Raw genomic sequence first — 72,089 nt, forward strand, 5'->3', positions numbered from 1 at the left:
CACTGACTCTCCGACAGTGCAGCGCTCCCTTAGCACTGACCCTCCGACAGTGCCCACTCCCTCAGCACTGACCCTCTGACAGTGTAGCACTCCCTCAGTACTGACCCTCCGACAGCGCAGCACTTCCTCAGCACTGACTCTCCAATAGTCCCCACTCCCTCAGCACTGACCCTCCGATAGTGCGGCACTCACTCAGCACTGACCCTCCAACAGTGCAGCACACCCTCAGCACTGACCCTCCAACAGTGCGGCGCTCCCTCAGCACTGACCCTCTGACAGTGTAGCACTCCCTCAGCACTGACCCTCCGACAGTGCGGCACTCCCTCAGTACTGACCCTCCGACAGTGCGGCGTTCCCTCAGCACTGACCATCCGACATTGCCCACTCCCTCAGCACTGACCCTCCAACAGTGCGGCACTCCCTCAGCACTGACCCTCCGACAGTGCGGCACTCGCTCAGCATTGACCCTCCGACAGTGCGCCACTCCCTCAGCACTGACCCTCTGACAGTGTGGCACTCCCTCAGCACTGACCCTCCAACAGTGCGGCACTCCCTTAGCACTGACTCTCCAATAGTCCCCACTCCCTCAGCACTGACCCTCCGACAGTGCGGCACTCCCTCTGCACTGACTCTCCGACAGTGCAGCGCTCCCTTAGCACTGACCCTCCGACAGTGCCCACTCCCTCAGCACTGACCCTCTGACAGTGTAGCACTCCCTCAGCACTGACCCTCCAACAGTGCAGCACTCCTTCAGCACTGACTCTCCAATAGTCCCCACTCCGTCAGCACTGACTCACCGATAGTGCAGCACTCCCTCAGCACTGACCCTCCCACAGTGCAGCACTCCCTCAGCACCGACCCTCTGACAGTGCAGCACTCCATCACACTGACCCTCCAACAGTGCAGCACTCCCTCAGTACTGACCCTCTGACAGTGCAGCACTCCCTTAGCACTGACCCTCCGACAGTGCAGCACTCCCTTAGCACTGACCCTCCGACAGTGCAGCACTCCATCACACTGACCCTCCGACAGTACAGCACTCCCTCAGCACTGACCCTCTGGCAGTTCCTAACTCCGTTAGTACTAAGGATTACATAAAACGTCAGACAAGTGATATAGGCCAGTTGTGTGCGTCGGTTAAAATCTTGGCAGATGGAGTATGATGTTGGGATGTTTGAGGTTATGCACTTTGGTAGGAAGAATAGAGGAGCTGAATATTATTTAATTTGGCGTAAGATAGTAGACAGTTACAACGCAGAGTGATTCGGGAATCTTCATCCATAAAATACCAAAATAGAGCATGCAAGTTCAGCAGGTAATAGGGAGAGAAATGGTACGTTGGCCTTTACTGCAAAAGGAATGAAGTAGAAAGTAGGGAGTCAAGAGTGTGGGGCTGGAAAAGCACAGCAGGTCAGGCAGCATCTGAGGAGCATTAAAATCAATGTTTCGGGCATAAGCCCTTTATCAGGAATGAGGCTTGTGGGCCAGGGGGCTAAGAGATACATGGGAGGGGTTGTGGTTGGAGGAAAGGTAGCTGAGATGTGATAGGTGGATGAAGGTGGGGGAGATGATGATAGGTGGGGGAGCAGCATGGAGAGGATAAGTGGGAAGGAAGATGGACAAGTCAGGAGGGCGGTGCCAAGTCGGAGGATTGAGACTGGGATAAGGTGGGGGGAGGGGAAATGAGGAAACTGGTGAAATCCATATTTATCCCCATGTGGTTGCAGGGTCCCAAGGTGGAATATGAGACAGTCTTCCTCCAGGCGTCAGGTAGTTGGGGTTTGGCGATGGAGGAGGCCCAGGGCCTGCATGTCTTTGATGAATGGGAGAGGGAGTTGAAGTATTCCGCCATGGACAGTGGGGATGGTTGGTGAGGGTGTCCCAGAGATGTTCTCTGAAACAATCCACAAGTTGGTGTCCTGTCTCCCCGATGTCGAGGAGACCACACTGGGATTAATGGATACAGTAGGTGACATTGGTGGCGTTACAGGCAAATTTCTGTCAGATGCGATAGGATCCCTTGGGGCCTTGGATGGAGGTGAGGAGGAATGGTGTGGGTACAGCGTTTGCACTTCCTGCAGCGGCACCAAAAGGTGCCAGGAGGAGGGTGTGGGCTAGTGGATTGGGGGGGGGGGGGGTTGGAGAGGGAGAGCATGGATCTGAGGAGGGAATGTCTCTCTGGAATGCTGATGGGGGTGGAGAGGGTGTCTGGTGGTGGGGTCCTTTTGTAGGTGGCAGATGGGGTGGAGGATGATGCAATGTATATGGATATTGGTGGGGTAGATGGTGAGGACTAGGGGGGTTCTGTCCCTGTTGCATTGGGAGGGGTGGGGGTTCAAGGGAGGTGGTGCTGGAAGTGGAGGAGAGGCACTGGAGATCATCATCGACCATGTGGGAGGGGAAATTGGGGTCTTTGAAGAAGAAGGCCATCTGGGATGTTCTGTGGTGGAATTGGTCATCCTGGAAGCAGATGCGATGGAGGCGGATGAATTGGGAATATGGGATGGCGTTTTTACAGGAAGCAGGGTGGGAGGAGGTGGAGTCTAGGTAGCTGTGGGAGTTGCTGGGTTTCTAATAGATGTCTGCGGTTGGTCGATCGCTGGAGATGGAGATGGAGATGTCAATGTCCAGGAATGGGAGGGAGGTGTCCGAGATGGTGCAGGTGAATTTGAGATTGGGGTGGAAGGTATTTGTGAACTTGATGAACTGTTCAACCTCCTCGTGGGAGCAGGAGGTGGGGCTGATACAGTCATCGATGTAGCAGAGGAAATGTCAGGAATGGTGCTGGTGTAGCTGCGGAAGATGGACTGTTCCAGGTACCTAACAAGGAGACAGGCATAACTGGAGCCCATGCGGGTGCCCATGGCTACTGCTTTGGTTTGGAGGAAGTGGGAGTCATAGAGTCATAGAGATGTACAGCATGGAAACAGACCCTTCGGTCCAATTCATCCATGCTGACCAGATATCCCAACCCAATCTAGTCCCACCTGCCAGCACCCGGCCCATATCCCTCCAAACCCTTCCTATTCATATACCCATCCAGATAAAGAAACGGAGGGCTTGGAGACCCTGGTCATGGCAGATGAGGTGTAGCGGGATTGGATATCCATGGTGAAGATGTGGTGGAGAGAGCCAAGGAAACAAAAGTCTTGGAGGAGGTGAAGGGTGGGTGGTGTCTTGAACGTATGTGGGGGGTTCCTGGACTAGGGGGGAATAGGACAGTATCGAGGTAGGTGGAGATGAACTCGGTGGGGTAGGAGCAGGCTGAGACAATGGGTCGGCCAGGGTGGTCAGGCTTGTGGATCTTGGGAAGGAGGTAGAACCGGGCGGTGTGGGGTTCCCGGACTATGAGGTTGGAAGCTATAGGTGGGAGATCTCCTGAGGTGATGAGGTTCTGTATTGTCTGGGAGATGATGGTTTGGTGATGGGGGTGGGGTCACGGTCGAGGGGGCGGTAGGAAGAGGTGACTTCGAGTTGGCGTCCGGCTTCAGCGGTGTAGAGGTCAGTGTGCCAGACTACCACTGCACCCCCCCCCCCCTCCCCCCACTGGTCTGGTCTGCGGGTTTGGTGGTGAGGTTGGGGTCAGAGGGGAGGGGGTGGCGAACTGAGCGTCCTCACTTTCTCCTGTAAAGGCGGTAGGTTCCGCTAAAACTGTACAAGGCACTCGTCTGACCACAGCTGAAATACTGTGAGCAGTTTTGATCCCTTTATCGAAGATATAGAATAGATTCCCTACAGTGTGGAAACAGGCCCTTCGGCCCAACAAGTCCACGCTGACCCTCCAGACAGTAACCCACCCAGACCCATTTCCCCTACATTTACTCCAGACAAATGCATCTAATCTACACATCCCAGAACGTTACAGGCAATTTAGCACAGCCAATTCACTGTAACCTGCACATCTGTGGTCGGCACAGTGGTTAGCACTGCTGCCTCACAGCGCCAGAGACCCGGGTTCAATTCCCGCCTCAGGCAACTGTCTGTGTGGAGTTTGCACGTTCTCCCTGTGTTTGTGTGGGTTTCCTCCGGGTGCTCCGGTTTCCTCCCATAGTCCAAAGATGTGCAGGTTAAGTGAATTGGCCATGCTAAATTGCCCGTAGTGTTAGGTAAAGGGGTAAATGTAGGGGAATGGGTCTGGGCCTGGCTCTTCAGAGGGTCGACGTGGACTTGTTAGGCCGAAGGGCCTGTTTCCCCACTGTAAGTAATCTTAAAAAAAAATTCTTTGGACTGTGGGAGGAAACTAGAGCACCCAGAGGGAACTGATGGGGAGAATGTGCAAACTCCACACAGATAGTCACCCGAGATGGGAATCAAACCCAGGTCCTTGGCCCTGTGGGGGCAACAGTCCTAACCACTGAGCCACCGTGCCACCCTATATCTAAGGAATGACATCCTAAACATTGGAGGCAGTCTGGAAATCGTTCACTGGGCCCATCCCAGGAAAGGAGGAACTGTCTGATGAGGGGAGATGGAGTAGTTTGGGCCTGTTCTTGTTGGGATTTAGAAGGACAAGAGGTGACTTTGTTAAACATACAGATTCCTTCAGAGACCTGACAGGGCAGATGTGGAAGGGTTATTTCCCCTCATGGATGACTCTAGCACCAGACGGCGTAATCTTGGAACAAAGGGTTGAACATTTAAGACCAAGACGAGGAACAATTTCTTCTCTATGACATGAGTAAATCTGGGGAGTTCCTTACCACAGAGCTCCATCGAGGCTAGTTTGTTAGACATATTCAAAGCTGGGCGATTTTTAATTAGTAAGGGGGACTCAAGGGTAATGGGGAGAAGGCAGGAAAATGGAGTTGAGAATGATCAGATCTGCCATGATCTAACTAAACAGAGGGGCACATTCGATGGGCCGAACGGCCTACTCACCGGTCCTACATCTTACAGCCTTATGATGGTTCCAAGTCTCCGGTGTGAGGTTTGAGCCCACAACCTGAGATGACACCTGAAACAGCTGACTAAGTGGTTTAGTTGCGGAGATAAATGATGGGCCTTTCCTCCTGTTATGCTGTTCATCTGGCACTTATGTGTGAGTGTTCATTATGTACTTCATTAACATTTCATAGCCTATCATCAGAATTTAGATCAAATAAAATAACCCTGCATTTCAGCAGCAGCATCTGAAATCATTCGGTAGCTATAGTAACCATTTCCCTTTGCTAACTGATGAGTGTGTGGGTGTTGATCGATGTGACAGGCAGACTGGGGCCTGTGCTCTGCAGATCATTGGTTAACGTTAAAATCACAAAGACAGGTTTCTGACTGAGGCTGGTGATGCCAGGCATACCCAACTGAGTACCCTGCTCCACATCTTTGCCCAGCTAGACCCCCCTCGCAAACCCTCCCCCACCCCGGGTCCTCCTACAGGCCCAGCCCTCTCTCAGAGGCCCAGGACCGTCCCATAGGCACAGCCCTCTTGGACAGGCCCTGAACCATCCCATGGTCCTGTATTGTCCTCTAGCACAGTCCCCACCTCCTCCCACAGGCCTGACTCTCCTACAGTCCCAGAACTTTTGCAAAGGCCCTGGCCCTCCTATAGGCCCGTCCTTTCATACAGACCCCACTCCTCCCACAGGCCTGACCCTCCAGCGTAGGCCCCGTGCCTCCTACAGTCATGGCCCTCTTGCACAAGCCCCCCTCCCTCCTACAGGCCTCATGCCTGGTCCAGGTATTTGTCAAATGGTGAACTGGGTGTGATGTGGATTCCCCCAATCCTCTTGGCAAATCCTGTTTAGTTGTTTTAATGTTGTTAATTGATCTCCAGCAGAATCTGGAGCACAGGCTCCTCTCTGAGAGGCAGCATCACCACCCACACACTCCTGGTGCCATGGTTACTATAGTTACTATGGATTTCAGATCTGTTACTGAAATTATATTTATTCTAAGTTTTAATGACATTCACACTCAGCAATAGTCACTTCATACAATGAAATATGTATAAATTGCAGAGAAATGCAGGATAAGCAACAAACATAACTTCTTTTATATAACGCCTTTAATAAAATGAAATAAATAGAGGTAATTTGAGGGAAACAATAGCCTCATTGGAGTTTTGTTGTGATTGGGTAATCCAGAGAGCTGGGCTCAGACTACACCATGCTGTTGGAATTTGAATTCAAGAAAATTTAAGATGAAAATTCTAAGAATGACATTGTTGATTGTTGTGAAAACCCATCTATTCACTCATGTCCTTTAGGGAAGGAAATCAATCCCTACCTGCTCAGGCCTACATGTGATTCCAGACACACAGCAATGTGGGTGACTCTTAATTGCCCTCTGAAATGGCAGCAGGAAAAATTGAGATGTCCTAGATGTGTCCGTCCAAGACAGGATTGCTAAGAGTGACCACCACACAATCCTTGTGGAGATGAAATCCCAGATCTTGTTGAGAATACCCTCCATTGTGTTGTGTGTAACACCACCACCTTGGCTAACTGCAGAGATTTACCAAGGCTCCTTCCAAACCCATAACCACTTCTATCTAGAGGAACAAGGGCAGCAGGTACATAGGAACACTAGAACCTACAGTCCCAAAGAGATCCTTTGGCCCATCGAATCTGTACCACACTGAATCTACACTAGTCCCACTCTCCTGCACTAGATCCATAGCTGTGAATGTTCTAATGCTCATCCAATCACTTTGTAAAGTTGTGAGGTTTCTATCCTCAGCTGTTCTCCCAGGCAGTGGATTTCAGACCCCTCCCGCCTTCTGGGAGAAAAATGTTATACCTCAAATCCTCCCTAAAACTCTTGCCTTTCACCTTAAAATTATACCCCCTTATTCTTGATCGTTCAGTTAAAGGGAACAGCTGTTTTCCATCCACTTTACCTATGCCCCTCACAATCCTATACCCCTAAGACCACAAGACAATAAGACATGGGAGCCTATCAAGTCTGCTCCGCCATTCTATCATGGCTGATACGTTTCCCAACCCCATTGTCCTGCTTTGTCCCCATAACCCTTGATCCCCTTGACAATCAAGAACTTACCAATCTATCTCCATCCTAAATACATTCAATGGCCTGGCCTCCACAGCCTTCTGTGGCAGTGAATTCCATCGATTCCCCACTCTCTGGCTGAAGAGGTTTCTCCTTATCTCCATTCTACAAGGTCTTTCCTTTACTCTAAGGCTGTGCCCTCCTACCAATGGAAACATCTTCCCAACATCCACTCTGTCCAGGCCATTCAGTATTTTGTAAGTTGCAATTATATTCCCCCTCATCCTTCTAAACTCCATCAAGTATAAACCCAAACTTATAAACGTCACATGTTCCTTATTAGCTTTTCATTCCTGCGACCATTCTCGTGAACCTCCTCTGAACACACTCCAGGGCCAGTACATCCTTTCTGAGATATGAGGCCCAAAACTGCACATGATACTCCAAATACTCCAGAGCGTTATAGATCCTCAGAAGTACATCGCTGCTTTTACATTCAAGCCCTCTCAAAATAAATACCATCATTGCATTTGCCTTCCTAACTACTGACTCAATCTGCAAGTTTACCTTGAGAGAATCCTGGACCTTGAGAGAATCCAAGTCTCTTTCGTTTCAATCAGGACCACCATCAGCCTTCGTTGCTGCAAACAACCCGAGCTTATCCAGCCTCACAGCCATCACTGAATCCCAGGCACCCTCTCCAGTGCAATCCCCTCCTTCCTACAGTGCAGTAACCTGATCTGCACACAGTACCTTAGCTGCGACTTAACCCAAGTTCTGTGCTGCTGCAACATACCTCTCTGCTCTTATAATCTACACTTGGGCTGATAAAGGTAAGTGTCCCATATTCCTCCCGAACCACCCTGGGACTAGTTCAGTTCAGGAAATCTAGTTGGCATGGACATGTTGGGCCAAAGGGCCTATTTCTCCGCTGAATGGCGCTCTGATTCTACCTGATGAACATGCTGTGCCAGTTTCAGGGATCTTTGGGCAACTTGCCCAGGATCCCTCTGCTCCTCGGAGCTTCCTGCCATTCATTGAGTACTCCCTTAGCTTGTTCCTTCTTCCAACCTAGATCACCTCCCGGTTATCAGGGTTCAATTCCATCTGCCAACCCGACCAATCTGTTTTCGTTCTCCATTAACCTCAGAACTGCTTCCTCACTCTCAACCACCTGACCAATCTTTGTGTCACTCCCCGCCCCCCCCTCCCCCCACCACCCATCACAAGCTCATCGAGACGTACAGCACAGAAACAGACCCTTCAGTCCAATTTGTTCATGCCGACCAGATATCCTAACCTCATCTAGTACCATTTGCCAACACTTGGCCCATATCTCTCTGAACCCTTCCTAACATTGACTATAACTCTGTAAGTTTTATGTGATTAAGGATAAGTGTAGTCTTCAGGTGATGGTAATAAACTGGGGGATGCCACCATTTTAGGTAGGAGCTGGGGAATGTAGATTGGGTGCTGATTTTATACCCATACAGGTGCCTTTTAAATGCTGTAATTGTACCAGCCTCCACCATTTCCTCTGGTAGCAAATACCATACATGCACCACCCTCTGCATTAAAACATTGCCCCTTAGGTTCCTATGAAATCTTTCCCTTCTGACCTTAAATCCCTACCCTCTAGATTTGGACTCCACTATCCTGAGGAAAAGATCTTGGCTGTTCACCTCATGCCCCTCATGATTTTACAAACCTCTGTAAGGTCACCCCTCAGCCACCGAAGCTCCAGGGAAAATAATCTGGCCTCCTCCTATAGCTCAAACCATCCAACTCTGGCACCATCCTTGTAAATCTTTTCTGAAACCTTCCAAGTCTCACAACATGTTTCTGATAGGAAGGAGACCAGAATTGATTATGGTATTCCTAAAACCTAACGATGAACCTGCACTCCAAGGTCTCCTTGTTCAGCCACACTCCCTAGGACCTTACCATTAAGTGTATAAGTCCTGTTAAGATTTGCTTTCCCAAAATGCAGCACCTCACATTTATCTAAATTAAACTCCATCTGCCACTTCTCAGCCCATTGGCCCATCTGGTCAAGGTCCCATTGTAATCTGAAATAACCTCCACTGTCCACTACACAACCAATTTTGGTGTCGCCTACAAACTTACTAACCACACCTCCTAACCAAATCGTTTATATAAATGACAAAACAAAATGGACCCAGCCCCAATCCTTTTCATCTCATTTATGAATGTCACAAACAATGAGAGACCAGGCACTAATCCCTGTGGTCAGCCACTACACAGCAGCCTCCAGTTACAGAGTCATCATCACCTGCAAGTTCCCTTCCATCCTGACTTGGAAATGCATCGCTATTCCTTAAATGTCACTGGAATAAAATCCTGGAATTCCTTCCCTAACAGCTTCCCTACACAGACTGCAGCAGTTCAAGAAGATTGCTCTGGGAACTTAATATTCCAGGATTTCGATGTTTCAGATGAGATAGAGAGGGATGTGAAAGAATGGTGGGGGAGTTGCATTACTGAGAAGGGCAAATGTCCCCACTGTATGGAGAGAGAGAAAACCCCTTGGAGGGCTCATTCAGTGAGGCCGTATGGTTAAAGGTCAGGAATAGGAAGGGTGCAATTACTTTGATGGGAATGTACTCCAGGCCTCTCAACAGCCAGAGGGTGATAGGGGAACAGATAAATGGACAAGATGATGGAAAAATACCAAAGCAGAGTTGTTGTGGTGGGTGATTTAACTCACCCTGGGGGACTTGCTTTGTGCCAGGGATTTAATGGGAGGGGGATTTGTCATGATGGACTTTTAAAGGAATATGTAAATAGCCCAACAAGGGAAGAGGCCTTAACAGACCTTATTTAAGGAAATGAGCTTGGCCAGGTGATTGAAGTTTCAGTGACCATAATTCTATGAGTTTTATGTGATTAAAGATAAGTGTGGTCCTCAAGTGATGGTACTTAGGGAGGAGCTGGGGAATGTAGATTGGATGTGATTGCCTGAGGGTAAATCCACATCTTTCATGAGGGAATCTTTTCAAAGGCCAGTTGATAAGAGTTCAGGGCCAGAAGGTGACAATGAAGGTAAAGGATGGCAGGATTGGGAAAACTAAGATGACAGGAGTGACTGGAGCCGTATGTAAGGTTCAGGAAACTGAAGATAGACACAGCCCTCGAAGACAGTGGGGAAAGAGCTCAAATAAGGAATTAGGAAGACTAAAAGGAGCCTTGAAGTATCTCCAGCGAACGGGATTAGGGCAAATCCCCAAGTGTTTTATGCATATACAGGGAGCAAGAGGGTGAGGTTAGGTCCACTAAAGGGCAGAGGAAGTGGGTGAGGTCCTTAATGAATACTTTGCCTCAGTATTCATAAAGGGGAAGGATATGGTGAAAGGTGAGTCTCAGGAGGGATATGTGGATGTTCCACGGCATGTCAATGTGAAAAAGGAGGTGGAATTGGATATTTTGAAGTGCAATAAGGTAGGCAGCTGGCCAGACCCTGGGATCTATTGCAGCATACCAAGGGGGGAATAGGTGGGGGAAAACTATTGGAAAAGATTCTCAGAGACAAGGTCTATATCCATTTCGAAGCAAATGGACTGCTAAGCAATAAACAACATGTTTTGTGAGTGGGGAGGTTGTGCCTCACTAACTTGATGGTGTTTTTTGGGGGGGTAACGAAGGTGATTGAGGAAAAGGCGGTCAATGTTGTCTACATGGACTCCAGTAAAGCCTTTGACAGGGTTCCTCATGGCTGACTGGTACGAAAGGTGAAGTCACATGGTATCAGGGGTGAGCTGGCAAGGTGGATGCAGAACTGGCTTCGTCACAGGAGACAGAGATAGTGGTGGAAGGATGCTTTTTGGAATGGAGGGATGGTGAGTAATATTGTCCCACAGTGTTGGGGCTACTGCTGGACGTGATCTACAGAAATGATGTAGAGGAAAACAGAACTGGTCTAATTAGCAAAGTTGGGTGGAGTTGCGGAGAGTGAGGAGCATTGCCAGAGGTCAGCCAGAGGCATGGGCAGAAAAATGGCAGATGGACAAATCTGGACAAATATGAGGGGATGCATTTTGGAAGGTAAAGTACGGGTGGAAATTAAACACTGAATGGCAGAACCCTTAGGAGTAATGATCTGCAGAGGGATCTCTGGGTGTGCAGATCCATAGATCACTGAAGGTGGCAGCGCAGGGAGGTAAGGCAGTAAAAAAAGTCTATGGCATGCTTACCTTCATTGGAAGGGCATTGAGTATAAGGACAGACAGGTTATGCTGCAGCTTAAGAGAACTTGAGAGTAGGCTACACTTGGAATATTGCACACAGTTCTGGTCACCACACTACCAGAAAGATGTGGATGCTTTGGAGAGGGTACAGAAAAGGTTTACCAGGATGTTGCCTGATACGGGAGTTTCAGCTCAGAAGAAAGGTTGGAGAGACTGGGTTTGTTTACACTGGATTGCAGGAGGCTGAGGGGTGATCTGATTGAAGTTTATAAGATTGTGAGTGGTATAGATAGAATGGAAAGTATGAGGCTTTCCCCCAGGGTGGAGGGGTCACTTACTAGGGGATACAGGTTCAAGGTGCAGGAGGGGGATGTATATAGGAGATGTGCGAGGCAGGTTTTCACACACAGGGTGGTGAGTGCCTGGAACATGCTACCAGAGGAAACGGTAGAAGCAGACACAATAACATTCAAGAAAAACCTGGACAAATCCACAAATAGGGAGGGAATAAAGGGATCCGGATCCAATAAGTGAAGACACTTTTAGTATGGAAGGGCCAAATGTGTCGGCACAGACTTAGAGGGCGAAGGGCCTGTTCCTGTGCTGTATTGTTCTTTGAAATTACTGAGGCCTTGTGTGGAATCTTTGTATCCTCTTTCATCACAGGGACAGTCCCAGAAGATTGGAAAATAGCCAACATTGTTCCTTTGTTTAAGAAAGGCAACAGTGATACTCTAGGAGAGAGTGAGGACTGCAGATGCTGGAGATCAGAGCTGAAGATGTGTTGCTGGAAAAGCACAGCAGGTCAGGCAGCATCCAGAGAGCAGGAGAATTGACGTTTTGGGCATGAGCCCTTCTTCAGGAATGAGTAGGGTGTGTCCAGCAGGCTAAGATAAAAGGTAGGGAGGAGGGACTTGGGGGAGGGGCGTTGGAGATGCGATAGGTGGAAGGAGGTCAAGGTGAGGGTGATAGGCCGGAGTGGGGTGGGGACGGAGAGGTCAGTAAGAAGATTGCAGGTTAGGAAGGCGGTGCTGAGTTCGAGGGAATCGACTGAGACAAGGTGGGGGGAGGGGAAATGAGGAAACTGGAGAAATCTGAGTTCATCCCTTGTGGTTGGAGGGTTCCCAGGCGGAAGATGAGGCACTCTTCCTCCAACCGTCGTGTTGTTATGTTCTGGCGATGGAGGAGTCCAAGGACTTGCATGTCCTTGGTGGAGTGGGAGGGAGAGTTAAAGTGTTGAGCCACGGGGTGGTTGGGTTGGTTGGTCCGGGTGTCCCAGAGGTGTTCTCTGAAGCGTTCCGCAAGTAGGCGGCCTGTCTCCCCGGTATAGAGGAGGCCACATCGGGTGCAGCGGATGCAATAGATGATGTGTGTGGAGGTGCAGGTGAATTTGTGGCGGATATGGAAGGATCCCTTGGGGCCTTGGAGAGAACTAAGGGAGGAGGTGTGGGCGCAAGTTTTGCATTTCTTGCGGTTGCAGGGGAAGGTGCCGGGAGTGGAGGTTGGGTTGGTGGGGGGTGTGGACCTGACGAGGGAGTCACGGAGGGAGTGGTCTTTGCAGAACGCTGATAGGGGAGGGGAGGGAAATATATCCCTGGTGGTGGGGTCCATTTGGAGATGGCGGAAATAACGGCGGATGATACGCTGTATACGGAGGTTGATGGGGTGGTAGGTGAGAACCAGTGGGGTTCTGTCCTGGTGGTGGTTGGAGGGGCGGGGCTCAAGGGCGGAGGAGCGGGAAGTGGAGGAGATGCGGTGGAGGGCATCGTCGATCACGTCTGGGGGGAGTCTGCGGTCCTTGAAGAAGGAGGTCATCTGGGCTGTACGGTATTGGAACTGGTCCTCCTGGGAGCAGATGCGGCGGAGACGAAGGAATTGGGAGTATGGGGTGGCATGTTTACAGGGGGCAGGGTGGGAGTAGGTGTAGTCTAGGTAGCTGTGGGAGTCAGTCGGTTTATAGTAGATGTCTGTGTTGATTCGGTCGCCCGAGATAGAAATGGAAAGGTCTAGGAAGGGGAGGGAGGAGTCTGAGACGGTCCAGATGAATTTGAGGTCGGGGTGGAAGGTGTTGGTAAAGTGGATGAACTGTTCAACCTCCTCATGGGAGCACGAGGCAGCACCGATACAGTCATCGATGTAGCGGAGGAAAAGGTGGGGGGTGGTGCCAGTGTAGCTGCGGAAGATGGACTGTTCCATATATCCTACGAAGAGACAGGCATAGCTGGGGCCCATGCGGGTGCCCATGGCAACTCCTTTAGTTTGGAGGAAGTGGGAGGATTGGAAAGGGAAGTTGTTCAGGGTGAGGATCAGTTCAGTCAGTCGAAGGAGGGTGTCAGTGGAAGGGTACTGGTTGGTGCGGCGGGAAAGGAAGAAGCGGAGGGCTTTGAGTCCTTCATGATGGGGGATGGAGGTGTACAGGGACTGGATGTCCATCGTGAAGATAAGGCGTTGGGGGCCGGGGAAGCGAAAATCATGGAGGAGGTGGAGGGCGTGGGTGGTGTCCCGAATGTAGGTGGGGAGTTCTTGGACTAAGGGGACAGAACTGTGTCGAGATACGCGGAGATGAGTTCGGTGGGGCAGGAGCAGGCTGAGACAATAGGTCGGCCGGGGCAGTCAGGTTTGTGGATTTTGGGCAGGAGGTGGAAACGGGCGGTGCAGGGTTGTGGGACTATGAGGTTGGAGGCGGTGGATGGGAGATCCCCTGAGGTGATGAGGTTATGGATGGTCTGGGAGATGATGGTTTGGTGGTGGGGTCATGGTCAAGGGGGCGATAAGAGGAGGCGTCCCCGAGCTGGCGTTTGGCCTCAGCGGTATAAAGGTCGGTGCGCCAAACTACTACCGTGCCTCCCTTGTCTGCCGGTTTGATAGTGAGGTTGGGATTGGAGCGGAGGGAGTAGAGGGCTGCGTGTTGTGAGGGTGAGAGATTGGAGTGGGTGAGAGGGGTGGACAGGTTGAGTCGGTTAATGTTGCGGGCGGCAGTTGGCTATAAATAGATCGAGGGCGGGTAAGAGGCCAGCACAGGGTGTCCAGGTGGATGGGGTGTGTTGGAGGCGGGAGAAGGGGTCATCAGAGGGTGGGCGAGAGTCATGTACTACAGGCCCCTCCCAATAGTCAGCAGGAAATTGAGGAACAAATATGCAGAGAGATATCAGATACATGTTAGAATAATAGGGTTGTAATAATAGAGGATGTTAACTTGCCAAACATAGATGGGGACTTCCATGGTGTTAAAGGCTTGGTTAGTGAGGAATCTGTCAATGTGTTCAAGAAAAGTTTCTTTTTTAATATGTAAATGTAGCTATTTGATCTTTCCTTGGGAAATAAGGCAGGGCAAGTGACTGCAGTGTCAGAGAGGGAGCACTGTGGAGCCAGTGATCATAATTTTAGTACGTTTAAAATGGTTATGGAATAAGATAGGCCCTGTATAAAAGTTTAATATTCTTAATTGAAGCAAAGCAAATTTTGATGGTATGAGACAAAAACTTCCCAGATTTGATTGGAGTAACCAGGTAAAGGGTGATTGGCAAGTGGGAGGCTGTCAAAAGTGGGATAACAAGAGCACTGATGCATTATGTTTCTGTTAGAGTGAGGGGTAAGGCTGCTAAGTGTAGGAAACAATGGATGAAGAAAGATATTGGGGCTCTGACCAAGAATAAGGCGTCATACATTCGGTAAAGACAAACTGGGATCAAGTGAATCTCTTGAAGTGTATAAGGGGGGTAGGGGCATTCTCGAGAGGGAAATCAGGAGGACAAAGAGGGAATATGGGATCATCTTGTCAGATAAGGTGAGGGATAATCCAAACAGATTTTACAAATATGTTAGTAACAAAAGAACAACTAGGGAGAAAATAGAGCAATAAAGTCACTTACATGTGGAACCACAGGAGAGATGCTTAACAAATATTTCACATCAGCTTATACAATGGAGAAAGACATGGCGATCAGGGAACGCAGGGAAAAAAAAATTGATGCCTTGAAACAGTCCATATCATAGATGAGGAAACGCTGGAGGTCTTAAACAATGTAAGGATGGATAAATCTCCTGATCAAGTGTACCCAAGGGCATTATGGGAAGTTAGGGAAGAAATTGTGGGGCCTATAGCAGAGATACCTGTGTCATCTACAGCCCCTGGTGAAGCGCCAGAGGACTGGAGGGTGGCTAATGTTGTGCCTTGATTGAAGAAAGGTTGTAAGGAGAGGCCTGGGAACTATTGACTGGTGAGTCTAACATCAGTGTTGGGTAAGCTGTTGGAGAGGATTCTGAGAGATAGGTTTTATGTGCCTTTGGAGAGGCAAGGACTGATTAAGGATAGCCAGCTTTGTGCATGGGGAACGATGTCTCACAAAACTGATTGAATTTGTTGAGAATGTAACCAAAAAGGCCAGAGCGGTAGACATTGTCTACATTGACTTTAGAAAAGCCTTTGACAAGTTTCCACATGGAAGAACAATTAGTAACGTCAGATCATGTAGGATGCAGAGTGAGATTGTCAATTGGATCCAAACTTGGCTTGATGGCAAAGAACAAAGGGTGGAAGTCGAGGGTTGTTTTTCAGATTGGAGGCAAGTGACCAGCAGTGTTCCACAGGGATTGCTGCTGGGTCCACTTTCATTTCTCATTTATACAAATGATTTGGATGAGCATTTAGAAAACATGGTTAGTAAGCTAAAATTGGTGACAGTAAAATTGGTGGCATCGTGGACAGTGAAGAACATTTCCTAAGATTACAAAGGGATCTTGATCCATTGGGCTGAGGTGTGGCAGGTGGAGCTTTGATAAAACCAACAAGGGTAGGACTTATACAGTCAATGGGAGGGCCCTGGGTGGTTTTGTCAAACAGCGAGGCCTAGGGTCCAGATGGATAGTCCTTTGAACGTTGCTTCACAGGTGGCCAGAGTGGTTAAGAAGGTGTTTAACTGGCTGCCTTCATTGCTCAGGCCATTGAGTATAGGAGTTGGGGGGACGGCATGTTGTAGTTGTACAGGGCATTGGTGAGGTCGCTTTTGGAATACTGTGCACAGTTCTGGTCGCCCTGTTATAGGAAGGATATTGTTAAATTGGACAGGGTTCAAAAAAGATTCACCTGGATGTTTGCCAGGAGGGCTGGAGTTAGAAGGTACTTGATCCCAGTGTGAAGAATGTAATGGGGCTGTATCAGAGATGTCACTGATCTGAAATGTTACTCTTTCATCATTCTCTGCACTAAAACACTATCCTTTTCAGTAGCTGACCTGCTGTGACACTGCCCCTTTAAACATCATCTCTGCGATGTAACACTGTCCATTTAAACAGCCCCCAACACTGTGCCGCTGACCCTTTAAGCCTTCAATGCTCTGTGATGCTGTCCCTTTAAACATCCTACGTGCTACGGTACTTTCCATTTAAACACGGTAAAAACAAGGACTGCAGATGCTGGAAACCAGAGTCTAGATCAAAGTGGTGCTGGAAAAGCACAGCAGGCCAGGCAGCATCCCAGGAGCAGGGAAATCCTCCTCGGATACTGCCTGATCTGCTGTGCTTTTCCAGCACCACTCTAATCCGGTCCATTTAAACAGCCATCCCCCCCGACACAGTCCCTTTAAACAGTTCCTACATTGAGATAATTACCCTTTAAACAGCCTTTACTCAGTGACACTGTCCCTTTAAGCAGCACTCCCATTAGCCTGCTCCCTCACTGCGACATGTTTCGATGTTCTGGAGATTTGAAGAGACCCAGTGCTTTCATGTAAATCACCTGAAAAGTCATTGTCAGGTACAAAATCCGTGAGGGAGCTGACTCAATGGGCTGAATGGCCTAATCCTGTTCCCAAATCTTAAGGGCTAACCAAGGGGGAATGGCCACCCTTGTGCTTTGAGTTCTGAGGTATTGAAGGGGAAGTTGTTTTGCCTGAGCTCTGTTGTTAGCTTTGATGTTTCCAAAGGATATTCTGGCCCCTAGATGAATTTTACTCAAGCTGCAGGCTTTGATTCTGAGGAGCGGTTACACGTGTAACCCAGGCAGCTTTGAGGGGTAGACTGAGTGTCGCATTAAACCTTTGGGTAGATACAGCGAGAACTCTATCCCTGCCGTGAGGCAAGGTGAGTGCGTGCACAACACAAATCCCTCAAATCACAACACCTTTCAGGAGAGAAATGAGGAAATGAGTTGTGTCCATTAATTGAAATTTACAGTTGATTATTCCCAGCCAAGGGCGTGAGTAATTTACAGATTCTTGTTGTGTATATGGGATTATTGTGGAGATCAGACTTGGGCTATATATTAAAACAGGCCTGAGGGGCTGAGTGACCTTCTGATTGTCCAATTAATATTCTTTTTAATTTCAAAATATATACTTTATTCAGAAAAATATATACATACACAGTCATGAAAGCAGTTCAGTTGTGTACATCTGAAGAAACGAACATTGCCAATTGAATATGCAGCAAACAAATCCAAGGCATTTTTTTACTTGTACAAGACCAGGTTGGTGTAAATTTGAGGCACTGGGGAGGGTCAGGGAACTGAACACACCCCCATTGTCCCTTGGCAGAAAGATTTCAGACTGTGGCCTCTCCCCACTGCGCCTTGGCAGCGGCTACCCCGGCTTTTAGTACCTCACTCAGCACGTAGCCCTGCGGCTTGGAATGGGCCAGTCTGGAACAACACAGTTTGAGATCAACTCTTGGCTCTGGGAGACCAACAGGTTTCAGGCCGATTCTCCTATGATTATACCTTGAGACCAATTTCTTTCTCGGTGTGACAGTGGATAGCTTCCTCACACGATGCTGTGTTGAGTGGACTGTAATTGGACCATGCTGCCTCAGTCTGCACCTTCCCCCCAGCAGCAGTGAGCCAACAGCATACCGTTACCTTGTTCAGGGAGATGTGAACGAGCACCCTCCAATCGGACTGCCTCACAGGAATTTATCAATAACCAATCACGCTCTGTCTGTCTTCTCCAGTTTGATCCGAACGGTATAATCGCAGCCCAGGTATAACTCCTACCATCCAGGTACCCTCTCCACAAGGCTTCTCCCAGTGAGCAGTCCATGGGTACTGAGAGTTAACGGTCTGTTCATTCCATCACCCAGGCCCCAGCCAGCTGCGGAGAGAGTCTAGCAACATCCGCCACACTTCCTCTCGATGGGAGACCCTCTCTTCATTACACGTGACAATAACATCCCCATGAATCTGAAAACAAAACAACGCAATCCCTTCAGTACAGGCCAATGAAGGCCAAGTCTTCTCAAATCTCCCCAACCCCCTCATTATACCCCGACACCCACATTACACCCCAACCCCCACATTGTACCCCAACTCCCACATAGAACCCGAACCCCCACATTGTATCCCAAACCCCACATTACACCCCAACCCCCACATTACACCCCAACCTCCACATTACAGCTCAACCCCACATTGTACCCCAGCCCCCACATTGTACCCCAACTCCCACATAGAACCCGAACCCCCACATTATACCCCAATCCCCACATTAGACCCCAATTCCCACATTACAACCCAACCCCCATATTACACTCAAATCCCCACGTTACAACCCAACCCCCACATTACACCCCAAACCCCACATTACACTCCAAACCCCACATTACACTCCAAACCCCACATTACACTCCAACCCCCACATTACACCCCAATCCCCACATTACACCCCAACATCCACATTACACCCCAACACCCACATTACACTCCAACCCCCACATTACACTCTAACCCCCACGTTACACCTCAACCCCTACATCACACCCCAAACTCCACATTACACTTCAGCCCCCATATTATACTCCAACACCCACATTACACCCCAAGCCCCACATTACAGCCCAACCCCCACATTACACTTCAACCCCCACATTACACCCCAAACTCCACAATACACTTCAGCCCCCACATTACACCCCAAGCCCCACATTACAGCCCAACCCCCACATTACAGCCCAACCCCCACATTACACTCCAACCCCCACATTACACCCCAAACTCCACAATACACTTCAGCCCCCACATTATAACACAACCCCCACATTACACCCCACCCCCCACATTACAGCCCAACCCCCACATTACAGCCCAACCCCCACATTACAGTCCAACCCCACACACACCTCAATCCCCACAATACAGCCCAACCCTCACATTACAACTCAAACCCCACATTGTCGCTTAGCCCCCACATTACATCCCAAACTCCCACATTACATGCTAACCCCAACATTACAACCCAACCTCCACATTACAACCCAACCACCACATTACACCCCAACCTCCACATTACAACCCAACCCTCACATTACAGCCCAACCTCCACATTACAACCCAACCCCCACATTACAGCCCAACCCCCACATTTCACTCCAACCCTCACACTATAGCCCAACCTCCACATTACAAGCCAACCCCCACATTACAGCCCAACCTCCACATCATGACCCAACCCTCACATTACACCACAAGCCCAATATTGCACCCCATCCTTTACATTACAGCCCAACACCCACATTACAATTGAAACCCCACATTACACCCCAACTCTCACATTACAGCCCAACCCCCACATTATGGCCCAACCCCCACATTACACTCCAACCCCCAAACTACAGCCCAACGTTCACATTACACTCTAAGCCCTACATTGCAGCTCAACCCCCACATTACAGCCCAACCCCCACATGGGGGCCCACCCTTCACATTAGACATCAACCCTCACATTACAGCCCAACCTCCACATTACAGTCTAAGCCCCACATTGCAGCCCAACCCCCACATTACAGCCCAACCCCCACATGGGGGCCCACCCCTCACATTAGACCCCAACCCTCACATTACAGCCCAACCCCCACATTACACCTCAACCTTCTCTTTACAACCCAAGCCCCACATTATGGCCCATCCCCCATATTACTGCCCAACCCCTATATTACAGCCCAATCCCCACATTACAGCCTCACCCCCACATTACACGCTAACCCCAAAATTGCAGCCCAACCTCCCCATTACAGACCAACCCCCACATTACACCCCAACCTCCACATTACAACCCAACCCACTCATTACAGTGGAACCCCCACATTATACCACAACTCCCACATTACACCCCAAGCCCCACAGAACAGCACAACCCCGACATTATTCCCCACCCCCCACATTACAGCACAAAGCCCACATTACACCCCAACCCCTACACTACAGCCCAACTCCCACATTACAGCGCAACCCCCAATTTACAACCCAACCCCACATTGCACTCTAACCCCCACATTACACCTCAACCCCACATTACACTCAAACCCCCACATTACAACCCAACGCCCATATTACACCCCAACCCCCACATTACACCCCAACTCCCACATTACACCCCAACCCTCACATTACACCCAACCCCACATTACAGCCCAATCCCCACATTACACCCAACTCCCACATTACAGCCCAACCCCCACATTACAGCCCAACTCCCACATTACACCTCAACCCCCACCTTACACCCAACCCCCACATTACAGCCCAACCCCCACATTAATTGGTGGCACGGTGGCACCGCGGTTAGCACTGTTGCCTCATAGCACCAGAGATCCAGGTTCAATTCCTGCCTCAGGCGACTGTCTGTGTGGAGTTTGCACATTCTCTCCGTGTCTGCGTGGGTTTCCTCCAGGTGCTCCGGTTTCCTCCCACAGTCCAAAACTGTGCAAGTGAGGTGAATCGGCCAAGCTAAATTGCCCGTAGTGTTAGGTGCAGGGGTAAATGTAGGGGAATGGGTCTGGGTGGGTTGCGCTTCAGCGGGTTGCTGTGGACTTGTTGGGCCGAAGGGCCTGTTTCCACACTGTAAGTTATCTATCTATCTTTACCTGTTACAACTCAACCCTATACCACATTACCCACATTGCGGCCCAACCCCCACATTACAGTCCCACCCCTACATTACACTCCAATCTCCTCAAGAGAGTGAACTCCCTTCATTACAGACTAATTGTCACATTATGGCTCAATCCTCTCAGTACAGCCCAAAAGCTTCGAAAGGGTTTGAACAATGATTCCAGATTGTTCAGCTGCATTCACTGGGACAATATTGAAATACTATTGTCATGAAATTACTGACATTAGTCACAGTTCCATTTCTCTCTCATTTCTTTCAGCTCACAACCCTATTTATTTTGGAGCAACTTTCCGACAATTACTAAGAATATCTGAGCTTGCGATCACAACGTATCTCAAACTGTGAAAGACACTCAGGATTCAACTCCGAAAATAATACTGTCAATCTCCAACTAGGCCCACCTCCCAAACCATACAGCCTGACAGTCAGATTCACATCACAATGGATCCATTGGAAGGACAGTACCACAGGACAGACTCTCACTCAGAGTAACAACACAGGACAGACTCTCACTGAGAGTAACAACACAGGACAGACTCTCACTCAGAGTAACAACACAGGACAGACTCTCACTGAGAGTAACAACACAGGACAGACTCTCTCCCAGAGTAACAGGACAGGACAGACATTTATTGAAAGTAACAACACAGGACAGACCCTTACTCACAGTATCAACACAGGACAGACTCTCACTCAGAGTAACAGGACAGGACAGACCCTCAATCACAGTAACAACACAGGACAGAATCTCATTCAGAGTAACAGGACAGGACAGACCCTCACACAGAGTAACAACACAGGACAGACTCTCGCTCAGAGTAATAACATAGGTTAAACTTCCACTCAGAGTAACAACACAGGACAGACTCTCGCTCAGAGTAACAACACAGGATAAACTTCCACTCAGAGTAATTGGACAGGACAGACTCTCACTCAGAGTAACAACACAGGACAGAATCTCATTCAGAGTAACAGGACAGGACAGACTTTCACACAGACTAAAAGGACAGGACAGACTCTCACTCAGAGTAACAACGTAGGACAGACTGTCACTCAGAGTAACAGGACAGGACAGACACTCACTCAGAGTATCCGGACAGGACAGACCCTCACACAGAGTAACAACATAGGACAGACTCTCACACAGAGTAACAACACAGGATAAACTTCCACTCAGAGTAACAGGACAGGACAGACTCTCACTCAGAGTAACAACATAGGACAGACTGTCACTCAGAATAACAGGACAGGTCAGACTCTCACTCAGAGTAACAACACAGGACAGACTCTCACTCAGAGTAACAGGACAGGACAGACTCTCGCACAGAGTAACAGGACATGACAGACTCTCACTCAGAGTAACAACATAGGATAGACACTCACTCAGAGTATCCGGACAGGACAGACCCTCACACAGAGTAACAACATAGGACAGACTCTCACACAGAGTAACAACACAGGATGAACTTCCACTCAGAGTAACAGGACAGGACAGACTCTCACACAGAGTAACAACATAGGACAGACTGTCACTCAGAGTAAAAGGACAGGACAGACTCTCACTCAGAGTAACAACATAGGATAGACTCTTACATAGTGTAATAGGACAGGGCAGACTCTCACTCAGAGTAACAGGACAGGATAGACTCACACACCGAGTACAACACAGGACAGAATCTCATTCAGAGTAACAGGACAGGACAGACTCTCACTCAGAGTAACAACATTAGACAGACTCTCACTCAGAGTAAAAACACAGGACAAACTCTCAGTCAGAGTAACAGGACAGGACAGACTCTCACACAGAGTAACAACACAGGATAGAATCTCACTCAGAGCAACAGGACAGGACAGACTCTCACTCAGAGTAACAGGACAGGACAGACTCTCACTCAGAGTAATTGTACAGGACAGATCCTCACTCTGAGTAATAAAATAGGACAGACACTGACTCAGAGTAACAGGACAGGACAGACACTCACTCAGAGTAACAACACTGGACAGTCTCTCACTCAGTATAACAGCAGAGGACAGACCTTCACACAGAGTAACAGGACAGGACAGACTCTCACTGAGTAACAACACAGGACAGAATCTCATTCAGAGTAACAACACAGGACAGACTCTCACTCAGAGTAACAGGACAGGACAGATTTTAACTCAGAGTAATTTGACAGGCCAGACTCTCATTCAGAGTAACAACATAGGACAGACATTCACTCAGAGTAACAACACAGGAGAGACTCTCACTCTCAGCAACAACACAGGACAGAATCTCACTCAGAGTAACAGGACAGGACAGACTGTCACTCAGAGTAACAGGACAGGACAGACTCTCACTCATAGTAATTGGACAGGACAGACTCTCACACAGAGTAACACCACAGGACAGACACTCACTCAGAGTAACAACACAGGACAGACTCTCACTCATTGTATTTGGATAGGACAGACTCTCACACAGAGTAACAACGCAGGACAGACTCTCAGAGTAACAACACAGGACAATCTCTCACTCAGAGTAACAGGACAGGACAGACTATCACTCAGGGTAATAACACAGGACAGACTCTCACTCAGAGTAACAACATAGGACAGACTCTCACACAGAGTAACAACACAGGACAGACTCTCACTCAGAGTAACAACATAGGACAGACACTCACTCAGAGCAACAACACAGGACAGAATCTCATTCAGAGTAACAGGACAGGACAGACCCTCACTCAGAGTAATTGTACAGGACAGATCCTCACTCTGAGTAATAAAATAGGACAGACACTGACTCAGAGTAAGAGGACAGGACACTCACTCAGAGTAACAACACAGGACAGACTCTCACTCAGAGTAACAGGACAGGACAGGTTCTCACACAGAATAACAACAAAGCATGGACTCTCTCTCAGCGTAACAGGACAGGACAGATTTTAACTCAGAGTAATTGGACAGGACAGACACTCACTCAGAGTAACAACATACAGACACTCACTCAGAGCAACAACACAGGACAGAATCTCACTCAGAGTAACAGGACAGGACAAACTCTCACTCAGAGTAACAACACAGGATGGACACTCACTCAGAGTAATAGGACAGGACACACTCTCACTCAGTGAGGGTGTTACTCAGCGTACGTATTGAGCTGTGATGTCCTTATCTTTGCCCACACAATGTGTATGGGAGTGTATGTGTATGGTGACTATTGCTGGCAAGGCTTCTGGTTCCTCCACTTGAGCTGAGTGACAGTCTGGGCCATTTTAGAGGGTCATTATGGATCAGCCAGATTACTCTGCATATGGAGATGGTCAGACCAAGCTGGGATAACCGATTTCCTCCCTAAAGGATATTGCTGATCCTGATGGATTTTCTGAAGACCTACTGATAGCAATTCCGTTAATTAGTGTGGAATTGTTAGCTGTCCTCACGGATATTTACCACAAAGTGATTTCACAAGGTGTTGTGGTGGGTTTGGGCCCTGTATCTCCCCAGCTCCGCCTGGCCATGTGTAACATCAGGCAGTAATGCCAACATGGTCCCTGACCTTCACTCAGCTCCAGATAACCCTCCACGCTTGCTCTGTCACTGTATGGCATTTACAGTATAAACACTGGGTCAGAGGCTACACAGAAAGTTACATTTCCAATGAAGGGAGGAAAATGCAGCAAGATTGTCTCAGCTCATCAGATTGGATCAGTGAGACTGAACGATACACACACACAGAGGCAGCAAAGATTAACTCTTTGTCTACCCTGTCCAATCCGCTCTCTGTCCAATCCACCCTCTGTCCAATCCGCTCTCTGTCCAATCCACCCTCTGTCCAATCCGCCCCCTGTCCAATCCGCCCCCTGTCCAATCCGGTCTGTGTCCAATCAGCTCTTTGTCCAATTAGCTCTCTGTCCAATCAACTCTCTGTCCAATCCGCCCCCTGTCCAATCCGCCCCCTGTCCAATTAGCTCTCTGTCCAATCAACTCTCTGTCCAATCCGCCCCCCTGTCCAATCCGCCCCCTGTCCAATCCGCCCCCCTGTCCAATCCGCCCCCTGTCCAATCCGCCCCCTGTCCAATCTACTCTGTGTCCAATCTGATCTGTGTCCAATCTGCTCTCTGTCCAATCAGCTCTCTGTGCAATCAGCTCCCTGTCCAATCAGCTCTGTGTCCAATCTTTCCTCTGTCCAATCTGCTCTCTGTCCAATTGGCTCTCTGTCCAATCTACTCCATGTCCAATCTACTCTGTGTCCAATCAGCTCTCTGTGAAATCAGCTCTCTGTCCAATCTGCTCTCTGTCTAATCGGCTCTCTGTCTAATGAGCTTTCTGTCCAATTAGCTGTCTGTCCAATCTATCTACTCTGTGTCCAATCTGCTCTCTGTCCAATCCGTTCTCTGTCTAATGAGCTCTCTGTCCAATCTACTCTCTGTCCAATCTGCACTCTGTCCAATCTGCTCTCTGTCCAATCCGTTCTCTGTCTAATGAGCTCTCTGTCCAATGAGCTCTCTGTCCAATCTACTCTGTGTCCAATCTGCTCTCTGTCCAATCCGTTCTCTGTCCAATCCGCTCTCTGTCCAATGAGCTTTCTGTGCAATAAGTTCTCTGTCCAATTCAGTCTGTGTCCAAACAGGTTTTTGTCCATTTCACTCTCTGTAAAATCTACTTTCTGTCCAATCAGCTTTCTGTCCATTCTGCTTTCTGTCAAATCTACTCTCTGTCCAATCAGCTCTCTGTCCGATCCAACCTGTGTCCAATCAGCTCTTTGTACAATCGGCTCTCTGTCCATTCACTCTCTGTCCAATTAGCTCTCTGTCCAATCCGCTCTCTGTCCCATCCACTCTGTCTCCAATCAGCTCTCTGACCAATCCACCCTCTGTCCAATCCATTCTCTATCCAATCAGTTCTCTGTCTAATCAGCCTATTGTCCAATCAGCTCTCTGTGCAATGTGCCCTCTGTCCAATCCATTCTCTGCCCAATTCGCATCTGTCCAATCAACTCTCTGTCCATTCTGCTTTCTATCCAATCCACTCTCTGTCCAATCCACTCTCTGCCCAATCTGCTTTCTGTCCAATCAGCTCTCTGTCCAATCCACTGTCTGTCCAAACAACTCTCTGTCCAATCCCCTCTCTGTCCAAACAACTCTCTGTCCAACCCCCTCTCTGTCCAATCCGCTCTCTGTCCAATTAAGACTAGGTCAAGAGTTTGGTTTGATAATTGAGAACACCCGCAGAAATATAGGAGACATTCTCTCCTCAGGCAGGACCGGTGAGGGATCTGTTCCTGGGCCTCAGCTGTTCTTACATCAATTAAGAGCTTAGACACTGCAATGACGAGATTTATACTCCAGAAAGTGGAGGCACAAAGATCAGAGGCAGAGTGATGAGGGGCTACAGGAGGGTCTACAAATTCCAAAGAGACATTGACAGAGAGAGAGTCAAGGAGAAACCTATTTCCTTGAGAACAGACAGGGCTCAGCAGCTGGGAATGGGATTGGGATTGGGGTTGGGGTGGTGGGGGTTGGTAGATGATTAACAGGAGAACTAGAGGGAAGATGAAAATAAATGTTTTTCACTGAGGGGGTTATGAGGTTTGGGATTCACTGTCTGGCTAAGTGGTAGGCAGAGAAACCCCCTTTCGATTTAAAAAGGCTTGGAGATGGCATCAGCTCCTGGACTTGGTTTGGGATCAGGTCAACACCGAGGTAATGGAGGGAATGGCCTCCCTACATTGTCAATGGTTGATGGGTAGCTCTCTCTGTCAGTGTGACAGGTAAATTCTAACAGGGGGGTAGAATTTGAGTGATTTGACCATTTTGGACATTCAAGAATATTTTCAAGATGAAATTTATGGAACAGTTAAAATTGAAACAGATTTCAGGATCCAGGACCCAGATCAATAAAATGTCAAGCGTGAAGTGATTATGTTGATACCCTGCGAACTGGAATGTGAAGGGGAAGATGGTTTTTAGCTGCAGTCTTGCACAGCCCTGATAATCCCGTACCAGCAGCGCTGACCTGGACACAATATTTTAAGAAGATATTATCATTGGGAACCATCATAGAGTCATAGAGATGTACAGCACGGAAACAGACCCTTCGGTTTAGTCCCACCTGCCAGGGCCCGGCCCATATCTCTCCAAACCCAACACCATCTTATCGCCCCCCTGGAATGTGAGTGCCACCATGTCCCTCACCCCTGGAGTGATCTGCTGTTGTCCATCTGGAGTCGAGACCAGAGTCCAGCTTTACAAGAATATTCCCAAATCTCCAAGGTACAGATTGTGAGGAAAACCTGCTGTCTCTAGGTTTGTACACACTGTGGCACACAAGGAACATGGGTAATATCATTGAGACGTTGAAAGGGATAGATGGGGTTGGAGAATGAGGAAGTGCATTGGCTGCTACACGGGGTGGGGGGTTAACAGCAGGAGCTCCAGAGCAAGAGCATCAGGCGAGTCAGGAGCTAAAGGGTGCTCCTCATGTCCAGAAGGAGAGCATAGACTGCAATCACAGACGTCTAATCGATCCTGTAACCTGGCCAAGCTATTAAGGGGAAACAAAACCGAGACAGCTAAATGGAGGTAAGGTACACTTCAAGCATGATCTCATTGGAAGGCTCAAGGGATCGAAAGACAGTGTAATTCATCAAAACACACATTTCACCTGCACAGAAAGAGAGTTACAGTAAACCCACTGGGATAACACACACTGAGCCCCCGTCAAAACTGAGTCCTGGGACCACGGTACATTCATTTTTAAAAATCTATTGTTCTTATACAATTTCACCTCTGTCCTGGGAGTGTTTAGGGATGGTGTAGAGGGATCTTTACTCTGTATCTAGACCTGTGTTGTACCTGTCCTGGGAGCATTTGGGGACAGTGTAGAGGGATCTTTACTCTGTATCTAGACCTATGTTGTACCTGTCCTGGGAGCATTTGGGGATGGTGTAGAGGGATCTTTACTCTGTATCTAGACCTGTGTTGTACCTGCCCTGGGAGTGTTTGGGGATGTTGTGGAGTGAAGTTTGTTTTCAGTTTATAAGAGTGGAGGGAGTTTTACGTCCAATTTAAAACCACAGAGGGTGTATCAGCTCTTATCTAAGCCTCTGCTGTCTCTGTCTTGATGGGGACAGAATTGTTGCAATTTTGCTCTCTGTTTAAAAGAGCAGAGGAAGCTTTACTCCGTATCTAACTCCGTGCGGTATGCCCCCAGCCTGGCACTGCATACCCCCCCCCCTCCCCACCCATAGCAGCTTTTCCGCATGGCATAGCAGCAGCAACACGTGGTAGTCTTCTGGTGGTACATGGTCATCTCTCAGCCTGGCATGGCCTCATTGTGGACTCTCAGTCTTGAGGAAATGCCACAGCGATCTCCCAGCCTCATGAACCTCGAGATAAATCCCAACGTGATCTGGAGCCAAGGCCTGGTGCAGACCAGAGGTCTCATGCCAGTGTGGACTGGGTTGGAGGACCGCTGTTGTGAAATGCTGGACTTTTTATTTTTCAATTTTCTGAGGTTCACAGGGAGGAGGTGTTAACAATTCTGGAAAGTGTGAAAATAGATAAGACCCCTGGGCCGGATGGGATTTATCCTCAGATTCTCTGGGAAGCCAGGGAGGAGATTGCCAAGCTTTTGGCTTTGATCTTTGTCATCACTGTCTACGGGAATAGTGCCAGAAGACTGGAGGATAGCAAATGTTGTTCCCTTGTTCGAGAAGGAGAGTAGAGACAACCCTGGAAATTATAGACCAGTGAGCCTTACTTCGGTTGTGGGTAAAGTGTTGGAAAGGGTTATAAGAGATAGGATTTATAATCATCTAGAAAGGAATAAGTTGATTATGGATAGTCAACACGGTTTTGTGAAGGGTAGGTCGTGCCTCACAAACCTTATTGAGTTCTTTGAGATGGTGACCAAACAGGTAGATGAGGGTAAAGCTGTCGATGTGATGTATATGGATTTCAGTAAGGTGTTTGATAAGGTTCCCCACGGTAGGCTATTGCACAAAATACAGAGGCATGGGATTGAGGGTGATTTAGCGGTTTGGATCAGAAATTGGCTAGCTGAAAGAAGACGGAGGGTGGTGGTTGATGGGAAATATTCATCCTGGAGGTCAGTTACTAGTGGTATACTGCAGGGATCTGTTTTGGGGCCACTGCTGTTTGTCATTTTCATAAATGACCTGGACGAAAAGGATGGGTTAGTAAATTTGCGGATGACACTGAGGTCGGTGGAGCTGTAGATAGTGACGAAGGATGTTGTAGGTTACAGAGGGACCTAGATAAGCTGTCGAGCTGGGCTGAAAGGTGACATTGGAGTTTAATGAGGAAAAGTTTGAGGTGATTCACTTTGGAAGGAGTAACAGGAACGCAGAGTAATGGTCTAATAGTAAGATTCTTGGTAGTGTGGATGAGCAGAGAGATCTCTGTGTCCATGTACATAGATCCCTGAAAGTTGCCACCCGGGTTGATAGGATCGTTAAGATGATATACAGTGTATCAGGATTTACTGGTAGAGGGATTGAGTTTCAGAACCATTAGATCATGCTGCAGCTTTACAAAACCTTGGAGTATTGCAAACAGTTCTAGTCACTGCGTTATGGGAAGGATGTGGAAGCTTTGGTAAGGGTTCAGAAGAGATTTACTAGGATGTTGCCTGGTATGGAGGGAAGGTCTTATGAGGAAAGGTTGAGGGACTTAGGGCAGTTTTCATTAGAGAGAAGAAGGTTGAGAGGTGACTTAATTGAGACATAGAAGATAATCAGAGGATTAGATAGAGTGGACAGTGAGAGACTTTTTCCTCAGATGGTGTTGGATAGCACAAGAGGACATAGCTTTAAACTGAAGGGTGATAGATATAGGACAGATGTCAAAGGTAGTTTCTTTGCTCAGAGAGTTGTAGGGGTATAGAACGCACTGTTTGCAACAGTAGTAGACTCACCAACTTTAAGAGCATTTGAATGGTCATTGGATAAACATATGGATGAGAATGGGGGAGTGTAGGTTAGATGCGCTTCAGATTGGTTTCACAGGTCAGCACAACTTGAGGGCCGAAGGGCCTGTACTGCACTGGAGTGTTCTATGCTCTAAGAAGCTGGACCGAGGTACCTTTGTACCTCAGGTAGGGCTGTAAGTGGTAATGTGTAAACTTTACATTGTACTCATTGAGCAGATGTGAAATAAAACTAACTCACTTCAATTCCTGAGAGTGTTTGATGGAAAGAACAATGTAGAGGGAGCTTTATTTTGTATCGATCTCATACTGTCCCCGTCCTGTGAGTGTTAGATGGGGGATAATGTAGAGAGAGCTTCACTCTGTATCTAACCTTTTGCTGTCCCTGTCCTGGGGGTGTTTGATGGGGGACAGTGTAGAGGGAGCTTTACTCTGTCTGTAACCCTGTGCTGTCCCTGTCCTGGGAGTGTTTGATGGGGGACAGTGTAGAGGGAGCTTTACTCTGTATCTAACCCCATGCTGCGCCTGTCCTGGGAGTGTTTGATGGAGGATAGTGTAGAGAGAGCTTCACTCTGTATCTAACCTTGTGCTGTCCCTGTCCTGGGGGTGTTTGATGGGGGACAGTGTAGAGGGAGCTTTACTCTGTATCTAACCCTGTGCTGTCCCTGTCCCTTGGGGTGTTTGATGGGGTCATAGTTGTAGCATGCTTTGTGGAAGTCATTCCTTTTGGTCAGTTAAGCGGGATGAATAATCTGTTAAGTGTGATGCGTAAAAGTATTTTTAAATAAATCAGAACACTCTGTGTTTCACTGAGACACTAAAAAATGTTTCCAAGTAATCTTCTTTCCAACACACTGTCTGAGCAGGAAAGGTTAGCGCAGGATTCAGGAACTTTGTGCCAATGTGTTCCTTCGGGGAGCCCTGACAATGAGCTCATTACACTGAGAACAACCTCAAGTCTATCAGTTAGGTGCCAGCAATCCTTTTCCAAACGAAAGTGCATTGATTTCTTTTTCCCCTGTGTAATTCAGTCTGTGCTGAGTTAATGAAGCTGTAAAACTAAAACAGAAACCATTTGATTCCTGATCGCAAGCTGAGAGTTAGAATGTTGAACGAAAGACCCTTGCTATCCCAATGTCTGAGGGATGGCTTAGCATTAATGGTGCTATAACGCTCACTGGAGTTGATTGTTTCCAGAGACTCCCCATACCCACACGAGGAATCAGATCCTTCTCTCTCCAGCTGAAGAATCCCCTTCTCACAGGGAGCGGGGCAAGTGATGTCCACCAACCCTCAGACTGACTGTGGGTCAGTGTTTCCCAGAATGAGACACAGAAAGGGACTGTACATGAGACCAATGGATAGAAGATATGGTGAGGCAGGCCAGGAGACATGGTGGTGTCCCCCCTGAGTGAGTAGGGTCAGCAGGTGTCAAGAAGGGTTAGTATCCTGGGAGGATGGGGTGACTGAGAGCCATGCTGCATCCTTGCGTTATTAACATAAATGATCTGGATGTGGATGTACAAGACATGATTAGTGTGTTATCGGATGATACAAAATTAGGAAGCATCGTTGATAGTGTGGAAGGTTATCAAAAATTATAGCGGGATCTTGATCAAATGGGGAAGTCAGCTGAGGATGGGCAAATTCAATTCAATAGAGATAAGTGTGAGGTGTTGCACTTTGGAAAGTCAAACTAAGGTGGGACCTATGCAGTAAATGCTAAGGTCCTGAGGAGTATTCTAGAACAGGAACATAGGAGTACGAGTACATGATTCTTTCAAGGCAGCGTCACAAGGTAGACAGTGGTGAAGAAGGCATTTAGCATCTTGGCCTTGAGTGGTCAAGGCATTGAGTATAGGAGTTGGGACGTTACATTACAGTTGTATAAGTCATTGGTAAGGTCGCACGGAGTATTGTGTACAGTTTTGGTCACCCTGTTATAGGAAAGACAGTTAAACCGGAAAGCATGCAAAAAAAGATTTATGAGCATGTTGCCAGGTCTAGTAGGACCTGAGTTAGGGGACGAGATTGGCCAGGGTAGGACTTTATACCTTGGAATATTGGGGAATGAACCGTACTGAGGTGTATAAAATCATGAGGGATATAGTTTGAATGAATACATATCGTCTTTTTCCCTGGGATGGGGAATGGAAAACTTGAGGACATAGATTTAAGGTGAGAGGGGAAAGGTTTAAGGTGAGAGGGGAAAGGTTTAAGGTGAGAGGGGAAAGGTTTAAGGTGAGAGGGGAAAGGTTTAAGAAGGAGCTGAGGGACAACTTCTTCACACTGAGAATGGTGCGTATGTGAAATGGGCTGCCAGAGGAAGTGGTTGAGGCAGGTACAATAGCAACATGTAAAAAAAAATTTGGATAGGTACATGGATGAGAAGGATTTACAGGGATATGGACCAAATGCGGGCAATTTAGAACAAGGTGAGTCAAGACTATGATCAGCATCAAGCAGTTTGGGCTGAAGGGCCTGTCTCCATGCTGTATTACTCCAAGTCTCTATGTATAATAGTCAGAGTTACAGTTTATGACCAGTGGGGAGAGGTATGTGCCCTGGCAGAGTGAGAATGAGTGGTGTGGTGCTATAAGTTTGAGGCAGCAGAGAAACGTTGGCAGCACTTGTGGAGTGCAGAAGATCATTGATCTTCTCCACTTCATTGAGTCACTAAGATCTATTACACAGAACAAAGCCATTGTATCCACACTATCAATAATAGCCACCTCACCATTCCAACACTTGCCCCATAGCATTGTATGCCTTGGCATTCTAATTGTACGTCTAAATACTTCTCAAATATGACCAGGGTTTCTGCCTCGTTCACCCTTACAGACAATGAGCTCTGGATTCGTATCAGCCTCAGGGTGAAAAGGTTTTCCTCATATCTCATCTAGACCTTCTGCCCCTTTTCTTAATTCTTTAACCTTGGTCATTGACCACTCCGTCAAGGGAAAAACATTGCTTCCTGCTTACCCTATCAATGCCTTTCACAGTGAGTGACAGACTGTGGTACACTTGATAGAAAGTGATACACAGTCTATTGACTGTGATAAACACTGACAGACAGTAATAGAGAGTGATGCGCATTGATCAGGAATGATGCACAGTGTTAGACAGTGATGCACAGTGTTAGACAGTGATGCACAGTGATGCACAGTGATGCACAGTGATGCACAGTGATGCACAGTGATGCACAGTGATGCACAGTGATGCACAGTGATGCACAGTGATGCACAGTAATACACAGTAATACACAGTAATACACAGTAATACACAGTGATAGTGAGTGATGCACCGTGATGCACCATGATGCACCGTGATGCACCGTGTTGTACAGTGATACACCGTGTTGTACAGTGATACACAGTGATGCACACTGATACACAGTGATGCACCCCGATATGCAGTAATGCACAGTGATGCACAGTGATGCTCAGTGATGCAAACTGATACACAGTGACTTACAGAGATGCACAGAGATGCACAGTGATGAACAATGATACACAGAGATACACAGTATTGCACAGTGATGCCCAGTGATACACAGTGATGCCCAGTGATACACAGTGATGCACAGTGATGCACAGTGATGCACACGGATACACAGTGATATACAGTGATGCACAGTGATGCACAGTGATGCACAGTGATGGACAGTGATGGACAGTGATGGACAGTGATGGACAGTGATGGACAGTGATGGACAGTAATACACTGTGATGGACAGTAATACACTGTGATGGACAGTGATACACTGTGATGGACAGTGATACACTGTGATACACAGTGATACACAGTGATACACAGTGATACATAATGATACACAGCAATACACAGTGATGCACACGGATACACAGTGATGCACAGTGATACCCAGTGATACACAGTGATGGACAGTGATACACAGTGATGGACAGTGATACACAGTGATGGACAGTGATACATAATGATACACAGTGATGCACAGTGATACACAGTGATACACAATGATACACAGGGATACACAGTGATGGACAGTGATACACAGTGAATGACAGTGATACACAGTGATGCACAGTGATACACAGTGATACACAGTGATACACAGTGATACACAGTGATACACAGTGATACACAGTGATACATAATGATACACAGCAATACACAGTGATGCACACGGATACACAGTGATGCACAGTGATACCCAGTGATACACAGTGATGGACAGTGATACACAGTGATGGACAGTGATACACAGTGATGGACAGTGATACATAATGATACACAGTGATGCACAGTGATACACAGTGATACACAATGATACACAGGGATACACAGTGATGGACAGTGATACACAGTGAATGACAGTGATACACAATGATGCACAGTGATACAGTGATAGAGAGTGATGCACAGTGAAAGAGAGTGACACAGTGATAGAGGGTGACACAGTGATAGCAAGTGACGCACAGTGATAGCGAGTGACGCACAGTGCTAGAGAGTGACACACAGTGATAGAGAGGATGAACAGTGATAGAGAGTGAAGCATAGTGATGGAGAGTGATAGAGAGTAAGAGACTGTGATAGGAAATGTTAGTCCATGATATAGAGTGATACACAGTGATAGAGAGTGATGCACAGTGATAGAGAGTGATGCACAGTGATAGAGAGTGACACACAGTGATAGAGGGTGACGCAGTGAAAGAGAGTGACTCACCATGATAGACAGTGATACACAGTGATAGAGAGTGATGCACAGTGATGGAGAGTGATACACAGTGATAGAGAATGAGAGACAGTGATAGAGAGTAAGAGACTGTGATAGGAAGTGTTAGTCCATGATATAGAGTGATACACAGTGATAGAGAGCGATACACAGTGATAGAGAGAGATAGACAGTGATAGAGAGTGATAGAGAATGATAGACCGTGATACACAGTGCTACACAGTGATAGGGAGTGATGCACATCGCTAGTGAGTGATGAACAGCGCTGCAGAGTGATACAGAGTAATGCACAGCGATAGAGAGTGATGCACAGTGATAGAGATGCACAGCGATATTGAGTAATACACAGTGACAGAGAGTAATGCACAGTGAGAGAGTAATGCACAGTGACAGAGAGTGATGCACAGTGACAGAGAGTGATGCACAGTGATAGAGAGCGACACACAGTGGTAGACAGTGATAGAGAGTGATAGACAATGATATAGAGCAATAGTGATAGACAGTGATAAAGAGTGATACACCGTGATACACAGTGATACACCGTGATGCACAATGATGCACAGTGATGCACAGTGATAGAGAGTGATGCACAGTGATGCAGACTGATAGAAAATGACACACAATGATAAACAGTGATAGAGAGTGATGCACAGTGACACACAGTGATGCACAGTGATGCACAGTGATACACAGTGATGCACAGTGATGGACAGTGATGGACAGTGACACACAGTGATGCACAGTGACACACAGTGATGCACAGTGACGCACAGTGATGCACAGTGATGCACAGTGATGGACAGTGATACAAAGCAATGCACAGCGACGCACAGCGATACACAATGATTCACAGTGATGCAAAGTGATGCACAGTCATACACAGTGAAGCACAGTGATACACAGTGAGGCACAGTGATAGAGAGTGATGCACAGTGCTAGAGACTGATACACAGTGGTATAGAGTGATGCACAGTGATGCACAGTGATAGAGAGTGATGTACAGTGATAAACAGTGGCGCACAGTGATAAACAGTGGCGCACAGTGAAAGAAGAGTGACGCACCATGATAGACAGTGATACACAGTGACGCACAGTGAAAGAGAGTGACGCACAGTGATAGAGAGTGATACACAGTGATAGACAGTGATACTCAGTGATGCACAGAGATGCACAGTGATAGAGAGTGATACACACTAATGCACAGTGATGCACAGTGATGCACAGTGATGCACAGTGATAGTGAGTGATGCACAGTGATGCACAGTGATACACCGTGATACACAGTGATACACCGTGTTGTACAATGATACACAGTGATGCACACTGATACACAGTGATACACCCCGATATGCAGTAATGCACAGTGATGCACAGTGATGCACAGTGATGCTCAGTGATGCAAACTGATACACAGTGACTTACAGAGATGCACAGAGATGCACAGTGATGAACAATGATACACAGAGATACACAGTATTGCACAGTGATGCCCAGTGATACACAGTGATGCACAGTGATGCACACGGATACACAGTGATATACAGTGATGCACAGTGATACACTGTGATGGACAGTGATACACTGTGATGGACAGTGATGGACAATGATACACTGTGATGGACAGTGATACACAGTGATGCACAGTGATGCACAGTGATATACAGTGATGCAAAGTGATGCACAGTGATACATAATGATACACAGTGATGCACAGTGATACACAGCGATACACAGTGATGCGAAGTGATGCGCAGTCATACACAGTGATACACAGTGATACACAATGATACACAGGGATACACAGTGATGGACAGTGATGGACAGTGATGGACAGTGATACACGGTGAATGACAGTGATACACAATGATGCACAGTGATACAGTGATAGAGAGTGATGCACAGTGAAAGAGGGTGACACAGTGATAGAGGGTGACACAGTGATAGCGAGTGACGCACAGTGCTAGAGAGTGACGCACAGTGCTAGAGAGTGACACACAGTGATAGGATGAACAGTGATAGAGAGTGAAGCATAGTGATGGAGAGTGATAGAGAGTAAGAGACTGTGATAGGAAATGTTAGTCCATGATATAGAGTGATACACAGTGATAGAGAGTGATGCACAGTGATAGAGAGTGACACACAGTGATAGAGGGTGACGCAGTGAAAGAGATTGACGCACCATGATAGACAGTGATACACAGTGATAGAGAGTGATGCACAGTGATGGAGAGTGATACACAGTGATAGAGAATGAGAGACAGTGATAGAGAGTAAGAGACTGTGATAGGAAGTGTTAGTCCATGATATAGAGTGATACACAGTGATAGAGAGCGATACACAGTGATAGAGAGAGATAGACAGTGATAGAGAATGATAGACCGTGATACACAGTGCTACACAGTGATAGGGAGTGATGCACATCGCTAGTGAGTGATGAACAGCACTGCAGAGTGATACAGAGTAATGCACAGCGATAGAGAGTGATGCACAGTGATAGAGATGAACAGCGATATTGAGTAATACACAGTGACAGAGAGTAATGCACAGTGACAGAGAGTAATGCACAGTGACAGAGAGTGATGCACAGTGATAGAGAGCGACACACAGTGGTAGACAGTGATAGAGAGTGATAGACAATGATATAGAGCAATAGTGATAGACAGTGATAAAGAGTGATACACCGTGATACACAGTGATACACCGTGATGCACAATGATGCACAGTGATGCACAGTGATAGAGAGTGATGCACAGTGATAGAGAGTGATGCACAGTGATGCACAGAGATGCATAGCGATACACAGCGATGCACAGTGATGCGCAGTGATGCACAGTGATGCACAGTGATGCACAGTGATGCACAGTGATGCACAGTGATGCAGACTGATAGAAAATGACACACAATGATAAACAGTGATAGAGAGTGATGCACAGTGACACACAGTGATGCACAGTGACACACAGTGATGCACAGTGATGCACAGTGATGGACAGTGATACAAAGCAATGCACAGCGACGCACAGCGATACACAATGATTCACAGTGATGCAAAGTGATGCACAGTCATACACAGTGATGCACAGTGATACACAGTGAGGCACAGTGATAGAGAGTGATGCACAGTGCTAGAGACTGATACACAGTGGTATAGAGTGATGCACAGTGATGCACAGTGATAGAGAGTGATGCACAGTGATAAACAGTGGCGCACAGTGAAAGAAGAGTGACACACCATGATAGACAGTGATACACAGTGACGCACAGTGAAAGAGAGTGACGCACAGTGATAGAGAGTGATACACAGTGATAGACAGTGATACTCAGTGATGCACAGAGATACACAGTGATAGAGAGTGATACACAGTGATAGAGAGTGAGAGAGAGTGAGCGAGAGAGTGAGAGACAGTGATAGAGAGTAAGAGACTGTGATAGGAAGTGTTAGTCCATGATATAGAGTCATACACAGTGATACACAGTGACACACAGTGAAAGAGAGTGATGCACAGTGATATAGAGCACTGCACAGTGATACAGAGTAATGCACAGCGATAGAGAGTGATTCACAGTGATAGAGTGTGATGCACAGCAATAGAGAGTGATGCATAGTGATAGAGAGAGATGCACAGTGATATTGAGTAATACATAGTGATAGAGAATAATGCACAGTGACAGAGAGTAATGCAGAGTGACAGAGACTAATACGCAGTGATAGAGTGGTACACAGTGATATAGACTAAACCACTGTGATATAGAGTAATATACAGTGATAGAGAGTGATGCAGACTGATCAAAAATGACTCACTGTGATAAATAGTGATGCACAGTGATAGTGAGTGACGCACAGTGATAGAGAGTGATGGGCAGTGGTAAGAGTGATGGACAGTGATACACAATGATAGAGAGTGATGCATAGTGATGCCCTGTCATACACAGTGATGGACAGTGAAACACATCAATAGAGTGTGACGCACAGTGATAGAAAGTGACGCACAGTGATGCACAGTGACAGAGAGTGATGCACAGTGATAAACAGTGACGCACAGTGATAAACAGTGACGCACAGTGATAAACAGTGACGCACAGTGATAAACAGTGACGCACAGTGAAAGAGAGTGACGCACCATGATAGACAGTGATACACAGTGATAGAGAGTGATACATAGTGATAGAGAGTGATCCACAGTGATAGAATGTGATGCACAGTGATAGAGAGTGATGCACAGTGATAGAGAGTGACACACAGTGATAGAGAGTGACGCACAGTGATAGAGAGTGACGCACAGTGATAGAGAGTGACGCACAGTGATAGAGAGTGACGCACAGTGATAGAGAGTGACGCACAGTGATAGAAAGTGATACACAGTTATGGAGAGTGATACACACTGACAGAGAGTAAGAGACTGTGATAGGAAGTGTTAGTCCATGATATAGAGTGATACACAGTGATAGAGAGTGATGCACAGTGATAGCGAGTGACACACTGTGATAGAGGGTGACGCTGTGATAGAGAGCGATGCACAGTGATACACAGCGATGCACAGTGATAGAGAGTGATGTACAGTGATGCGCAGTGATGCACCGTGATACACAGTGATACACCGTGATGTACAATGATACACAGTGATACACAGTGATGCATAGTGATACACATTGATACACAGTGATACACAGTGACGCACAGTGAAAGAGAGTGATACACAGTGACGCACAGTGAAAGAGAGTGATACACAGTGATGCACAGTCATACACAGTGATGGACAGTGAAACACATTGATAGAGTGTGATGCACAGTGATAGAAAGTGATGGACAGTGATACAGAGTGACACATAGTGATAGAGAGTGACACACAATGATAGAGAGTGATACACAGTGATGGAGAGTGAGAGAGAGTGATAGAGAGTGATAGAGAGTAAGAGACTGTGATAGGAAGTGTTAGTCCATGATATAGAGTGATGCACAGTGATAGAGAGTGGCACACAGTGATAGAGGGTGACGCAGTGATAAACAGTGACGCACAGTGAAAGAGAGTGACGCACCATGATAGACAGTGATACACAGTGATGGAGAGTGATTCACAGTGATAGAGAATGAGAGAAAGTGAGCGAGAGTGAGAGACATTGATAGAGAGTAAGAGACTGTGATAGGAAGTGTTAGTCCATGATATGGAGTGATACACAGTGATAGGGAGTGATGCACAGCGATAGAGAGTGATGCACAGCGATAGAGAGTGATGCACAGTGATAGAGAGAGATGCACAGCAATATTGAGTAATACACAGTGACAGAGAGTAATGCACAGTGACAGAGAGTAATGCACAGTGACAGAGAGTGATGCACATTGACAGAGAGTGACACACAGTGGTAGACAGTGATAGAGAGTGATAGACAATGATATAGAGTAATAGTGATAGACAGTGATAAAGAGTGATACTCAGTGATACACCGTGATGCACAATGATGCACAATGATACACAGTGATAGAGAGTGATGCACAGTGATAGAGAGTGATGCACAGTGATACACAGTGATGCACAGTGATACACAGTGATGCACAGTGATACACAGTGATACACAGTGATGCACACAGATACACAGTGATACACCCCGATATGCAGTAATGCTCAGTGATGCACAGTGATGCTCAGTGATGCAATCTGATACACAGTGACTTACAGAGATGCACAGTGATGCACAATGATACACAGAGATACACAGTGATACACAGTGATGCGCAGTGATACATAGTGATGGACAGTGATACACAGTTATACACAGTGATGCACAGCGATACACAGTGATGCACAGAGTTGCACAGTGTTACGCAGTGATACACAGTGATGGACAGTGATACACAGTGATACACAGTGATACACAGTGATACACAGTGATACACAGTGATGGACAGTGATACACAGTGATGGACAGTGATGGACAGTGAGGCACAATGAAACACAGTGATATACAGTGATGCCCAGTGATGGACAGTGATACAAAGCGAAGCACAGCGATGCACAGCGATACACAGCGATACACAGTGATGCACAGCGATGCAAAGTCATACACAGTGATGGACATTGATGGACAGTGATACACAGTGATGGACAGTGATACACAGTGATACACAGTGATACACAGTGATGCACAGTGATGCAGACTGATAGAAAATGACACACAAAGATAAACAGTGATGCACAGTGATAGAGAGTGACGGACAGTAGTAAAGAGTGATGGACAGTGATAGAGAGTGATACACAGTGATGCCCATTCATAAACAGTGATGGACAGTGAAACACATTGATAGAGTGTGACGCACAGTGATAGAGTGTGATGCACAGTGATAGAGAGTGATAGATAGTGATATAGAGTGGTACACAGTGATATAGAGAAATCCACAGTGATATAGAGCAATATAGAGTGATAGAGAGTGATACAGACTGATAGAAAATGACACACAGTGACAAACAGTGACGCACAGTGAAGGAGAGTGACGCACAGTGAAGGAGAGTGACGCACAGTGATAGAGAGTGATACACAGTGATGGAGAGTGATACGCAGTGATAGAGAGTGATGCACAGTGATAGAAAGTGATGCACAGTGATAGAGAGTGATTCACAGTGATACACAGTGATGCACAGTGATAGAGAGTGATGCACCGTGATGCACAGTGATAGAGAGTGATGCACAGTGTTAGAGACTGATACACAGTGGTATAGAGTGATACACAGTGATGCACAGTGATGCACAGTGATGGAAAATGATGCACAGTGATAAACAGTGATGCACAGTGAAAGAGAGTGACGCACCATGATAGACAGTGATACACAGTGATAGAGAGTGATACACAGTGATGGAGAGTGATACACAGTGATAGAGATTGAGAGAAAGTGAGCGAGAGTGAGAGACAGTGATAGAGAGTAAGAGATTGTGTTAGGAAGTGTTAGTCCATGATATAGAGTGATACACAGTGATAGAGAGCGATACACAGGGATAGAGAGAGATAGACAGTGATAGAGAATGATAGACCGTGATACATTGTGATACAAAGTGATAGGGAGTGATGCACATCGCTAGAGAGTGGTGCACAGTGATATAGAGCGCTGCACAGTGATACAGAGTAATGCACAGCGATAGAGAGTGATTCACAGCGATAGAGAGTGATGCACAGCGATAGAGAGAGATGCACAGTGACATTGAGTAATACACAGTGATATTGAGTAATACACAGTGATAGAGAATAATGCACAGTGACAGAGAGTGATGCACAGTGACAGAGAGTGATGCACAGTGACAGAGTGATGCACAGTGACAGAGACTGATACACAGTGATATTGAGTGGTTCACAGTGATATAGATAAACCACTGTGGTATAGATTAATATACAGTGATAGAGAGTGATACAGACTGATAGAAAATGACACACAGTGATAAACAGTGATGCACAGTGATAGAGAGTGAAGCACAGTGATAGAGAGTGACGGACAGTGGTAAAGTGTGATGGACAGTGATATACAGTGATAGAGAGTGATACACAGTGACGCACAGTGATGCCCAGTCATACACAGTGATGGACAGCGAAACACACTGATAGAGTGTGACACATAGTGATAGAGAGTGACACACAGTGATAGAGAGTGATACACAGTGATGGAGAGTGAGAGAGACTGATAGAGAGTGATAGAGATTAAGAGTCTGTGATAGGAAGTGTTAGTCCATGATATAGAGTGATACACAGTGATAGAGAGTAATGCACAGTGATAGAGACTGATACACAGTGATATAGAGTGGTACACAGTGATATAGAGTAATATACAGTGATAGAGAGTGATGCGCAATGATACAGAGAAAGAGAGTGACGCACCGTGATAGAGAGTGATACAAAGTGATAGAAAGTGATACACAGTAATAGAGAATAATACACAGTGATAGAAAGTGATGCACAGTGTTAGAGTGTGAGGCACAGTGTTAGAGAGTGGTGGACAGTGATAGAGAGTGACGCACAGTGGTAGAGAGTGACACACAGTGTTTGAGAAAGTTAGACAGTGATAGAGAGTGATATAGAGTGATAGACGGCGATACACAGTGATGCACAGCGATAGAGAGTGATGCACAGTGATAGAGAGTGATGCACAGTGATAGAGAGAGATGCACAGTGATATAGAGTTATACACAGTGATAGAGAATACTGCACAGTGACAGAGAGTGATGCACAGTGACAGAGAGTGATGCACAGTGACAGAGAGTGATGCACAGTGAGAGAGACTGATACACAGTGATATAGAGTGGTACACAGTGATATAGAGTAATCCAAGGTGATATAGAGTAATATACAGTGATAGAGAGTGATCCACAGTGATGCAACGTGATAGAGAGTGATGCACAGTGATACAGTGATAGAGAGTGATGCACAGTGAGAGAGTGACGCACAGTGATAGAGAGTGATACACAGTGATAGAGAGTGATACACAGTGATAGAGAGTGATCCACAGTGAAAGAAAGCGATGCACAGTGTTAGAGGGTGATGCACAGTGATAGAGAGTGATGCACAGCGATAGAGAGAGATGCACAGCGATAGAGAGAGATGCACAGTGATATAGAATAATACACAGTGGCAGAGGTTGATGCACAGTGATACACAGTGATAGAGAGTGATGCACAGCGATAGCGAATGAAGCACAGCGATAGAGAGTGATGCACAGTGATAGAGAGGGATGCACAGTGATATAGAGTAATACACAGCGATAGAGAGTAATGCACAGTGGCAGAGAGTGATGCACAGTGGCAGAGAGTGAAGCACAATGGTAGAGAGTGACACACAGTGTTTGAGAGAGATAGACAATGATAGAGAGTTGTATAGAGTGATACACAATTATGCACATTGATAGAGAGTGAGTCACAGTGATAGAGAGTGATGCACAGTGACAGAGAGTGATGCACAGTGACAGAGAGTGATGCACACTGATAGAGACCGATACACAGTGATATAGAGTGGTACACAGTGTTATAGAGTAATCCACAGTGATACAGAGTAATACATAGTGATAGAGAATAATGCACAGTGACAGAGAGTGATGCACAGTGATGGAGACTGATACACAGTGATATAGAGTGGTACACAGTGATATGGAGTAATCCACATTGATATAGAGTAATATACAGTAATAGAGAGTGATCCACAGTGATGCACAGTGATAGAGAGTGATGCACAGTGATACAGTGATAGAGAGTGATGCACAGCGTGAGAGTGACACACCGTGATAGAGAGTGACATCCAAGGATAGAGAGTGACACTCAGTGATAAAGAGGGACACACAGTGATAGAGAGTGGTACACAGTGATAGAGAGTGAAGCACAGTAATAGAGAGTGATATGCAGTGATGAAGTGTGATGCACAGTGTTAGAGGGTGATGCACGTTGATGCACAGTGATAGAGAGTGATGTACAGTGATAGAGAGTGTTACATAGTGATATATAGTGGTACACAGTCATATAGAGCAATTCACAGTGATATAGAGCAATATGCAATGATAGAGAGTGATACAGACTGATAGAAAATGACACACAGTGATAAACAGTGATGCACAGTGAGAGTGATCCACAGTAATAGAGAGTGATACACTGTGATAGAGAGTGATCCACAGTGATAGAAAATGATGCACAGTGATAGAGAGTGATGCATAGTGATAGCGTGTGATGCAAAGTGATAGAGAGTGATGCACAGCGTAGAGAGTGACACACAGAGATAGAGAGTGATGCATAGTGATAGAGACTGATACACAGTGATAAAGAGTGGTACACAGTGATAAAGAGTAATCCAATGTGATATAGAGTAATATACAGTGATAGAGAGTGATCCACAGTGATGCACAGTGATAGAGAGTGATGCACAGTGATACAGTGATAGAGAGTGATGCACAGTGAGAGAGTGACGCACAGTGATAGAGAGTGACGCACAGTGATAGAGAGTGATACTCAGTGATAGAGAGTGATACTCAGTGATAGAGAGTGATACTCAGTGATAGAGAGTGAACTACAGTGATAGAAAATGATGCACAGTGATAGAGGTTGATGCACAGTGATAGAGAGTGATGCACAGCGATAGAGAGAGATGCACAGTGATATAGAGTAATACACAGTGATAGAGAGTAATGAACAGTGGCAGAGGTTGATGCACAGTGATGCACAGTGATAAACAGTGATAGAGAGTGATGCACAGCGATAGCGAATGAAGCACAGCGATAGAGAGTGATGCACAGTGATAGAGAGAGATGCACAGTGATAGAGAGTGATACACAGTGATAGAGAGTAATGCGCAGTGGCAGAGAGTGATGCACAGTGACAGAGAGTGATGCACAGTGACAGAGAGTGAAGCACAATGGTAGAGAGTGACACACAGTGTTTGAGAGAGATAGACAGTGATAGAGAGTTGTATAGAGTGATACACAATTATGCACATTGATAGAGCGTGAGTCACAGCGATAGAGAGTGATGCACAGCGATAGAGAGTGATGCACAGAGACAGAGAGTGATGCACAGTGACAGAGAGTGATGCACACTGATATAGAGTGATGCACACTGATATAGAGTAATCCACATTGATATAGAGTAATATACAGTAATAGAGAGTGATCCACAGTGATGCACAGTGATTGAGAGTGATGCACAGTGATACAGTGATAGAGAGTGATGCACAGAGATAGAGAGTGATACATAGTGATATATAGTGGTACACAGTCATATAGAGTAATCCACAGTGATATAGAGTAATATGCAGTGATAGAGAGTGATACAGACTGATAGAAAATGACACACAGTGATAAACAGTGATGCACAATGAAAGAGAGTGACGCACAGTGATAGAGAGTGACGCACAGTGATAGAGAGTGATGCACAGTGATAGAGAGTGATGCACAGTAGCAGAGGTTGGTGCACAGTAATGCAAAGTGATACACAGTGATGCACAGTGATAGCGAATGATGGACAGTGATAGCGAATGATGCACAGTGATAGAGAGTGATGCACAGTGATAGAGAGAGATGCACAGTGATAGAGAGTAATGCAAAGTGGCAGAGAGTGATGCACAGTGACAGAGAGTGATGCACAGTGACAGAGAGTGAAGCACAGTGGTAGAGAGTGACACACAGTGATTGAGAGAGATAGACAGTGATAGAGAGTTGTATAGAGTGATACACAATTATGCACATTGATAGAGAGTGAGTCACAGTGATAGAGAGTGATGCACAGCGATAGAGAGTGATGCACAGTGACAGAGAGTGATGCACAGTGACAGAGAGTGATGCACACTGATAGAGACCGATACACAGTGATATAGAGTGGTACACAGTGATATAGAGTAATCCACAGTGATAGAGAATAATGCACAGTGACAGAGAGTGATGCACAGTGACAGAGAGTGATACACAGTGATAGAGACCGATACACAGTGATATAGAGTGGTATACAGTGATATAGAGTAATCCACAGTGATAGAGAGTAATACACAGTGATAGAGAGTAATGCACAGTGGCAGAGAGTGATGCACAGTGACAGAGAGTGAAGCACAGTGGTAGAGCGTGACACACAGTGTTTGAGGGAGATAGACAGTGATAGAGAGTTGTGTAGAGTGATACACAATTATGCACATTGATAGAGAGTGAGTCACAGCGATAGAGAGTGGTGCACAGCAATAGAGAATAATGCACAGTGACAGAGAGTGATGCACAGTGACAGAGAGTGATACACAGTGATAGAGACTGATACACAGTGATATAGAGTGGTACACAGTGATATGGAGTAATCCACATTGATATAGAGTAATATACAGTAATAAAGAGTGATCCACAGTGATGCACAGTGATGCACAGTGATAGAGAGTGATGCACAGTGATACAGTGATAGAGAGTGATGCACAGCGAGAGAGTGACACACTGTGATAGAGAGTGACATCCAAGGATAGAGATTGACACACAGTGATAGAGAGTGACACACAGTGATAGAGAGTGACACACAGTGATGGAGAGTGACACACAGTGATGGAGAGTGACACACAGTGATAGAGAGTGACACATAGTGATGGAGAGTGAAGCACAGTGATAGAGAGTGAAGCACAGTGATAGAGAGTGAAGCACAGTGATAGAGAGTGATACGCAGTGATGGAGAGTGATGCACAGTGTTAGAGGGTGATGCACATTGATGCACAGTGATAGAGAGTGATGCACAGTGATAGAGAGTGAAGCACAGTGATGGAGAGTGATGCACAGTGATAGAGAGTGTTACTTAGTGATATATAGTGGTACACAGTCATATAGAGCAATCCACAGTGATATAGAGCAATATGCAATGATAGAGAGTGATACAGACTGATAGAAAATGACACACAGTGATAAACAGTGATGCACAGTGAAAGAGAGTGATCCACAGTGATAGAGAGTGATCCACAGTGATAGAAACTTATGCACAGTGATAGAGGTTGATGCACAGTGATACAGTGATAGAGAGTGATGCACAGTGATAGAGAGTGACGCACAGCGTAGAGAGTGACACACAGTGATAGAGAGTGATGCATAGTGATAGAGACTGATACACAGTGATATAGAGTGGAACACAGTGATATAGAGAAATCCAAGGGGATATGGAGTAATATACAGTGATAGAGAGTGATCCACAGTGATGCACAGTGATAGAAAGTGATGCACAGTGATACAGTGATAGAGAGTGATGCACAGTGAGAGAGTGACGCACAGTGATAGAGAGTGATACATTGTGATAGAGAGTGATCCACAGTGATAGAAAGTGATGCACAGCGATAGAGAGAGATGCACAGTGATATAGAGTAATACACAGTGATAGAGAGTAATGCACAGTGGCAGAGGTTGATGCACAGTGTTGCAAAGTGATACACAGTGATGCACAGTGATACACAGTGATAGGGAGTGATGCACATCGATAGCGATTGATGCACAGCGATAGAGAGTGATGCACAGTGATAGAGAGTGATGCACAGTGATAGAGAGTAATACACAGTGATAGAGAGTAATACACAGTGATAGAGAGTAATACACAGTGATAGAGAGTAATACACAGTGGCAGAGAGTGATGCACAGTGATAGAGAGTGATGCACAGTGATACAGTGATAGAGAGTGACGCACAGTGATAGAGAGTGACGCACAGTGATAGAGAGTGATACACAGTGATAGTGAGTGATACACAGTGATAGAGAGTGATGCACAGTGATAGAAAGTGATGCACAGCGATAGAGAGTGATGCACAGCGATAGAGAGTGATGCACAGCGATAGAGAGTGATGCACATCGATAGAGAGAGATGCACAGTGATATAGAGTAATACACAGTGATAGAGAGTAATGAACAGTGGCAGAGGTTGATGCACAGTGATACACAGTGATAGAGAGTGATGCACAGCGATAGCAAATGAAGCACAGCAATAGAGAGTGATGCACAGTGATAGAGAGTGATGCACAGTGATAGAGAGTAATACACAGTGATAGAGAGTAATGCACAGTGGCAGAGAGTGAAGCACAGTGGTAAAGAGTGACACACAGTGTTTGAGAGAGATAGACAGTGATAGAGAGTTGTATAGAGTGATACACAATAATGCACATTGATAGAGAGTGATTCACAGCTATAGAGAGTGATGCACAGCGATAGAGAGTGATGCACAGTGATATAGAGTGATGCACAGTGATAGAGAGTGAAGCACAGTGATAGAGAGTGATACATAGTGATATATAGTGGTACACAGTCATATAGAGTAATCCACAGTGATAAAGAGTAATATGCAGTGATAGAGAGTGATACAGACTGATAGAAAATGACACACAGTGATAAACAGTGATACACTGTGATAGAGAGTGATCCACAGTGATAGAAAGTGATGCACAGTGATACAGTTGATGCACACTGATAGAGAGTGATTCACAGTGATGCAAAGTGATATAGAATGATGCACAGTGATATAGATGATACGGTGATATAGAGTGATAGACAGTGATATAGAGTAATCCACAGTGATGCAGAGTAATACACATTGATAGAGAATAATGCACAGTGACAGAGAATGATGCACAGTGACAGAGAGTGATACACAGTGATATAGAGTGGTACACAGTGATATGAAGTAATCCAAGGTGATATAGAGTAATATACAGTGATAGAGAGTGATCCACAGTGATGCAAAGTGATAGAGCGTGATGCACAGTGATACAGTGATAGAGAGTGATGCACAGTGAGAGAGTGACGCACAGTGATAGAGAGTGATACACATTGATAGAGAGAGTGATGCACAGTGAAAGAAAGTGATGCACAGTGTTAGAGAGTGACGCACAGTGATAGAGAGTGATGCACAGTGGGAGAGGTTGATGCACAGTGATGCAAAGTGATATACAGTGATGCACAGTGATGCACAGCGATAGCGAATGATACACAACGATAGAGAGTGATGCACAGTGATAGAGAGAGAGATGCACAGTGATATTGAGTAATACACAGTGATAGCGAGTAATGCAAAGTGTCAGAGAGTGATGCACAGTGACAGAGAGTGATGCACAGTGACAGAGAGTGAAGCACAGTGATAGAGAGTGACGCACAGTGTTTGAGAGAGATAGACAGTGATAGAGAGTTGTATAGAGTGATACACAATTATGCACATTGATAGAGAGTGAGTCACAGTGATAGAGAGTGATGCACAGCGATAGAGTGATGCACAGAGACAGAGAGTGATGCACAGTGACAGAGAGTGATGCACAGTGACAGAGACTGATACACAGTGATATAGAGTGGTACACAGTGATATGGAGTAATCCACACTGATATAGAGTAATAGAGAGTGATCCACAGTGATGCACAGTGGTGCACAGTGACAGAGAGTGATGCACAGTGATACAGTGATAGAGAGTGATGCACAGCAAGAGAGTGACACACAGTGATAGAGAGTGATACACAGTGATCGAGAGTGATGCACAGTGATAGAGAGTGACACACAGTAATGGAGAGTGATAGAGAGTGATAGAGAGTGATGCACAGTGATAGAGAGTGAAGCACAGAGATAGAGAGTGATACATAGTGATATATAGTGGTACACAGTCATATAGAGTAATCCACAGTGATATAGAGTAATATGCAGTGATAGAGAGTGATACTGACTGATAGAAAATGACACACAGTGGTAAACAGTGACGCACAGTGATAGAGAGTGATGCACAGTAGCAGAGGTTGGTGCACAGTAATGCAAAGTGATACACAGTGATGCACAGTGATAGCGAATGATGGACAGTGATAGCGAATGATGCACAGTGATAGAGAGTGATGCACAGTGATAGAGAGAGATGCACAGTGATAGAGAGTAATGCAAAGTGGCAGAGAGTGATGCACAGTGACAGAGAGTGATGCACAGTGACAGAGAGTGAAGCACAGTGACAGAGAGTGAAGCACAGTGGTAGAGAGTGACACACAGTGATTGAGAGAGATAGACAGTGATAGAGAGTTGTATAGAGTGATACACAATTATGCACATTGATAGAGAGTGAGTCACAGGGATAGAGAGTGATGCACAGCGATAGAGAGTGATGCACAGTGACAGAGAGTGATGCACAGTGACAGAGAGTGATGCACACTGATAGAGACCGATACACAGTGATATAGAGTGGTACACAGTGATATAGAGTAATCCACAGTGATAGAGAATAATGCACAGTGACAGAGAGTGATGCACAGTGACAGAGAGTGATACACAGTGATAGAGACCGATACACAGTGATATAGAGTGGTATACAGTGATATAGAGTAATCCACAGTGATAGAGAGTAATACACAGTGATAGAGAGTAATGCACAGTGGCAGAGAGTGATGCACAGTGACAGAGAGTGAAGCACAGTGGTAGAGCGTGACACACAGTGTTTGAGGGAGATAGACAGTGATAGAGAGTTGTGTAGAGTGATACACAATTATGCACATTGATAGAGAGTGAGTCACAGCGATAGAGAGTGGTGCACAGCAATAGAGAATAATGCAGTGACAGAGAGTGATGCACAGTGACAGAGAGTGATACACAGTGATAGAGACTGATACACAGTGATATAGAGTGGTACACAGTGATATGGAGTAATCCACATTGATATAGAGTAATATACAGTAATAAAGAGTGATCCACAGTGATGCACAGTGATGCACAGTGATAGAGAGTGATGCACAGTGATACAGTGATAGAGAGTGATGCACAGCGAGAGAGTGACACACTGTGATAGAGAGTGACATCCAAGGATAGAGATTGACACACAGTGATAGAGAGTGACACACAGTGATAGAGAGTGACACACAGTGATGGAGAGTGAAGCACAGTGATAGAGAGTGACACACAGTGATAGAGAGTGACACATAGTGATGGAGAGTGAAGCACAGTGATAGAGAGTGAAGCACAGTGATAGAGAGTGAAGCACAGTGATAGAGAGTGATACGCAGTGATGGAGAGTGATGCACAGTGTTAGAGGGTGATGCACATTGATGCACAGTGATAGAGAGTGATGCACAGTGATAGAGAGTGAAGCACAGTGATGGAGAGTGATGCACAGTGATAGAGAGTGTTACTTAGTGATATATAGTGGTACACAGTCATATAGAGCAATCCACAGTGATATAGAGCAATATGCAATGATAGAGAGTGATACAGACTGATAGAAAATGACACACAGTGATAAACAGTGATGCACAGTGAAAGAGAGTGATCCACAGTGATAGAGAGTGATCCACAGTGATAGAAACTTATGCACAGTGATAGAGGTTGATGCACAGTGATACAGTGATAGAGAGTGATGCACAGTGATAGAGAGTGACGCACAGCGTAGAGAGTGACACACAGTGATAGAGAGTGATGCATAGTGATAGAGACTGATACACAGTGATATAGAGTGGAACACAGTGATATAGAGAAATCCAAGGGGATATGGAGTAATATACAGTGATAGAGAGTGATCCACAGTGATGCACAGTGATAGAAAGTGATGCACAGTGATACAGTGATAGAGAGTGATGCACAGTGAGAGAGTGACGCACAGTGATAGAGAGTGATACATTGTGATAGAGAGTGATCCACAGTGATAGAAAGTGATGCACAGCGATAGAGAGAGATGCACAGTGATATAGAGTAATACACAGTGATAGAGAGTAATGCACAGTGGCAGAGGTTGATGCACAGTGTTGCAAAGTGATACACAGTGATGCACAGTGATACACAGTGATAGGGAGTGATGCACATCGATAGCGATTGATGCACAGCGATAGAGAGTGATGCACAGTGATAGAGAGTGATGCACAGTGATAGAGAGTGATGCACAGTGATAGAGAGTAATACACAGTGATAGAGAGTAATACACAGTGATAGAGAGTAATACACAGTGGCAGAGAGTGATGCACAGTGATAGAGAGTGATGCACAGTGATAGAGAGTGATACACAGTGATAGTGAGTGATACACAGTGATAGAGAGTGATGCACAGTGATAGAAAGTGATGCACAGCGATAGAGAGTGATGCACAGCGATAGAGAGTGATGCACAGCGATAGAGAGTGATGCACAGCGATAGAGAGAGATGCACAGTGATATAGAGTAATACACAGTGATAGAGAGTAATGAACAGTGGCAGAGGTTGATGCACAGTGATGCACAGTGATACACAGTGATAGAGAGTGATGCACAGCGATAGCAAATGAAGCACAGCAATAGAGAGTGATGCACAGTGATAGAGAGTGATGCACAGTGATAGAGAGTAATACACAGTGATAGAGAGTAATGCACAGTGGCAGAGAGTGAAGCACAGTGGTAAAGAGTGACACACAGTGTTTGAGAGAGATAGACAGTGATAGAGAGTTGTATAGAGTGATACACAATAATGCACATTGATAGAGAGTGATTCACAGCTATAGAGAGTGATGCACAGCGATAGAGAGTGATGCACAGTGATATAGAGTGATGCACAGTGATAGAGAGTGAAGCACAGTGATAGAGAGTGATACATAGTGATATATAGTGGTACACAGTCATATAGAGTAATCCACAGTGATAAAGAGTAATATGCAGTGATAGAGAGTGATACAGACTGATAGAAAATGACACACAGTGATAAACAGTGATACACTGTGATAGAGAGTGATCCACAGTGATAGAAAGTGATGCACAGTGATACAGTTGATGCACACTGATAGAGAGTGATTCACAGTGATGCAAAGTGATATAGAGTGATGCACAGTGATATAGATGATACGGTGATATAGAGTGATAGACAGTGATATAGAGTAATCCACAGTGATGCAGAGTAATACACATTGATAGAGAATAATGCACAGTGACAGAGAATGATGCACAGTGACAGAGAGTGATACACAGTGATATAGAGTGGTACACAGTGATATGAAGTAATCCAAGGTGATATAGAGTAATATACAGTGATAGAGAGTGATCCACAGTGATGCAAAGTGATAGAGCGTGATGCACAGTGATACAGTGATAGAGAGTGATGCACAGTGAGAGAGTGACGCACAGTGATAGAGAGTGATACACATTGATAGAGAGAGTGATGCACAGTGAAAGAAAGTGATGCACAGTGTTAGAGAGTGACGCACAGTGATAGAGAGTGATGCACAGTGGGAGAGGTTGATGCACAGTGATGCAAAGTGATATACAGTGATGCACAGTGATGCACAGCGATAGCGAATGATACACAACGATAGAGAGTGATGCACAGTGATAGAGAGAGAGATGCACAGTGATATTGAGTAATACACAGTGATAGCGAGTAATGCAAAGTGTCAGAGAGTGATGCACAGTGACAGAGAGTGATGCACAGTGACAGAGAGTGAAGCACAGTGATAGAGAGTGACGCACAGTGTTTGAGAGAGATAGACAGTGATAGAGAGTTGTATAGAGTGATACACAATTATGCACATTGATAGAGAGTGAGTCACAGTGATAGAGAGTGATGCACAGCGATAGAGTGATGCACAGAGACAGAGAGTGATGCACAGTGACAGAGAGTGATGCACAGTGACAGAGACTGATACACAGTGATATAGAGTGGTACACAGTGATATGGAGTAATCCACACTGATATAGAGTAATAGAGAGTGATCCACAGTGATGCACAGTGGTGCACAGTGACAGAGAGTGATGCACAGTGATACAGTGATAGAGAGTGATGCACAGCAAGAGAGTGACACACAGTGATAGAGAGTGATACACAGTGATCGAGAGTGATGCACAGTGATAGAGAGTGACACACAGTAATGGAGAGTGATAGAGAGTGATAGAGAGTGATGCACAGTGATAGAGAGTGAAGCACAGAGATAGAGAGTGATACATAGTGATATATAGTGGTACACAGTCATATAGAGTAATCCACAGTGATATAGAGTAATATGCAGTGATAGAGAGTGATACTGACTGATAGAAAATGACACACAGTGGTAAACAGTGACGCACAGTGATAGAGAGTGATGCACAGTGATAGAGGGTGATATACAGTGATAAATAGTGATACCCAGTGAGGGAGAGGGATACACGTGATAGAGAATGATCCACTGTGAGAGAAAGTGACGCACAGTGATAGAGAGTGACACACAGTGATAGAGAGTGACACACAGTGATAGAGAGTGACACACAGTGATGGAGAGTGAAGCACAGTGATGGAGAGTGATAGAGATTGATGCACAGTGATGGAGAGTGAAGCACAGTATTAGAGAGTGATACATAAGGATATAGAGTGGTACACAGTGATATAGTGTAATCCACAGTGATATAGAGTAATATACAGTGATAGAGAGTGATACAGACTGATAGAAATTGACACACAGTGACAAACAGTGACACAGTGATAGAGAGTGATGGACAGTGGTAAAGAGTGATGAACAGTGATACGCAGTGATAGAGAGTGATGCACAGTGATGCACAGTGATAGAGAGTGAAGCACAGTGATGGAGACGTATACACAGTGATATAGAGTGGTACACAGTGATATAGAGTAATCCACAGTGATATAGAGTAATATACAGTGATAGAGAGTGATGCAGGCTGATCAAAAATGACACACAGTGATAAACAGTGACGCACAGTGAAAGGGAGTAACGCACCGTGATAGAGAGAGATACTCAGTGATGGAGAGTGACACAGTGATCGAGAGTTATACACAGTGATAGAGAGTGATCCATAGTGATAGAGAGTGATGCACAATGATAAAGAGTGATGCACAGTAATACAGTGATAGAGAGTGATGCACAGCGAGAGAGTGACGCATAGTGATAAAAAGTGACACACAGTGATAGAGAGTGATAGAGAGTGATGGAGAGTGATACACAGTGATAGAGGGTTATCCACAGTGATTGAAAGTGATGCACAGTGATAGAGGGTGATGCACAGTGATAGAGAGTGATGGACTGTGATAGAGATTGACACACAGTGATAGAGAGTGATGCACAGTGATAGAGAGTGATGGACTGTGATAGAGATTGACACACAGTGATAGAGAGTGATGCACAGTGATAGGGAGTGACACACAGTGATGGAGAGTGATACACAGTGATAGAGAGTGATCCACAGTGATAGAGAGTGATGCACGTTGATGCACAGTGATAGAGAGTGATGCACAGTGATATAGAGCTCTGCACAGTGATACAGAGTCATGTCCAGTGATAGAGTGTGATTCACAGTGGTAGAGACTGATACATAGTAATATAGAGTGGTACACAGTGATATAGACTAATCCTCAGTGATATAGAGTAATATACAGTGATTGAGAGTGATGCAAATTGATAGAAAATGACACACAGTGATAAACAGTGACGCACAGTGATAGAGAGTGATGCACCGTGATAGAGAGTGATACACAGTGATGGCGAGTGATACACAGTGATGGCGAGTGATCCACAGTGATAGAGAGTGATGCACAGTGATGCACAGTGATAGAGAGTGATGCACAGTGATAGAGAGTGAAGCACAGTGATAGAGATGGATACACAGTGATATAGAGTGGTACACAGTGATATAGAGTAATCCACAGTGATATAGAGTAATATACAGTGATAGAGAGTGATCCACAGTGATAGAAAGTGATGCACCATGATAGAGAGTAATGCACAGTGATAGAGAGTGACACACAGTGATAGAGAGTGACGCACAGTAATGGACAGTGATACACAGTGGTGGAGAGTGATGCACAGTGTTAGAGGGTGATGCACATTGATGCACAGTGATATAGAGTGATGCACAGTGATAGAGAGTGAAGCACAGTGATAGAGAGTGATACATAGTGATATATAGTGGTACACAGTCATATAGAGTAATCCACAGTGATAAAGAGTAATATGCAGTGATAGAGAGTGATACAGACTGATAGAAAATGACACACAGTGATACACAGTGATAGAGAGTGATACACTGTGATAGAGAGTGATCCACAGTGATAGAAAGTGATGCACAGTGATACAGTTGATGCACACTGATAGAGAGTGATTCACAGTGATATAGAGTTATACACAGTGATAGAGAATACTGCACAGTGACGGAGAGTGATGCACAGTGACAGAGAGTGATGCACAGTGACAGAGACTGATACACAGTGATATAGAGTGGTACACAGTGATATAGAGTAATCCACGGTGATATAGAATAATATACAGTGATAGAGAGTGATCCACACTGATGCAAAGTGATAGAGAGTGATGCACAGTGATAGAGAGTGATGCACAGCGAGAGAGTGACCACAGTGATAGAGAGTGATACGCCATGATAGAGAGTGATACACAGTGATAGAGAGTGATACACAGTGATAGAGAGTGATCCACAGTGATAGAGAGTGATGCACAGTGATAGAGGTTGATGTACAGTGATACAGTGATATAGAGTGATCCACAGTGATAGAGAGTGATACACAGTGATAGAAAGCGATGCACAGTGTTAGAGAGTGATGCACAGTGATAGAGAGTGACGCACAGTGTTTGAGAGAGATAGAGTGATAGAGAGTGATATAGAGTGATACAGAGTGATTCACATCGATACAGAGTAATGCACAGTGATAGAGAGTGATGCACAGTGATACAGTGATAGAGAGTGATGCACAGCGAGAGAGTGACGCACAGTGATAGAGAGTGATATGCCATGATAGAGAGTGATACACAGTGATAGAGAGTGATACACAGTGATAGAGAGTGATCCACAGTAATAGAAAGTGATGCACAGTGTTAGAGAGTGATGCACAGTGATAGAGAGTGATGCACAGTGATAGAGAGTGATGCACAGTGATAGAGAGTGACATACAGTGATAGAGAGTGATATGCCATGATAGAGAGTGATACACAGTGATAGAGAGTGATCCACAGTAATAGAAAGTGATGCACAGTGATAGAGGTTGATGCACAGTGATACAGTGATAGAGAGTGATCCACAGTGATAGAGAGTGATACACAGTGATAGAGAGTGATACACAGTGATAGAAAGCGATGCACAGTGTTAGAGAGTGATGCACAGTGATAGAGAGTGACGTACAGTGATAGAGAGTGACGCACAGTGATAGAGAGTGCCACACAGTGATAGAGAGTGCCACACAGTGATAGAGAGTGCCACACAGTGATAGAGAGAGATAGAGAGTGATACAGAGTGATGCACAGTGATAGAGAGTGATGCACAGCAATAGAGAGTGATGCACAGCAATATAGAGTAATACACAGTGATAGAGAGTAATGCACAGTGGCAGAGGTTGATGCACAGTGACAGAGTGATGGACGGTGTTACACAGTGATAGAGCTTGACACACAGTGATGCAAAGTGATACACAGTGATGCACAGTGATAGTGAATGATGCACAGCGATAGAGAGTGATGCACAGTGATAGAGAGAGATGCACAGTGATATAGAGTAATACACAGTGATAGAGAGTAATGCACAGTGGCAGACAGTGATGCACAGTGGCAGAGAGTGATGCACAGTGGCAGAGAGTGATGCACAGTGGCAGAGAGTGATGCACAGTGACAGCGAGTGATGCACACTGATAGAGAGTGACACACAGAGATAGAGAGTGACACACAGTGATAGAGAGTGACACACAGTGATAGAGAGTGATCCACAATGATAGAGAATGATGCACGTTGATGCACAGTGATAGAGAGTGATGCACAGTGATAGAGAGTGAAGCACAGTGATAGCGAGTGATTATGTGGGAAGCAAGAGAGGAAATTGCAGTACCGTTGGCAATGATCTTTTCGTCTTCACTGTCAATGGGGGTGGTACCAGGGACTGGAGAGTAGCGAATGTTGTGCCCCTGTTCAAAAAAGGGAATAGGGATAACCCCGGGAATTACAGGCCAGTTAGTCTTACTTCTGTGGTAGGCAAAGTAATGGAAAGGGTACTGAGGGATAGGATTTATGAGTATCTGGAAAGACACTGGTTGATTAGGGACAGCCAGCACGGATTTGTGAGGGGTAGGTCTTGCCTTACAAGTCTTATTGAATTCTTTGAGGAGGTGACCAAGCATGTGGATGAGGGTAGAGCGGTGGATGTAGTGTACATGGATTTTAGTAAGGCATTTGATAAGGTTCCTCATGGTAGGCTTATGTGGAAAGTCAGGAGGCATGGGATAGAGGGAAATTTGGCCAATTGGATAGAAAACTGGCTAACCAGTCGAAGTCAGAGAGTGGTGGTAGATGGTAAATATTCAGCCTGGAGCCCAGTTACAAGTGGAGTTCCGCAGGGATCAGTTCTGGGTCCTCTGCTGCTTGTAATTTTTATTAATGACTTGGATGAGCGAGTCGAAGGGTGGGTCAGTAAATTTGCAGATGATACGAAGATTGGTGGAGTTGTGGACAGTGAGGAGGTTGTTGTCGGCTGCAAAGGGACTTAGATATGATGCAGAGCTGGGCTGAGGAGTGGCAGATGGAGTTCAACCCTGTCAAGTGTGAGGTTGTCCATTTTGGAAGAACAAATAAGAATGCGGAATACAGAGTTAACGGTAGGGTTCTTAGTAAGGTGGAGGAACAGAGGGATCTTGGGGTCTATGTACATAGATCTTTGAAAGTTGCCACTCAGGTGGATAGAGCTTGTAAGAAGGCCTATGGTGTATTAGCGTTCATGAGCAGAGGGATTGAATTCAAGAGTCGTGAAGTGATGTTGCAGCTGTACAGGACTTTGGTTAGGCCACATTTGGAGTACTGTGTGCAGTTCTGGTCGCCTCACTTTAGGAAAGATGTGGAAGCTTTGGAGAGGGTGCAGAGAAGATTTACCAGGATGTTGCCTGGAATGGAGAATCGGTCGTACGAGGATAGGTTGAGAGTTCTCGGCCTTTTCTCGTTGGAACGGCAAAGGATGAGGGGTGACTTGATAGAGGTTTATAAGATGATCAGAGGAATAGATAGAGTAGACAGTCAGAAACGTTTTCCCCGGGTACAACAGAGTGTTAAAAGGGGACATAAATTTAAGGTGAAGGGTGGAAGGTATAGGGGAGATGTCAGGGGTGGGTTCTTTACCCAGAGAGTGGTGGGGGCATGGAATGCGCTGCCCGTGGCAGTGGTAGAGTCAGAATCATTGGCGACCTTTAAGCGGCAATTGGATAGGTACATGGATGGGTGCTTAATCTAGGATAGATGTTCGGCACAACATCGTGGGCCGAAGGGCCTGTTCTGTGCTGTATTGTTCTATGTTCCATGTTCTATAGTGATATGTAGTGGTACACAGTCATATAGAGTAATCCACAGTGATATAGAGTAATATGCAGTGATAGAGAGTGATACAGACTGATAGAAAATGACACACAGTGATAAACAGTGACGCACCGTGATAGAGAGTGATACACAGTGATAGAGAGTGATACACTGTGATAGAGAATGATCCACAGTGATAGAAAATGATCCACAGTGATAGAGGTTGATGCACAGTGATACAGTGATAGAGAGGGATGCACAGTGATAGAGAGTGACGCACAGTGATAGAGAGTGACATGCAGTGATACAGTGATAGAGAGGGATGCACAGTGATAGAGAGTGACGCACAGTGATAGAGAGTGACATACAGTGATAGAGAGTGACGCACAGTAATAGAGAGTGACGCACAGTAATAGAGAGTGATGCACAGTGTTAGATGGTGATGCACGTTGATGCACAGTGATAGAGAGTGATGTTCAGTGATAGGGAGTGAAGCACAGTGATAGAGAGTGATACATAGTGATATATAGTGGTACACAGTCATATAGAGTAATCCACAGTGATATAGAATAATATGCAGTGATAGAGAGTGATACAGACTGATAGAAAATGACGCACAGTGATAAACAGTGATGCACAGTGGAAAGAGAGTGACGCACAGTGATAGAGAGTGACACACAGTGATAGAGAATGACACACAGTGATAGAGAGTGACACACAGTGATAGAGAGTGACACACAGTGATAGAGAGTGATGCACAGTGTTAGAGGGTGATGCACCGTGATAGAGAGTGATGGACAGTGATAGAGAGTGACGCACAGTAACAGAGAATGATACACAGTGATAGAAAGTGATGCATAGTGTTAGAGTGTGATGCATAGTGTTAGAGAGGGATGGACAGCGATAGAGAGTGATGCACAGTGATACACATTGATATAAAATGATACACAGTGATAGACAGTGATAGAGAGTGATACACATGACATAGAGCAATAAATAGTGATATAGAGTGATACACAATGATAGAGAGTAAAGACATGGATACAAAGTAATACACAGTGATATAGAGTAAAGACACGGATGCAGAGTGATACACAGTGATATCGTTTGATTTACAGTGATATAAAGTGATACGCAGTGATATAGAGTGGTACACAGTGATATAGAGAGATCGACAGTGATAGAGAGTAATACACAGTGATAGAGAGTAATAGTTAATGATATAGAGTGATAGGCAGTGTTATAGAGTGGTACACAGTGATCGACAGTGATATAGAGTGATACACAGCGATAGACAGTGATAGAGTGTGAGAGACTGTGATAGAGAGTGAGAGACATTGATAGAGAGTGACAGACAGTGATAGGGAGTGAGAGACATTGATAGAGAGTGAGAGACATTGATATAGAGTGATACACAGGGGTAGAGAGTGATACACAGTGATAGAGAGTAATAGACAATGATATAGAGTGATAGACAGTGTTATAGAGTGGTACACAGTGATAGAGAGAAATAGACAGTGATAGACAGTGATAGAGAGTGATAGACAATGATATAGAGTAATAGTGATAGACAGTGATAAAGAGTGATACGCCATGATACACAGTGATACACGGTGATACGCAGTGATACACAGTGATAGAGAGTGATATAAAGTGATATAGAGTGATGCACAGTGATATAGATGATACATTGATATAGAGTGATAGACAGTCTTTTAGAGTGATACACAGTGATACAGAGCGATACACAGTGATATAGTGATAGACAGTGATACACAGTGAGAGAGAGAGAGAGATAGGCAGTGATAGAGAGTGAAACACAGTGATAGACAGTGATATGGATTGACAGACGATGATATAGAGTAATAGTGATAGACAGTGATAAAGAGTGATATGCCATGATGCACCGTAATACACGGTGATACACAGTGATACACAGTGATAGAGAGTGATATAAAGTGATATAGAGTGACGCACAGTGACATAGATGATACAGTGATATAGAGTGATAGACAGTCATATAGAGTGATACACAGTGATACACATTGATACAGAATGATACACAGTGATAGACAGTGATAGAGAGTGATACACATGACAAAGAGCACTAAATAGTGATATAGAGTGATACACAGTGATGTAGAATGATACGCAGTGATAGAGATACACAGTGATAGAGAGAGATAGACAGTGATGGAGAGTAACACATAGTGATAGACAGTGATATAGAGTGATAGACAATGATATAGAGTGATAGTGATAAACAGTGATACACCTTGATACACAGTGATAGAGAGTGATATACAGTGATATAGAGTAATACACAGTGGTACAGAGTGATACAAAGTGATATAGAGTGATACACAGTGATCGACAGTGATATAGAGTGATGCACAGCGATAGAGAGTGATGCACAGTGATAGAGAGTGATGCACAGTGATAGAGAGAGAGATGCAGTGATATTGAGTAATACACAGTGCTAGAGAGTAATGCAAAGTGGCAGAGAGTGATGCACAGTGACAGAGAGTGATGCACAGTGACAGAGAGTGAAGCACAGTGACAGAGAGTGAAGCACAGTGTTTGAGAGAGATAGACAGTGATAGAGAGTTGTATAGAGTGATACACAATTATGCACAGTGATATAGAGTAATCCACAGTGATACAGAGTAATACACAGTGATAGAGAATAATGCACAGTGACAGAGAGTGATGCACAGTGACAGAGAGTGATGCACAGTGATAGAGACCGATACACAGTGATATCGAGTGGTACACAGTGATATCGAGTGGTACACAGTGATATCGAGTAATCCACAGTGATAGAGAGTAATGCAAAATGGCAGAGAGTGATGCACAGTGACAGAGAGTGGAGCACAGTGGTAGAGAGTGACACACAGTGTTTGAGAGAGATAGACAGTGATAGAGAGTTGTATAGAGTGATACACAATTATGCACATTGATAGAGAGTGAGTCACAGCGATAGAGAGTGATGCACAGCGATAGAGAATAATGCACAGTGACAGAGAGTGATGCACAGTGACAGAGAGTGATGCACAGTGATAGAGACTGATACACAGTGATATAGAGTGGTACACAGTGATATGGAGTAATCCACATTGATATAGAGTAATATACAGTAATAGAAAGTGATCCACAGTGATGCACAGTGATAGAGAGTGATGCATAGTGATACAGTGATAGAGAGTGATGCACAGCGAGAGAGTGACACACCGTGATAGAGAGTGACATCCAAGGATAGAGAGTGACACACAGTGATAGAGAGGGACACACAGTGATAGAGAGTGACACATAGTGATGGAGAGTGATACACAGTGATAGAGAGTGATGCACAGTGATAGAGAGTGATGCACAGTGATAGAGAGTGAAGCACAGAGATAGAGAGTGATACGCAGTGATGGAGAGTGATGCACAGTGTTAGAGGGTGATGCACATTGATGCACAGTGATAGAGAGTGATGTACAGTGATAGAGAGTGTTACTTAGTGATATATAGTGGTACTCAGTCATATAGAGCAATCCACAGTGATATAGAGCAATATGCAATGATAGAGAGTGATACAGACTGATAGAAAATGACACACAGTGATAAACAGTGATACACAGTGAAAGAGAGTGATCCACAGTGATAGAGTGTGATCCACAGTGATACAGTGATAGAGAGTGATGCACAGTGATATAGAGTGACGCACAGCGTAGAGAGTGACACACAGTGATAGAGAGTGATGCATAGTGATAGAGACTGATACACAGTGATATAGAGTGGTACACAGTGATGTAGAGAAATCCAAGGTGATATGGAGTAATATACAGTGATAGAGAGTGATCCACAGTGATAGAGAGAGATGCACAGTGATATAGAGTAATACACAGTGATAGAGAGTAATGCACAGTGGCAGAGGTTGATGCACAGTGTTGCACAGTGATACACAGTGATACACAGTGATAGGGAGTGATGCACATCGATAGCGAATGATGCACAGCGATAGAGAGTGATGCACACTGATGGAGACTGATACACAGTGATATAGAGTGGTACACAGTGATATGGAGTAATCCACATTGATATAGAGTAATATACAGTGATAGAGAGTGATCCACAGTGATGCACAGTGATAGAGAGTGATGCACAGTGATACAGTGATAGAGAGTGATGCACAGCGAGAGAGTGTCACACCGTGATAGAGAGTGACACCCAGGGATAGAGAGTGACATACAGTGATAGAGAGGGACACACAGTGATAGAGAGTGACACATAGTGATGGAGAGTGATACACAGTGATAGAGAGTGATGCACGTTGATGCACAGTGATAGAGAATGATGCACAGTGATAGAGAGTGAAGCACAGTGATAGAGAGTGATACATAGTGATATGTAGTGGTACACAGTCATATAGAGTAATCCACAGTGATATAGAGTAATATGCAGTGATAGAGAGTGATACAGACTGATAGAAAATGACGCACAGTGATAAACAGTGATGCACAGTGAAAGAGAGTGACGCACCGTGATAGAGAGTGATACACAGTGATAGAGAGTGATACACAGTGATAGAGAGTGATACACAGTGATAGAGAGTAATCCACAGTGATAGAAAGTGATGCACAGTAATAGAGGTTGATGCACAGTGATACAGTGATAGAGAGGGATGCACAGTGATAGAGAGTGATGCACAGTGATAGAGAGTGACACACAGTGATAGAGAGAGACATACAATAATAGTGAGTGATACACAGTGATAGAGAGAGATGTACAGTAATAGTGAGTGATACACAGTGATGGAGAGTGATGCAGAGTGTTAGTGGGTGATGCACCGTGATAGAGAGTGATGGACAGTGATAGAGAGTGACGCACAGTAATAGAGAATGATACACAGTGATAGAAAGTGATGCACAGTGTTAGAGTGTGAGGCACAGTGATAGAGAGTGGTGGACAGTGATAGAGAGTGACGCACAGTGATAGAGAGTGACACACAGTGATAGAGAGTGACACACAGTGTTTGAGAAAGTTAGACAGTGATAGACAGTGATACACAGTGATGCACAGCGATAGAGAGTGATGCACAGCGATAAAGAGTGATGCACAGCGATAGAGAGTGATGCACAGCGATAAAGAGTGATGCACAGCGATAGAGAGTGATGCACAGCGATAGAGAGAGATGCACAGTGATATAGAGTTATACACAGTGATAGAGAATACTGCACAGTGACAGAGAGTGATGCACAGTGATAGAGACTGATACACAGTGATATAGAGTGGTACACAGTGATATAGAGTAATCCAAGGTGATATAGAGTAATATACAGTGATAGAGAGTGATCCACAGTGATGCAATGTGATAGAGAGTGATGCACAGTGATACAGTGATAGAAAGTGATGCACAGTAATAGAGGTTGATGCACAGTGATACAGTGATAGAGAGGGATGCACAATGATACAGAGTGATACACAGTGATAGAGAGTGATACATTGTGATAGAGAGTGATCCACAGTGATAGAAAGTGATGCACAGTGAAAGAAAGTGATGCACAGTGAAAGAAAGTGATAGACAGTGATAGAGAGTGACGCACAGTGATAGAGAGAGATGCACAGTGATATAGAGTAATACACAGGGATAGAGAGTAATGCACAGTGGCAGAGGTTGATGCACAGTGATGCACAGTGTTACACAGTGATAGAGAGTGATGCACAGCGATAGCGAATGAAGCACAGCGATAGAGAGTGATGCACAGTGATAGAGAGTGATGCACAGTGATAGACAGAGATGCACAGTGATATAGAGTAATACACAGTGATAGAGAGTAATGCACAGTGGCAGAGAGTGATGCACAGTGGCAGAGAGTGATGCACAGTGATATAGAGTGGTACACAGTGATATAGAGTAATCCACAGTGATGCAGAGTAATACACATTGATAGAGAATAATGCACAGTGACAGAGAGTGATGCACAGTGACAGAGAGTGATGCACAGTGATAGAGACTGATACACAGTGATATAGAGTGGTACACAGTGATATGGAGTAATCCAAGGTGATATAGAGTAATATACAGTGATAGAGAGTGATCCACACTGATGCAAAGTGATAGAGAGTGATGCACCGTGATACAGTGATAGAGAGTGATTAGATTAGATTAGACTTACAGTGTGGAAACAGGCCCTTCGGCCCAACAAGTCCACACCGACCCGCCGAAGCGCAACCCACCCATACCCCTTACCTAACACTATGGGCAATTTAGCATGGCCAATTCACCTGACCCGCACATCTTTGGACTGTGGGAGGAAACCGGAGCACCCGGAGGAAACCCACGCAGACACGGGGAGAATGTGCAAACTCCACACAGTCAGTCGCCTGAGGCGGGAATTGAACCCAGGTCCCTGGCGCTGTGAGGCAGCAGTGCTAACCACTGTGCCACCGTGCTGCCCTGAATGCGCAGTGAGAGAGTGACGCACAGTGATAGAGAGTGATACACAGTGATAGAGAATGATGCACAGTGATAGAGAGTGACGCACAGTGATAGAGAGTGACGCACAGTGATAGAGAGTGACGCACAGTGGCAGAGGTTGATGCACAGTGATGCAAAGTGATACACAGTGATGCACAGTGATACACAGTGATAGGGAGTGATGCACAGTGATAGCGAATGATACACAGTGATAGAGAGTGATGCACAGTGATAGAGAGAGATTTGCACAGTGATATTGAGTAATACACAGTGATAGCGAGTGATGCACAGTGTCAGAGAGTGATGCACAGTGACAGAGAGTGATGCACAGTGACAGAGAGTGACGCACAGTGTTTGAGAGAGATAGACAGTGATAGAGAGTTGTATAGAGTGATACACAATTATGCACATTGATAGAGAGTGAGTCACAGTGATAGGGAGTGACACACAGCAATCGAGAGTGATGCACAGTGACAGAGAGTGATGCACACTGATAGAGACTGATACACAGTGATATAGAGTGGTACACAGTGATATAGAGTAATATACAGTAATAGAGAGTGATCCACAGTGATGCACAGTGACAGAGAGTGATGCACAGTGATACAGTGATAGAGAGTGATACACAGTGATCGAGAGTGACGCACAGTGATAGAGAGTGACGCACAGAGATAGAGAGTGATGCACAGAGATAGAGAGTGACACACAGTAATGGAGAGTGATAGGCAGTGATAGAGAGTGATGCACAGTGATAGAGAGTGAAGCACAGAGATAGAGAGTGATACATAGTGATATATAGTGGTACACAGTCATATAGAGTAATCCACAGTGATATAGAGTAATATGCAGTGATAGAGAGTGATACAGATTGATAGAAAATGACCCACAGCAATAAACAGTGATGCACAGTGAAAGAGAGTGATGCACTGTGATAGAGAGTGATGCACAGCGATGGAGAGTGATGCACAGCGATAGAGAGTGATCCACAGTGATAGAAAGTGATGCACAGTGATAGAGAGTGATGCACGTTGATGCACAGTGATAGAGAGTGATGCACAGTGATATAGAGCTCTGCACAGTGATACAGAGTCATGTCCAGTGATAGAGAGTGATTCACAGTGGTAGAGACTGATACATAGTAATATAGAGTGGTACACAGTGATATAGACTAATCCTCAGTGATATAGAGTAATATACAGTGATTGAGAGTGATGCAGATTGATAGAAAATGACACACAGTGATAAACAGTGACGCACAGTGAAAGAGAGTGATGCACTGTGATAGAGAGTGATACACAGTGATGGCGAGTGATACACAGTGATAGAGAGTGATCCACAGTGATAGAGAGTGATGCACAGTGGTAGAGAGTGAAGCACAGTGATAGAGATGGGTACACAGTGATATAGAGTGGTACACAGTGATATAGAGTGGTACACAGTGATATAGAGTAATATACAGTGATAGAGAGTGATCCACAGTGATGCACAGTGATAGAGAGTGAAGCACAGTGATAGAGAGTAATGCACAGTGATAGAGAGTGACACACAGTGATAGAGAGTGACGCACAGTAATAGACAGTGATACACAGTGGTGGAGAGTGATGCACAGTGTTAGAGGGTGATGCACATTGATGCACAGTGATATAGAGTGATGCACAGTGATAGAGAGTGAAGCACAGTGATAGAGAGTGACGCACAGTGATAGAGAGTGACGCACAGTGGCAGAGGTTGATGCACAGTGATGCAAAGTGATACACAGTGATGCACAGTGATACACAGTGATAGGGAGTGATGCACAGTGATAGCGAATGATACACAGTGATAGAGAGTGATGCACAGTGATAGAGAGAGATTTGCACAGTGATATTGAGTAATACACAGTGATAGCGAGTGATGCACAGTGTCAGAGAGTGATGCACAGTGACAGAGAGTGATGCACAGTGACAGAGAGTGACGCACAGTGTTTGAGAGAGATAGACAGTGATAGAGAGTTGTATAGAGTGATACACAATTATGCACATTGATAGAGAGTGAGTCACAGTGATAGGGAGTGACACACAGCAATCGAGAGTGATGCACAGTGACAGAGAGTGATGCACACTGATAGAGACTGATACACAGTGATATAGAGTGGTACACAGTGATATAGAGTAATATACAGTAATAGAGAGTGATCCACAGTGATGCACAGTGACAGAGAGTGATGCACAGTGATACAGTGATAGAGAGTGATACACAGTGATCGAGAGTGACGCACAGTGATAGAGAGTGACGCACAGAGATAGAGAGTGATGCACAGAGATAGAGAGTGACACACAGTAATGGAGAGTGATAGGCAGTGATAGAGAGTGATGCACAGTGATAGAGAGTGAAGCACAGAGATAGAGAGTGATACATAGTGATATATAGTGGTACACAGTCATATAGAGTAATCCACAGTGATATAGAGTAATATGCAGTGATAGAGAGTGATACAGATTGATAGAAAATGACCCACAGCAATAAACAGTGATGCACAGTGAAAGAGAGTGATGCACTGTGATAGAGAGTGATGCACAGCGATGGAGAGTGATGCACAGCGATAGAGAGTGATCCACAGTGATAGAAAGTGATGCACAGTGATAGAGAGTGATGCACGTTGATGCACAGTGATAGAGAGTGATGCACAGTGATATAGAGCTCTGCACAGTGATACAGAGTCATGTCCAGTGATAGAGAGTGATTCACAGTGGTAGAGACTGATACATAGTAATATAGAGTGGTACACAGTGATATAGACTAATCCTCAGTGATATAGAGTAATATACAGTGATTGAGAGTGATGCAGATTGATAGAAAATGACACACAGTGATAAACAGTGACGCACAGTGAAAGAGAGTGATGCACTGTGATAGAGAGTGATACACAGTGATGGCGAGTGATACACAGTGATAGAGAGTGATCCACAGTGATAGAGAGTGATGCACAGTGGTAGAGAGTGAAGCACAGTGATAGAGATGGGTACACAGTGATATAGAGTGGTACACAGTGATATAGAGTGGTACACAGTGATATAGAGTAATATACAGTGATAGAGAGTGATCCACAGTGATGCACAGTGATAGAGAGTGAAGCACAGTGATAGAGAGTAATGCACAGTGATAGAGAGTGACACACAGTGATAGAGAGTGACGCACAGTAATAGACAGTGATACACAGTGGTGGAGAGTGATGCACAGTGTTAGAGGGTGATGCACATTGATGCACAGTGATATAGAGTGATGCACAGTGATAGAGAGTGAAGCACAGTGATAGAGAGTGATACATAGTGATATATAGTGGTACACAGTCATATAGAGTAATCCACAGTGATAAAGAGTAATATGCAGTGATAGAGAGTGATACAGACTGATAGAAAATGACACACAGTGATAAACAGTGATACACAGTGATAGAGAGTGATACACTGTTATAGAGAGTGATCCACGGTGATAGAAAGTGATGCACAGTGATACAGTTGATGCACACTGATAGAGAGTGATTCACAGTGATATAGAGTTATACACAGTGACAGAGAATACTGCACAGTGACGGAGAGTGATGCAGAGTGACAGAGAGTGATGCAGAGTGACAGAGAATGATGCAGAGTGACAGAGAGTGATGTAGAGTGACAGAGAGTGATGCACAGTGACAGAGACTGATGCACAGTGATATAGACTGGTACACAGTGATATAGAGTAATCCACGGTGATATAGAGTAATATACAGTGATAGAGAGTGATCCACACTGATGCAAAGTGATAGAGAGTGATGCACAGTGATACAGTGTTAGAGAGTGATGCACAGCGAGAGAGTGACGCACAGTGATAGATTAGATTTTAGATTAGACTTACAGTGTGGAAACAGGCCCTTCGGCCCAACAAGTCCACACCGACCCGCCGAAGCGCAACCCCCCCATACCCCTACATTTACCCCTTACCTAACACTACGGGCAATTTAGCTTGACCAATTCACCTCACCCGCACATCTTTGTGACTGTGGGAGGAAACCGGAGCACCCGGAGGAAACCCAGAGAGTGATACACTGTGATAGAGAGTGATCCACAGTAATAGAAAGTGATGCACAGTGATAGAGGTTGATGCACAGTGATACAGTGATAGAGAGTGATCCACAGTGATAGAGAGTGATACACAGTGATAGAGAGTGATACACAATGATAGAAAGCGATGCACAGTGTTAGAGAGTGATGCACAGTGATAGAGAGTGATGGACAGTGATAGAGAGTGACGCACAGTGATAGAGAGTGCCACACAGTGTTTGAGAGAGATAGAGAGTGATATAGAGTGATACAGAGTGATGCACATCGATACAGAGTGATGCACAGTGATAGAGAGTGATGCACAGTGATACAGTGATAGAGAGTGATGCACAGTGAGAGAGTGAAGCACAGTGATAGAGAGTGATACATAGTGATATATAGTGGTACACAGTCATATAGAGTAATCCACAGTGATAAAGAGTAATATGCGGTGATAGAGAGTGATACAGACTGATAGAAAATGACACACAGTGATAAACAGTGATACACTGTGATAGAGAGTGATCCACGGTGATAGAAAGTGATGCACAGTGATACAGTTGATGCACACTGATAGAGAGTGATTCACAGTGATATAGAGTTATACACAGTGACAGAGAATACTGCACAGTGACGGAGAGTGATGCACAGTGACAGAGAGTGATGCAGAGTGACAGAGAGTGATGTAGAGTGACAGAGACTGATGCACAGTGATATAGACTGGTGCACAGTGATATAGACTGGTGCACAGTGATATAGAGTAATCCACGGTCATATAGAGTAATATACAGTGATAGAGAGTGATCCACACTGATGCAAAGTGATAGAGAGTGATGCACAGTGATACAGTGTTAGAGAGTGATGCACAGCGAGAGAGTGACGCACAGTGATAGAGAGTGATACACTGTGATAGAGAGTGATCCACAGTAATAGAAAGTGATGCACAGTGATAGAGGTTGATGCACAGTGATACAGTGATAGAGAGTGATCCACAGTGATAGAGAGTGATACACAGTGATAGAGAGTGATACACAATGATAGAAAGCGATGCACAGTGATAGAGAGTGATGGACAGTGATAGAGAGTGACGCACAGTGATAGAGAGTGCCACACAGTGATAGAGAGAGATACAGAGTGATATAGAGTGATACAGAGTGATGCACATCGATACAGAGTGATGCACAGTGATAGAGAGTGATGCACAGTGATACAGTGATAGAGAGTGATGCACAGTGAGAGAGTGATGCACAGTGATAGAGAGTGACACACAGTAATAGAGAGTGATACACAGTGATAGAGTGTGATCCACAATGATAGAGAATGATGCACGTTGATGCACAGTGATAGAGAGAGATGCACAGTGATAGAGAGTGAAGCACAGTGATTATGTGGGAAGCAAGAGAGGAAATTGCAGTACCGTTGGCAATGATCTTTTCGTCTTCACTGTCAATGGGGGTGGTACCAGGGGACTGGAGAGTAGCGAATGTTGTGCCCCTGTTCAAAAAAGGGAGTAGGGATAACCCCGGGAATTACAGGCCAGTTAGTCTTACTTCTGTGGTAGGCAAAGTAATGGAAAGGGTACTGAGGGATAGGATTTATGAGTATCTGGAAAGACACTGCTTGATTAGGGACAGCCAGCACGGATTTGTGAAGGGTAGGTCTTGCCTTACAAGTCTTATTGAATTCTTTGAGGAGGTGACCAAGCATGTGGATGAGGGTAGAGCAGTGGATGTAGTGTACATGGATGTTAGTAAGGCATTTGATAAGGTTCCCCATGGTAGGCTTACGCAAAAAGTCAGGAGGCATGGGATAGAGGGAAATTTGGCCAGTTGGATAGAAAACTGGCTAACCAGTCGAAGTCAGAGAGTGGTGGTAGATGGTAAATATTCAGCCTGGAGCCCAGTTACAAGTGGAGTTCCGCAGGGATCAGTTCTGGGTCCTCTGCTGCTTGTAATTTTTATTAATGACTTGGATGAGCGAGTCGAAGGGTGGGTCAGTAAATTTGCAGATGATACGAAGATTGGTGGAGTTGTGGACAGTGAGGAGGTTGTTGTCGGCTGCAAAGGGACTTAGATATGATGCAGAGCTGGGCTGAGGAGTGGCAGATGGAGTTCAACCCTGTCAAGTGTGAGGTTGTCCATTTTGGAAGAACAAATAAGAATGCGGAATACAGGATTAACGGTAGGGTTCTTAGTCAGG

This window comes from Hemiscyllium ocellatum, chromosome 21 (genome assembly GCF_020745735.1).
Source record: "Hemiscyllium ocellatum isolate sHemOce1 chromosome 21, sHemOce1.pat.X.cur, whole genome shotgun sequence".
Taxonomy (NCBI): domain Eukaryota; kingdom Metazoa; phylum Chordata; class Chondrichthyes; order Orectolobiformes; family Hemiscylliidae; genus Hemiscyllium; species Hemiscyllium ocellatum.